Source organism: Silene latifolia, chromosome 1 (assembly GCF_048544455.1).
Source record: "Silene latifolia isolate original U9 population chromosome 1, ASM4854445v1, whole genome shotgun sequence".
Taxonomy (NCBI): domain Eukaryota; kingdom Viridiplantae; phylum Streptophyta; class Magnoliopsida; order Caryophyllales; family Caryophyllaceae; genus Silene; species Silene latifolia.
Window position 1 is genome coordinate 192152101 of NC_133526.1, and position 72089 is coordinate 192224189.

Genomic DNA, 72089 nt, shown 5'->3' on the forward strand with positions numbered 1-72089 from the left:
AAATTCGGTCTGGCGAGTCCTATACGCATCGACTGGCGAGTTACGCACCGATATTTGTCAAGTTCGAAAAAATACGACGTTCTTGACAACGAAATTTCAACAATTTGGCGGGTTTGAAAAGCGACGACGTTCCCGCCCGACGAAACCGATTCGAAAATAGAGCCGTTTCTCTTTGTTTACCTTGCAAACCCATGGAAATTTAGACAAATTACCATGGGTTTGAGGGGGGATAATAGAAGATATTACGGTATATATCGTAATATACCGTAATTGGAATAATATCGGTATTAGAATAAGTTATATTATATTGCGATATTAGTTGATATTATTTAGATACTCTGGGTACTATATAAATATGGTACCATTGTAATCATTCGAACCACGAACTATTATCAATAAAACGATTTCCTTTATGAATTCCTCCCTCTCTATTTCTAATAAATGTAATCACGATAGTGTTCAGCCAGTGTTACAGCTTATAGTAACTTGTTTTTCAAAAGTGATCACATTTGTGTTAAAATAGTCTTAAAATCTCGTCTTATTATTTCAGACAAAAATGGCCATCTGAAAGAGAAGGGAGACCAACTGATGTTTAATTATGTGAAGGACATGTATCCTTAAACCATGAGGTCGTGGATTATGAATATACGGAATGTGTTTTTGATGTATTCATCTTACATTCATTTATTTTTTCTTAAAAATGTTTTATTTAAATGGACAGAATTATAACATTTTTTTTAGAATCGCTAATTAGATTTTTAACTAATTTTTTTTAGCTAAATTCATAGCATTTGTATAAATCCTTGGGGCACTGATTATTAGGTGCTTAATAAATACGAGTACTATCTTCCATTTTCCAAGAACACTGTTACATTTAGCCTTCATAGTCTTTACATTATTACGAATTTAAATCGAGAATAAAGATTAAAACGATTTTGAAAATCGAAGTAGAAGTTAAGGATCCGGAATACCTTAAGGGTGTGTCTGGATTGAGGAATTTGGAGGGAAAGGGAGGGGAAGGAATTGGAAGGATGAGAAATCCATTATTTGGTTAGCAAAATGAAGATAGAAGGATTTGGAGGGGAGGAAAAATGGATCCCTCCATTTCCCTCCTACAAGGCAAATTATTTCCCCACCATCATAGGCAAGATTTGGAGGGAAAACCACCTCCTTCATTCTCCCTCCCCTCCCCTTCTCTTCCTTTCCCTTCCCTCCTTCCCCCTCCCCTCCCTTTCCCTCCTTTTTTCCTATCCAAACACACCCTAAAAGTAAACCAAGTATTTATTAAGTTTACCTTGACTTTTTGTATTATGTTTCGCTCTTCCTTTTGTTTTTCATTTTTCCCTTTTCTATTTTTTTCGCATTTTGAAGTGTGCGTTCACCCATGAACGATTCTAAAGGATGATTCATATCAGCCGACCCCAAATTATTTTAAGATTAAGGCTCTGATGATGTTGTTGAGTCTTTGCTAGGGCTATTAAGTTCGTGATAATTTGCCATTTCTTTCGAGGTGATTCGATAATACATACTTGAGTACTAGACGATAGTGCTATGTTCCTAGTGTGTGACGGACAGTGTACATGGAACAAACGTATATATGGTATAGAACTCATGTTATCAATTTTATGCATCAATGTCGGCATGGAATGATCTTTATTTCTGTCAGTTTGACTGTTGCAAATCTTGCAACTACACTACTATTGTGGATACCTCTACCTAGATTCTATATGCTTCCTCTTCCTCTTTTGCCTCTTCTATTTTAGTCTTTGATTTACTTAATAAATAGTCAAGTGAAAGTATTTAACCAGTATGCACTTTTCAAAGAGGTATATATGGTAGTTACCATTAGTAGAAAAACCCCTACCGTGGCGGTCTTAAATGACTTTTTGGGGCGGTTTTTAGAAGTTTAGGGTCCGTCGTATATCGCGGCGTCGTATAAACTTTACGATTGTACAACCGCCGCTATAGCTCACCTATTGTGGCAGTTGTTATAAAAACCACCATTATAGACTTATATAAAACGACGGCCGTTAGACAAGAACTGCCACTATAATTTATCTATAGTGGCGGTTATTTTTTGAAAACCGCCACCATAGGTATTTCAATAATAACTTACTATCTCAAACCTGATACTATATGTTCTCTATAACGTCGATTGTTGTTAAAGAACCACAACTAAAGATAATTATGACGTCGTTTGTTAGTAAAGAACCGCCACTAAAGGTGAAGTAATAGTAAAGAACCGCCACAAATAGTTTCTTAAATACATTTTACGCTGTTTCCTATTAGAACCGCCACGGTAACACCGACGTAATAGGGGTTTTTTCTACTAGTGTGTACGTAATATAACAAGCGGTTTCACAATTACTTTGTATGATTATGTAAAACCGTCTTACATAAATTTTTGTTTTTAACAAATTATATATATATAAGGATTTTCATAATTTAGCAAAGCTTTTTCATTACAACTTTCACAAGGATCCAAATTGAAAGAAACAAACAATTTGAAGCACAACTAGTACTTCAAATATAGCACTAGTACTAACTATTGGTACAAACCCTAGCATGCATATTAAATTAAACCATAATAATAATAATAATAATAATAATAATAATAATAATAATAATAATAATAATAATAATAATAATAATACAAACTCCATTAAACCATACTTAGTTTTTTTTCTTAATTACCTAATAATAATACTAATTAAGTCACTCTCATAATATCATACATAGATGGTAGGTAGGGAGGACAGTCTTATTTTCGTAGTTATATTAGGATTTAATTAAGTAGATAGACGTATTTAGCGTCTTCGAGCAGCGGTTTCTCTTTGGCAATTGAAGTAGACAGCAGCAACAGGAAGTCCAAGATTGTTGTTTTCAGCAAACGTGCGAGTGCAGAATCGATCTCGAGTAGTCGGAGTCCCAACGCTTGCCCTACGCTTCTGCTTGAACAGTAGGAACACAAACCTGTGGATTCCTATGTTTGGCCTTGGCATCTCATAGCTTACAATCTCTTTTCCTATATTAAAAACCCAATTTAATCCCGTCATTAATCGAATCATATATATACCCTCTCCGTCACACTCAATAGTTAACCTCATTTCGTATTTGTTATGTAGAAAATTTTGAATATTGAGCGTTATTGAAAATATTCGGATTTTCTAACATGTGCCCTTAAAAGAAAGTTTGTTGAGAATATTTCACTAATTATGGTAAATGTAAGTTTGTATATGTATTTTTCATGATTTATTTTCAACAAATTTTGTCTAATTAACTTGTTAATAGGGCACATGTTAGAAAAACCCATAAAAATATTATAGTGTTTTAAATTATGCGTCTATATATTAGGTTTAGATGAAAATTTATATGATCGATCTTACCAAAAGTGGCATCCGTTGTGCCTGGAATGTCTGTCACAATCCTGTAACATACACAATACTCAGTTATATATATACACATACAATAAATAATACTGTGTAATATAATTAGTGAAAGTACAATAATAATACATGGTGTAGTATAATTAGTAAAAGTTTGATCACAAATTATAATCAGATGCAACTACCAGTGTAAATGCTCTTTCAGATATGGATCACTTGGCCCGGGAACATCCGGATCAGTCATAATCTGCTCAAAATGTAAACAAATGAGTTAAGGTTACAATGATTAACATCTTAATTACAATAACATCAACAAAAAACGACTTAGGTCCTTAGGTTGGTACGCTCGGCTTGATCAAAGTTCAAAACTCGTCATTATTAAAACTAAAATGATGATTATATATGAATCCTACCATGGGTGATTTAGTGATTGTTTATATAAAGGGATTTATGAAGTAAAGATGACAAAGTGAAGAAAATTTTCATGTCTTCACTCTTAGTAAACCATAATCGAGAAAATTCAAATATGGTCGTTCTGGGTGGTATTCATGGTAAAGGCTCAAAATATGTATGGCGAAACAAGGATTTATATATGAATGGGAAAACAATGATATCGGGAAGATTCAAGTATGGTTGTTCTGGGTGTTACTCATGATAAAGGTTCATAATATGTAGGCCAAGTCGAGGATAGATGAATAATATGAACCCTACATACCATGATATATGCATGAGGAAATAGTTTATAACAAGATTATAATAATTATTATAAGAACATGATGACATGATTAAAAGGAATTATTATTGAAATAATAATAAAATTAAATTACCAAAGTGAAGAAAGTTTTCATGTCAGAATCATGAACTTGAACCCTAGGCTTAAGGGTGACAGAAGAAGGGAAGAATTCATGACCATTATAAACTTGTTTGTTAGAATTAAAAGTGACAGACATAGTTATAGATGGATAAAAAGGGTCAATGACATCTCCCACTACTCTACTAATTATAAGAGGGTTTGACTTTGCCATTTTCTAAGATGGGTTTTTTTTGGAGAAGGTTACTCTTGTATTGATGCAATTGGTGGGGGTATGATCTCATTGTATATATAGGGCTATTGGGGTGGTAAAGTTATGCTTTTGCATCATTTATTGAAAAATTAAATATATTATGGGGGGAGGTATGTTGTACTATAGTTGAAAATTCTGTGTATTATAATTCTGATCTGTTAAGTGACGCGTTATAAAGTTATTTTTTTCGAATCACTTTTAAAGGTTATTGCGTTGAAGTATTGGAATTTGATAGGACGTGAAAGGAATGCCACACTCGGTGATGATTTGAACTTTTAAGAACTATCACTCCAGTTTACGGTTTTGTGTTTAATGATGAAAAAATTAAGGTATTATATATATGTTATGTCTTTAATTGAATTTTTGTTATTCATCCTTGACATATTGTGGTGAGAGGGTGGAAATAAAAGTTATGGTGTAAATGAAATATATTATGATCAGGGTATGTAAGTGTAGTATTATAGTCGGAAATTTATTTTTAAATACAGTTTTCTTAACATGTACTCTTAGGAGATATGTTAAAGACTTAAAGTAGCTGAAAAAGAAAGTTTATGATGTATATCATAGAAAAGTAAAGTGTAAAGTTCCTTCTTCACTTTCCAATACAATCTTTATTTTTAAACTTTCTTTCGTAAGATATCTTAAGGGTATATGTAAGAAAATCTATTTTAAATATCATACATTTTGTTTTAATAACTCAGTGTATTCTAGTATGTTAGATGAGACGTTATAAAGTTATCTTTTCTAAATCACTTTTAAAAGTCACTACATTATTGCAATATTGAGGTAGGTTGTGAAAAGAATGTCGTCACTTCTGGTTATGATTTGAACTCTTAGAGGAGGATTGTCACTCCAGTAGTTCAGACCAGCTTGCGGTTTTTGTGCTTAATGATTAAAATTAAGGTATCATATATATTGTGTTTTTGATTGAATTCTGGTTGTTCATCGTTGATTTTATCTACGTTAATTAGGTCGCTAATTTCAATTTAGGAGTCCCGTCACTAGGGAATTTTTTGCCTATGCATGAAAATATAATATTCATTTACTTTTCATATAGAAAAGAAAAATAGCTAACTCAAAAGAAAACAAGTGAAATAGCACATATATCACATGTGTTGTAATATAGGGAACCATTTTTTGAAACTTAAACGTTGGCAAAAGAATTAGCAATAATGTGCAACTATAATCTTGATTGAGGAGTACCAACTCTGCCAAGGCCCGCTTTTATTTAAAGTAAAAATGGTCGTCAAAGGCCCACTCCAATAATTTAAAATCGAATTACCTATTCCATTAACACAAAATACGGTAGTTCAGATTCTGTACAATTTATGTATTCTCTCCAATTCGTTATAATGTTCCCTTTTGTCATTGACACGATATTTAAGGAATACTATTAAAATTTTAAAAATGAATAAAAGACATTGGTGGGGTTGGTGTTAGGAGAGAGAGATGAATTATTATGAGTTAAATAAGAAGTTGTGGGGCCAAAACATTAAGAAAAGTAATAAAATAAGAGTAAAAGAGTTGTGTGGGTTTGGTGATAGGAGAGAGGGATGAATAAAATAAGTGTAAAAGTTACCAAAAAGGAAAGGGGAACATTACTTGAATAATCCGTTTCGGAAAAGAGAAAACATTATAGCGAATAAGAGAGAGTATGTTATATAGTATTTTTACTTATATAAATTTGGTACCTCGCTCATTAATTATTAGCTATTTTATCATTGAACTAGTTTTGGAGCCCGTGAGAATCACGGGAATATGGGATCGTTAATAATTTTTTGTCTTATGTATTTAATTTGTACATAGCTTATATGGAGTACTCCCTCCGTCTCGATTATTTGTTCAACTCTAATTTAAACCGTTCACGAAAAATAGGAAGGGTAAACAAATGAATTTGACGGATGAAAAATACAAAAATTACTAATATTTTGAGCTTCATTATTAAACCTTATAAAGTTCACAACAAAACTCAAAAACTTTATTGTTCCATATACAATCGCTTGTACTACAACTGTTTTGGTTGTATAGTTTGTAAACTATTGAGGTAGATTGCAATTACATATGTAACTTTTCTAATTGTCTTTTTTTGTTAGTTCAACATATGGACAATTAAAAGAAACATTTTTCAAAACTCAAATTTTTCATATGTCTTTCACTATTTAAAAGTAAGTTTCAAATTAAAGTATTGCAACTTCGAAAAATATTTTCATGATACTCCGTAATAATCAAGTAGGGAAGGAAAGTTTGACCGAAATCAAGGTATAAATGACTATGTGGTAAATTCGTTGTAAATGCAAAAGAGGATCTATAACTCCACTACTCTCTCGCCTCCATGACGACCTTAAACGTACAACTCTTTTGATGTACTCTAGCCTTGACCGCTACCATGCATGGCCATCATAGACATAGTATTGAACCAAGCTTGACTCCTAGTATCAAACCATCCTAACAATTACGTCATTTATATATAACAGTTGTCACACCACTAATCAAGCTGGTTGAGAGAGATACAGAAAATGGGAATATGTACATCAATTAAATATTCAAAAACTACTAAGTTTTCATTAAAATAATATTGAAAGTTTAAAGATACTATTTTTTCTAATTGATAAATAATTTTAAATTATTTTTAATTAATGTTTTCAGGATAGATGAGTGAATATATTTATCAAACTTTTTGCTACGTTAGTTTTATTTATTTCTAGTATGAAAGTGAAAATCATTTTTTTATAATCTCAATGAAATATCAATTATAATATGAGGGCTTCGTGAAGCTAATCTACGTAAATGTAAAATGCAAACCCATTCTCTTAGGCATAGATTTGGGTAGATGAGACGGTGCTCTTTGCAAATTATGTTGTAACATGAGTGAGTGAATCCACTTTTTGATCTCCGCGTCATCGTCCTCCGTGAAGACATCATCAGAGTAGCTATGTATTATTTCTAGTTAATTATTATCGAACTTGGCCCTCTATTGTGCACGAAACAAATGATTTGTTTTTTTTTTGTGGGCATCCCACCGTTGTATCTAACCATATTTCCTCAACTTGACTTTGTTGCTAGTCTTAAAATCAAATTATAATGTGGATATTTTCTTTGATAAGGCGATCAACAATTTACAGTGTTAACATTCACTTTGATCAATATCTCATTGTTGTTAAAATGAAAAACAAATTCAAATTTCCAACTTATAATATTTTTTTTTTTGTGAAAAAAAGGTTTAAATCAAGTAAAAATGAGCAATCGCTTCCCAATCTATAAAGTAAAAATCATGTTAAAATTCACTTTGCTGTTTTGCTTCAATTGAAGTCTTGTTTTAGTATATTTTTTGTATACCGTGTAAATTGTAACCCATTCTCCAAATAAAGGAGAATGATCTATTTTCCTCAGCATATTTATTTTCGATACATATGTGAAATCTTATTACTATTGGTATTTTCATCTACTTTATTTGGCTCTTTACGGACAAAGATCAACTAATATTGTTCAAGAAAATTTAAATGTCATCTAATCTGAAATAAGAAAAGTCGACATTTTTCCCTTGGACTCAAACGCTCTCTAGTTTGCTTTATCGATTGAACTTCACCATTATTGCAATATAGTCCATGTTTCACTAAGAAGACCAATCTATAGCTACCAAAAGCAATTATATTGTAAAACCATCATCTTTTTCATTATATTAATTGCACAGAAAGACGTAATATTCATAGCTAATATACAATATTGAATAAAAGAACTAAACTTGTATCCCGACTCAGCAAGCTAAGTGTGACGGATCAGTCATAAATATATATGCATCGCTTACATGTTTTTCGGTCAAAAGGATACAATAGTTCTTTTGTATGATACTGATCTTATTGTGTAAACACATAACTCGTTTATTAGCAACAAATGAATAACTTTATTTACAAAATGGACCGTCTCACGTGTGACACTCTTATTCTATAATTTGTGAAAAAAAAATAAGAAAATACAATCACTAAAAGTCTAATACATGTACCCAAAAATCACTAAAAGACCATGAAAATGAAAATTGAAGAATAAATGATACTTTTCCCTTTAAAAAACAATAAAATTGTACTCATATTATCTAACAATGTGGCCTTGATCAACAAATCACTTGTTTGATCTTCATCCGCCAAGGCATTCCTATAATTGTCAACCTATTAAGAAAACAACAACAATATTAACAACAAACTAAGAAAATTAATCATATACAATAATAAGTACGATAATAAGCATCAAATAAAAATAAAGTTCAATAGAGTGATATGTAAATGAGATTATATAACGCTAGGTGGTGATTGTTTAGACCCATGAGAGATTGAGTATGAAGATAAAAATGAATCAATGTTGCTATTTATAATGGGTAAACAAACAACTAAATTATTGTTATTAAGTCAAGTGAGGAGGGGAAAGAGTGAGGGGAAAACAAACAGTTAACAAACGGTTGAAAGAATTTATAAAAGTAATGACTCCTTTATTGTAGAATATTCATGTCTCTCTTAAATATTATAATTAATATAACAATTAAATTGTAGAGAGAAATTACACATTTACCTTCTTTTTTTGACTACTTTTGTTGTGTTTACGATAGATTACTACACATCATTTTAAATAGATTAGAGGCTGTCACATGGCAAATAGAGACTACTCATGTTAGCTTTTTATAATATTGTATAAATAATAAAAGGATATTATTATGAGGAGTATTTGAAGAGTCGGAAATGGGTTGTTAATGACCACATTCAATGTGTTTACAAAGGTTCAATGTTACTACTATAATAACATAAATCAAAGTATAATAATGGTGAGTGAAAATAAAAAGGTTATCCTAAATTCCTAATAAATAAAAGAATTATTGGTTAAATAAATAGGATATATTGATAACCAAAATTATTAGAGGAAAATAAAAAGTTTGTAATAATTTTTTTTTTTTGTGTGTTTGAAACTAATTTTTTTTTTAAAATTTTTTGTGTACTTATAAGCATGTGACATATGGCATAGATATATAGATAAATATTAATCATGTATATTTAATTGTAAGGATAAGTATGACATATTGCATCCCTTTTAATTATATTGTATAGATAGATTAATTAAGTAGGAAAAATATTATTAATTATTTTGGTGGGTGTTAAGTATTATGAAGAGTTTTAATCAATTTATTAACATTTTTTATTACAAAAATGAATTAAATAGAAAAAAAATATTTAATAAAAATGATGGGTGTTAAGTAATATGAAGAGTTTTAATTAATTTATTTACATGTTTTATTACAAAAATTTTAATTAAAATGTCAATTTTAATTATAAATTAGTTCTTTTACCCGTGAAATTCACGGAGGCACGCGCTTTTGTTTAACAATATATTTGGAGACGGTGTGAAATTGTTTGAAGGAAAAATATTATGCACGCTCGATCATATATCCTTGAAGGATGTAAAATAGGTACGATTGTTATGAAAACATGTACCAAACGAAAGAGGCATTTTAAGTCACGACCAATAATAAAAAGGGTACGAAAAGGATGTAAAAGGGTACGATAAAAGTGGTCTCTTAATAATTTATCGAAAGAGCGTCTCTCCAAAGTTTTAGTGATCCTTAAAACGGTAAACTGAGACTAAGAGGACAATTAATAGGATATTAGCTAGTAAGTAAAGTGGAGATTAAGAGCATGAATATTGAGAACGGAGTCTAATAAACAAACTTGAGGAAATCCAAAGGACCAGAAGTACACTACATACTATAGTTTAGGCAAGCTTATAATTTTTGATCAGTTAGCGCTCGGAGCGACCAAGTATGAACATACCCACTGAGTGAGTGATAACAAATACGCCTAGCACCATTACGTACTTGAATTGCAGTAGATAAAAATATGCACAAGAAAATCCAAATAGCTAACAAAATGTTTCGTTTTAAGAGTTTATTTGTCGAGAGAGATCACACTCAGAGATCCCATTCGGGCATTCCTTACAAGAAAATGTAGTACGGAGTAGTACACACTCGGCAACTGGTACATGAAAAATGGAAACCGAATTTCCCGTGTGCGGTAGCCATGAAGAGCCCGAATCAATAAATCTTTGTATGCATCCTAGATGGTCTTGAAGTAATATGAACAACCCCTTCATCTCCTATACAAAGTGTTTGTTTTGTTGGAGTAAACTGTTGGCACATATGATCTTCAATAAAGGTCACAAAAAGATACAAAACTGATAGATGAACCAACTTAACCAAAACCTTAAAGTGATGGTTGAGACTCAACTATTATAAATATTCCTATTACGCTCCCTTACTCAAATGCCCATTGGACTTGAAGAGTGGTTAGTTGTGCAACGACTCCCCCGTACCGTGTGTTGGGTTTCCACTTCGAGTTTTTTGAGGAGTTTTGAGGTTGTCAGGATTTGAACCCGTGACCTTCGGTCACACTGGCTCTGATACCAAAACCTTAAGGTGATGGTTGAGGTCCCACTATTATAAATATTCCTATTAGAAACATTTGAAAGTTGAACTTTGTGGCCTTATGGAAATCAATAATCGAAAGGCAACTCTGACTTTTATTTTACAGTTCAAATTCTTATATTTCAAATTATAAAAAAAAATACTAGGGAAAGAATCAAAGAAAGAAACATGGGCATTTAAAAATTAACATTAGTATCTTTAAAAATACTTTATGGAGTGATCTAAAAAACAATTGATAAGGTTTGATTCCCCAACTAAAAACTAAATTAGTTAAAATTAGCTAAGTGTATTGTGCCAAAACCAAAGGGAAAGATTATGATGAATGGGAGGGAGTAATTTCAGTGCCGGTACTTTCTTTCAGCGTGAACTTAGGAGCGTTTAAAGGCAGAAATGGCCGACGAATAAACTCATGCAAAAGTCCCTGAAATCACAAAAGCTTTAATAAGATGGGTGTACACAAACATATTCAACATTTCAATGGCCTAATTCTATTACTTGTAAATTATTTGATTATAGGGACATAAGATAAATTGACCCAAAATATATGAAAATGAAATATAAACATAACTAAATATACACCTCAAAACAATAGTGACTCGAGTATATATGCAATAAATCCACCGGGATCACTGTTCACTTCTATAAGGGACGTCAAAGTGCGATTTCTTGCTTTCTCTAAGATCTAAGATAGAATGACATACTAATAAAACCAGCGGTCGAAACGAATACTCGTATTTAATTTAACTATCCCCAAATACCCCTAATTATTGGCAAAAACTCACCGATCGCTTACAATTTTCAACAATTGTTAACGACATGTCATCAAGTCGGTGAGGTCGTCATGTGTAATTTCCCCTAGACGGTAGACCTCAAGTATTACTCCATATTCTTTCTTTCTCTTCATTTAACACCAATCTTTATGAATACCTGTATGGGATCAACTCTCTATACAATACAAATTTATACAGTTGAAATCTACAAAAAAAAAAGAATCATAAGGAATCATACAAATAAACCCATACATGTGCAGCACTCTTGAGGGATATGATGTGGTGGTCCTGTTTGGTTTGGGTCTCCATTGTGGAGTAGAGCTTCATGATCACAACTGTAGAGTATTTAAAGAGTCCAATTCGTGATTAAATGTTGTCATATCTTCCCTAATTTAATTATCTGGGAGGAAGATGAATAGATAGAAGTTAAAGTAGAATTATGGCTGAAGGAAGCTGATGAGTCGCTATTATTGGATAATAACTGTGCCAAGACCGTCAGTTATTGACCTCGATAAAATTCCTTCATTGTTTAGCTTTGAATGGTGAGGTGAGTGAAGCTTAGAATCATATCATATACTATATTAAAACAGAAACCGATAGCCCAAAATATTGCCACGTGTCATCACCATAGCATTTGCCACATGTGAAATCATATATAATTATTATACATCTATTAACCAGATAATTAATGATATTCATATCTAATTAGGCCCTCTAAAAATGTCAGTTACTAATATTCATATCATTTATGTTAAGGAAATTTTACAAATTTAAAGAAAACCCATGCATTAAGCCATCATTCACGGAATCAATATAAGATCTAACAATATTTTCAAATTTTTTATTTTGTTAACTTTAAAAAAATTATTAACCAATATTTTCAAATTCTAAAGATTCCTAAGAAAATGACAAAGATACATATGAGCATTTAAACTAGATCAGTGCAACTTATCTATGGAACATTCAATTTTTTTATTTTGTTAACTTTGATTAGGAAACAAAATACTCCTATTACGGAGTACCTACCGATAATTCTGCGAAAGCGTGATCTCATGTATTTCGCAGATTCGCAAAGCCTCGCTAGATTGATATACTTCTCTTCCATTATTTTCTTTTCTTTTATTTGTCATTTTGCATATCTTCATGTTTAGCATTCTCCTAATTTTTCAAGTATATCTCATAATATTTTGTTCACATGTGTGATATAGCCGAAGATCAAGATAGATATTGCATGGAAATTCGTATCCATTATGAAGGTGAATGACCCATTTAGTTCCATAATAAAGTATGTTTGAACAGTTTGATCGAGATATTTGAAATCCTATATTGGTAGTTTGGTACTTAGTCTTTTTACTAGACATATATAACTATTTTGTTACGTTTATGATAATTAATTATGTTAACCATTATCAATTACTTTGTACAAGCACAAACGTTGTCCGAAGCTTGCGTACTAGAAATAGTAAAGTTCATCGATGAAGATTGAAGATACGGGTGCGTGCAAAGTTGATGACCATCAACTAAAAGTTGATTAAGTTGATATTGAGTACGTTTGTCTATAGACTAATGTATTTAATTTTTTCACAATTTGTTTATGTAGATAACTTAAATTATACTCATTCTATTCTACTTTTATTGTCCTCTTCCCCTTTAATTTTATCCCACAATTTTTGTCCGATCCCATCTCTAAATTTATTAAAACAAAATTTTAATTATTCAATATTACCCAGATAACTAACTACCACCATAACCTCTATAAGTAATAGTTTATTACGGCCAATGTTTCCGCCATTAAAAAATGATATCATCAAGTACAAATGTTGAGCAGTACGAAACCGCTTCAAAGTTTGTTGTCATAGTCGCTTACATTGTTAAGGAGTAGCCTATTTATTATCGTAAGTTGTTTTCTATTATTGTTAATTTATGGTGTTAAGTCTAAAAATGATGACCACTATTTGTGAAGTAGTCGTATCCGCAAAATTTCTTTTGATTGTAGTATGGGGTTAAGGTGCTACGCTTTATGTGATTTTTTTGATTGTATTATAGGATTAAGCTTCTATCCTTCTACGTCTTACACTGATTTTTAATATTTGAGAAGTAAAGATTGGTTTTACTTTGATCAGTTATTACCTTCTCATTCACTTAGTAATAGAGCCGTTGATGAGAAACTATTACTCTGGAGATCAAATAGTTCATATAAAAAACATTCTCAAAATAAAAAGATAAACAAGTGATGACGCTAATAGCTTGAGAGGGATTTCTCGAAAAGACACTTACATGCATATTTGAGACTAGACAAGTGATTTTTATTTTCAAACCGTTTTATTTGATTATTAGATGGTTTCAAATTAGAATTATTTAATCACTGATAGAAAAAAATGCGAGCTTGATAATACTTATTTGAGTGACACGGGTTTGGAGTTACGCATAAGCAACTTTGTACTAAGAGAGTGTTATATACTTTTTCTATTTTATTAATTTTAGTTTTATTATTTAATCTCTCATTTAAAATTATATCAAATTAACTCTATTGTATGATAAAATGAGTTATAATGTTGAGAAGCAAATGTACCTTGACTTAATAAACAAAAGAGAATAAAATATAAAATAAAGTTGTACTCCCTTCTATTCAGGGTTTTTTTTTCCCTATTTTCGTATTCGGTTATTCGGATTTTCTTCCCTACTTTCTTATTTGGGTTGATTTGTGTGGTCCAAATTCAATGACATGTGGGGTAATGTATTTTGTGTGGTCCAAATTCAGTTTCTTATTTCTTGTGCAACGTAAAGGGGAAGGATATAGTGAATAAGAGTGAGTGTTTAACAATTTGAAAGGTGACTGAATAAGCAGTGTTGATGGTGGGAGGTCGTGATAAGGGAAGGGTCGTGATGGGTGGTTAATGACGGGTTGGGGAGTTGCATAAAGGTTACGAGAAGGATTAGGAGTCACAAATGGGGTAGGGCAAGGATGATGGATATATATGGATCGTAGGACGGTGCTTAGTTGTGGAAAAGTTGCTAATATAGGGGTTCTGAGAGGCGTCGTGGCTCGAGGTGTTGGGTGCAGTTACCACTGTGGTGGAGGGGGTGCTGGTGAATCTCGAGGTAGTCTGTAAGTGATGACGAATGCTACTATGTATATTTCTTAAATAAACAAGTTATGAAATTTACAATAATTTCATATCTACTTTATAGATTTTACCTCTAACAATAATTTAAAAAGTCGAGAAAAAAAAACAGTGTACTTCGAAAGCAACATAAAGTTTATAATGTGTATGGATAAACGAAGTAAAATTTTCTAAAATTTAGTAATTTACTAAATCAAATAAACACGTAAGTTTTTGCGTTTAATAATACTTTTCGTTACCACCCGTGCAGTGTACGGGTTCCAAAACTAGTACGATATGAATAATGCTAAGGGCCTGCCACGTGGATTACTCAAGTTACCTTTTTTATATTATTTTATAGATAGATGTGGCATAGTAATTATCTGACGTGGCTTTTTACAATCACACGTGGCTTTGTTGACGTGGACTTTATGAGCCATTTTAGTTTAGGCTTTTAATAGTATTTTATAGATTTCGCTTTCAGAAAAAAAAATTCAACTGAAAATTAATCAAGTGAATTGAATAATGCACTGAAATGTATTTAATGAAAATATTTTTTATACGACAAAGTCAATAATTTCAATTTATGAATTTTCTCAAATTATTTTGTCATGAAACTAATAATAGCAGTTTACAGTTTTTTTTTATACGAGTATGGGTCAAATCATTATCTAATAATAGCTTCAATAAAAGATCTGGTTATTTATTCTTTATCAATTTTATTTTATCTTAGTTATAATATTATAGTTTTTTAGTGAAAATAATATAATTTGATGAAAAAATTAATTTTCATGAAAAGATAATAGTTTTATGAAATAAATTGTCAGTATTAGTTTTCTTATTTACAAAAAATGGATTTTAGAGGGACAATTTTTGAGAACTTGTATTCTCTTAGTATATATTGTAATAGATTAGTAGGGGATAATGGAAGTAGGGGATGGTCCGTCGTAAATCGTGAAGTGGCTCCGACCCAATTTTATGTGAAGTGGCAATCAAGTTTGTTTTGTAGTCACATATTTTCACTGTTTTAATTATTTATTTATCTTTTTAAATTTGTGAAAAATTTGTTAATCAAAGGTAATATCAAACAAACCTTACTTTCAAAAAAAAATATCAAACAAACCACTATTACGTTTTGCAATTGTACAATCATTTAGAGATTCAAGTGGTTATCGACCTTCCAATTATTCATACAATTATGTGTCAAATTTGGTTGAAACAAATCAAATTGTATTTGATTTGAATTTGATTTGTCGGCTTTAGTTCATTAATCTCTAAACGAAGTTCCTCGAATCTTTTTAGTATTTGATTATTATGATTTATGCAATTCAACAATTAGTCTTGTGCAAAACGCTTTAACTTAAAATCAGTAATATAGCTAGTGAGTTACCTCTAATATCAAAATCAAATATTAAACATTAGTTAATACTCCGTAACAAATTAATACTCACTCAAATTCATCGAAATTGCGATATTTTCCAACCCGTTTGGCAAATGTTGCCAATTTCAATAAATAAATGCATGGAATACGAGTATCATGCAACGGTGTAAGAAGAACCAAGTGTTTACAAACAAATAGTCTATCTTCAAGTAATTAATTAAACTCAAAAGCTCAGACAAGAAGAATTTAGTGATAACTTGCTTGTACATTCTGAAGCTACTAAAGGTACTAGAGACTTTTGCATATTTGGGAGCACACTACATTACCAAAACAAGTTTTTCAACATTTCATTTTATAAAATAGATCCACAAAATATATAAATAAGCTATCGGTAAGTTATTTGGATCCTCCACTCCTTTCTAAGCAGTCCAAATTTTATCCTAGGAGGCTATGACGATTTAATTAAAGTTTCCATTTTATCCCGAAAAATAATTGTTCATTGAGGTGGAGAAAGAATGATAACTAAAAACAGTATCAAGGGAAAGGAAATAAATGGAGAGGGAAATAAATAAAGTGGATCTAAACTCCTCGGTAGAGCATGACACTGGGTTGGGCCAGTACGAGCCGGTCAGGTCCGGTCTCCGAGTCCATAAAAATTTGGTGACCAGCCTACGTTTCGGTCCCACTCGTAAAAAAAAATCTAAATTTACTTTTCTTCACCATACTGGTCTGGTCAAAGCTTGGTAAAAACCAGAGCTAAAGGGTGTCGGTCCGGGTCCCTTCATATCCGATCTGGTCCAGTCTCTGGTGGGGTTGTCCGGTTTCTGGATTCTTGCGACCCGGACCGGTGAACACCTCTACTTGTCTTGTCTAGACCTGACCCATATAAGGTTAATTATTTTTTTTTTAATTACTAAGTTTGGGTCGGGCTGAAAATTTTTGACTTTGGCGCGACACTTGGGGTGGGGGTGGAGAACTTGGGCACAAAAGTGCTTGGGTTAGGCTAAATCGAGCTGGTCCGCACTGTTGTGTAGCTCTACTCGTCGATAAGCTATTTCACATGGAACATGTATATACTATTTTATACTCCGTAAAAGTTGGAGTTTGGAGTATAAAGTGACTCCGTCAATCAGTAACGTACAAAATTAATATCTTAATTAGAAATTTTAAAAAAAAATTACCCCACTGTTAGCATCGTAATAACAAGGTGGTTTGATGGTGTTGAGGTGATCTCGGAGAATACTGTAAGAAGGGTGCGGGACGTGATAAATAATGAAGGGGTAGGAGAGAACATGGCGGTGGCTGGTGGGGATGATAGGAGAGGGACATCAAGGGGTGGTGGTGAGAATGAAGGAGCGGGGTGAAGGGCGGCGAAGGATGGCTTCATCAAAGTTAATGTGAATGCGAGGCCGGGGTGAAGGAGAGAGAGGGAGTAGGGATGAGGGTAGTGTGTCAAGAGGCCATGGGTGTCGTGCTGTGGGGTTTGTCTATTGTTCGTGAGAAAAGTTAGGAGGCTTACATTGCGGAGGTGATTCCGGTGCTAAATGGCCTCGAAGAAGCTGCTCGAAGAGGTTTTCAACAAGTGAAGTTGGAGAGCGGCTGTTTGCAGGTGATTGAAGCGATCAAGAAAAGGAAGCAAGGGAGAAGTATTTTCTCTCTTATCATATAGGACATTGAGTTGAGCTATAACTTTCAGTCTATTATTTGGTTCATACGAGTCATGTTAACAATTATGTTGCACATGCATTGGCTCATATTGTTCCTAGAGCTATTGGTAGATTTGCTTGGGCGAATGATTTACCACCTTCTTCTGCAAAACCTTTTGTATTATTCGATCGTTTATTAATTGAGTAATGCCTTCGGGCTTCTTTAAAAAAACAATATTATGAAGGGAAAGAGAATAAACGGAGAAGGAAATAAATAAAGAGGATCTAAACACCTTGGTTGAGCATGACATTGGGTTGGGCCAGTGCGAGCCAGGTTAGGTGTAATACTATGGTTTTCTATGTCTGTGGGTACTCTATCGAGTGGGACTTACTCTGTCGAGTAAGTATGTTTTTACGCAAAACAGTAGCTGACCTGATGGGTACTCGATCGAGTACGTGTGACACTCGATCGAGTAAGGGGCACTCAATCGAGTAAGTCACTTACTCGATCGAGTAAGTGAGTCTTATGGGTTGATTTAGCCTGGTTTTGTTAATAACGCGAGATTAATATAAAAGGCTTCCGTCATTATTCTTAAACACATTTACCTTCTAAAACCTTTCAAGAGAAAAGAAAAGGAGTTACGTAGTTCGCATTCATCGCGTTATTAGCAAATTCCAAGGCTAGGATCGTCGGATTATCTTGTTCTTTACGCCGTTGTGATCGTTGTGTCGAGGTAAGCTTTTTGTATAATTTTTATAATGTTTTGTTAAGTTTGTTTAAAACCCTAATTGGGTAGATTTGGGGGATTTGGGTGTATTGTGTGGATTTGGTGGTAATTGTATGTATATGTGTTATAGGAGGAGGATTCGTAGAGGAACGGTATTGATTAGCTGCTGTGACGGTCGTGTGATTGTTATTCCAGGTAGGATTTCCCTACTCAGTATTGTTTACATGACATTGTTGGTAATTGATTGTTGTTGTTGTATATCATATCGGTATTAGATTTGGTAATGGTTGATTGTATTGTTGGTTGTATAACTGTCTGTGGTTTGCGAGGTGCGTCCTCGGCTGAGTGGAGTCACTTGCGGGAGTGGCTTCAAGCCCTTGATTCGCCTTCTGTAGAACCCACCACAGAAGGGATGTGCACATTTAGGAACGTGGGTTTATCGCTCGGATGAGATGAGCGGGGCTTAGGTGGGAACGGCTGCGGTCCCCCACTCGCGGTGTGGAATACTTGTTGCGATGAGTATTCTGGCAGGACTACACACTTTAGTGTGTAGTCAGGTGTGTGGTGATTTGATGGAGATTGGTTTGGTTGGATTGGATTGTTGTATTGCTTTGGTTGTATCGTTTGTGTAATCAGTACTGACCCCGTTTAATTGTTTTAAAAACTGTGGTGTTCCATTCGGGGATGGTGAGCAGTTATTGATCAGGTATGAGTTGATGCGCATGGGATAGCTGGGATAGAGTCATCACATGAGTCACTAGAGTCTTCTGCTGTGTCATGAACTACTTTTATTTCAGTTGGTTTGACAGTTTTGAGATACAGTTGTAGTTGTTTTACCAGTTTTGAGATTTTGACTTATATCACTTAAACTTATTTTTTTAAGTACGTTTCTTTATTGTCTATTTGATATACATTGCTTCGGGTAACCGAGATGGTAGCATTCTCGTGCTTTAAGTGGTCCTGGTAAGGCACTTGGAGTATAAGAGTGTTACATCAGGCAAGGGGTAGGCTGGGTTGCCGATTAGTGGCCTAGGCACGTCACTGAAGAGGGGGCGGGCTAGGCTGGGCCATGTTGAGCTCCCTTTTGTCCGCAGAGTTGTTCATTAAGTGGCCTGACCGGTCGGCCAATCCCGACCTCCGAGTCCATGAAAATTTGGTGACCGGTCTACGGTCCAGTCTGGTTCAACTAAAAAAAATAATCTAAAATTACTTTTCTTCGCCATACTGGTCCGGTAAAAACCGGACCCAAGGGGTGTCGGTTCGGGTCCCTCATATATATATCCAATCTGGTCCAGTCTGCGATCTTAAAATGTAGGATTGTCCGGTTTCCGGGTTCTTGCAATCCGTCCGGTGAACACCTCTACTTGTCTCGCCCAGGCCCGACCCATATAAGGCTAATTAATTTTATTTTTACTGAACCCGGTCGAGTTGAAAATCTTTGAATTTGGCCCCACACATGGGGTGGGGGTAGAGGTGGCAATTATTGACACGACACGAAGTTAGCGGGTTAGGGTTAAGACTTTGTTACCCATTTAAGTAATTGGGTTGACACGGACATGACACAAAATTTAAATGGGTCAGGTTAGGATCGAGCTCTTTTGACACGAATCCGACACGAATAACCCGTTTATTTAAAAGTGTCATAATATATTCGAGTTGAATCAATAATCCAAACAAACAACTTAAAAATATGCATTTTCATTCATCATTTTTGAGATAATAGGGCGATAAAGCTTAGTTTAGTTTATTAGTTTATTTGGTTAAATGAGTTAAAAATGACCTTCTAAAAGATAAACGGGTTAAACAGACAAGGTTGGGTTACGGAAATATTAAATGGGTTGGGTTAGGGTTGATACAAATGAACCGTTTATGTAATTTGGTCGGATTAGGGTTTGGGTTGTGATGACCCGTTTAAAGTTAATACGAACGCGACACGACCTGATCTGTTTGCCAAGTCTATGTGGGGGTGGGGGCGGGGGCGGGGAACTTGGGCATATAATTGGAGGTTGAGCCTGGCTGAGCCAAGCTAGTCCGCATTGTTGTCCAGCTCCACTCGATCATTAATAAGCTATTACACATGAAAATGCATGCTATTTTATAAAACTTGGAATGTGGAGTATAAACAGAGCCGTCTTTAAGGGTGTTCAAGTGGTGCAGCTGAACAGGGCCCCGAGATTTTTGGGCCCCCTAAATCCCCGTTGTTATACTAAAGAGGCAAACAAAAGATCTAAGTCGATTTTTCTGTTCACGGCATAGTTATCACCCGTAAATAATAATGTCTTTACCTGTTCCTTTGTGAACTCCATTGTGCAATATATAAATTCTATCAACCCAAAAATCCTAGGACTGTTTGTTTTTAATATTTTCAAAAATAATTTATCTTAATTTATAGCATGAACTAAAGTTACAAGAATTTGAGTAAAATACTATTTAAACTTCAATATCATCTCAATCATTTTCACAAAACAAAATTTATAAGGGTCTTGATTTTCGTAGTACACATTTTACTCGACGCAGTACACTATTAACATTTTTGCCCCTCCCATTTCCCTTTACATTCTCCCTCTCTAACCTCTCTCTCTAACGACGATCTAACCTTGTCGGAGACCCTCCCTCGCCGGTAGACCTGTCAAAATTCGACCCGACCCGAAAACCCGACCCGCCCGACCCATTTTTAGGGTTATAAACCCGGTTTTTTCGACCTGCGACCCGTTTGACCTGAACCCGAAATAACCCGTTATTTTAGGGTCGAGACCCGACCCGAACGGGTCGACCCGTTGGGTCAAGGGAAAATCATGAATTTTATTAAAAATATTATTATTTATATATTATATTTGAAAATATAGTTAAAAATTATTTTTTTATTACTTAAAATTAAAAATTCAACCAAAAAGTCAATTTTATATAACTTTTATAATATTTAATAATAAAATAATTATTAAAAAAAGTTTATTTTTATAATTATATCAATATAATTATTGTATATGATGAATATGATTAAAATAATAATTTTAAATATATTTTACTTTTTAAAAAAATATTTTTTAAATTAAAAAAATCGTTTAAAAAAGACTTTAAAAATTATTTCTTGACCCGTATTCTGAACTTAACCCGACCCGTGACCCGACCCGTATTTGACCCAACCCGTATGACCCGACCCAGGACCCAACCCGCCCGACCCGTTTGACAGGTCTACTCGTCGGCGACCCAACCTTGTCGTCGTCCCATCCTCGCTTTTATTTAAGAATACTAAATACTAAACTATGATATTTTAATTAAAATATATATGATATAAAACTATAAAATATTAAATCTTTTGTTAATGCTTTTATTTAAGAATAACTTGACTCATACTTTGCATTAACAACACTCTAAATCGTTTTGATTACTTTCATGATAAAAAAAATTGAGATAATTTATAAAATTGGAATTATCAGCTTTGTGGTATAAAAAATACTTTTTAAAAAATACAATTCAGCACATTACTCAATTCTCTTGGATTAATTTTCAGTTTTAATTTTTTTTTTCTCAAGACAAAATACAATAACGAGAAAAATGAACAATTAATGAGATACCACTATTATTTTACAGTTCAATTTTAAACAATTTTCTTGAATAACTTTACAGTTCATTTTTTTTCTATATCAAAATATAATGACGTGAAATATTAAAAATTAATGAGGTTTTAATTTAGCATTATTAAGTAATACAAAATAAAAACTTCACAAATACCGCGCATTTATTGCGCGGGATTTAAACTAGTTAGGTTTACTGTTTTTTTAGTGAAGGGCAAATAAATGGAAAGTTTGGTGCAAAAAGTACTGTATTGAGTAAAAAAACGTCCTGCGAAAATAAATTACGAATTTATAATTACTCCGTATTTTTTAAGGGGCCGAATTTAAATTTTTTGTATACGGTCCCCAGAATTTCCCAGACGGCCCTGAGTATAAAGTGACTCCACCAATAATAACGTACAAAATTAATATCTTAATTAGAAATTAAAAAAAATTACTCCACCATTAGGAATTAATCACTTAGTGGGTAGTAGTCATTTCAATGAAAGAATTTCAATCTTTTTATCACCTTTTATACTTGATCTAGTGAATTTCAAGAGTGGATTACCAAATTAGGTGGAAAGATTAATGCGCCCTTTGAAATTTTGCAATCCTTTGTACAATTGTACTTGTATTATATTTGTGATTTGCATGTGGTTGTGGCAACACTAATATTAGTGCTTGCTAACTTCTACGGAAGTGATTAGATTAATCCAAACTAAAAAAGATTTTGTGATAAGGTGTTTTAACTAGGCACTTTCATTATTCTCACCTATACTTCAACCAAAAAAAGTTATCAATGATGTAAATTATTCTTTCAATCAAAACTTTAAAAAAAAAGTTTTTTTTTGTTTTTTTTGTTTTTTGATAAAATGAGGCCGAAACCGATTACATAGCTATGGATCTGAGTAACACTCATGCCTTTATTGCCTTATGCATGCATCATTGATTCATTGAGTCAACAAGTCTTAGGATTCAATGTAGAGGGACGTGAAGCACCAAAAGGCAATGGCAATGCCATTTTTGATAGTTTGTTCGCCCTAAAATTAGTTTTATGATAAACATGTCGAAGCAACGATTACTGCCCACATAAAGTAGTCGCTTACAAACCTTAATAAGAGGCCCGTAAATTAAATTACCAGCCCTCTCTTTATTGATGAGGTTTACCACCACTTGTGAATAGAGTTGACAAACAATGACACGACACGAAATTAACGGGTTTGAGTTGAGACTTGATGAGCCATTTATGTAAGTGGGTCGACACGAGACTTAATTGGATCGGATTTGGGTTGGAGGATTTGTGACCCGTTTATTGTCACACGAACACGAAACCGACATGACCCGATCTATTTACCAGGTTTACTTGTGAGTTAGACTAAATGATAAATTGTTCCAAGCCCATCCTACTTGCCAAAATCAGACTAAACTAAACCAAAGCCCACACAACTCAACTAGATTCACCATAGAATGTCTATGATTTCTCATGAACCCAAATATCCAACTTTTCGATATTATTACGAAACATTCCGCTTGCACCTGCTTGATCCGGATAGCCTTTAAAGCATCCGCTAGCAGTTACGGAGTAGTTTTTAGTTAAATTTTCCGAAATTCTTTCGAGTGTCCATTATTAATTACTCATTTGGGTTCCCTAAGTTCAAATTCGGGCTCCGCTACCGCCAGCATTCAATTTAATAGTATCTCCATGCGTTGTCCCAACACTTGTTTTCTGTGCGGTTGATCAAACTACAAGCAGCTAATGGCCTTTTTTTTACACATACGTCGGTGAAATTGGATGCGCGCATTAGGTGTTCGATGAAATGCCAAACATAGATATTGTTATTATTTAGAATTCGCATCCATATAGTTAATCAATTAGTCTCATGTAAAACCGTTTTACAATTATTTGTGATAGGAAATTCGAAACGTGTGAGCTTTCTAAAAATTTTAACTAGACTTGACCTGATCAGATGAACATTGAGTGTTTGATTTCTGCATTTGTAATCAGTTGCTGTCACAGAAAAGTTTCACGTGTCTGTTCATTTGTGATCAGTTGCTGTCACAGAAAATATGAAGAAACGGAGTAACATAGGTCAGAATTGCTGTAAATTATCATAGCATTCTCTGCAGGACTCTTGATTTTAATGCAGTTATATGCCCAAGTTGCTGCAAAATTATGTAATCTTAGTTATGATTCTCTTGAACGCACTGAAGGATTACAGTTCAAGGATCAGAGTCGGAACAGCGACTTTGTAAGTAGTTTCTGCTTAATTTATCAACCATTAATCCTTCATTTTCTGTTAATTTAATTTCCTTTATGCTAAATGCTTATCATTGATAACTGAGCAGGTATTGGGATTATTAGTTAGGGTTCTTAAGTAACGCGAAACAAACTAGCTTTGCAATCCTCTTATGATGCTAGAGTAGTATCTTTAGGCCTCGTCATTTGTCATTTCTTTAGATGTGGCCGATTTTATCAAATAAGCTAGCAAACATCTTTTTTTAGAAAGACTAGTAGATGTCAACTTCGAATTATTGATTACAATTTACAAGTGTATTCTTTGGACAAAAACTTTCCAACTCTATGTCCTTATCACTCAAATAGAAAAAATAAATGATAGGACGACGTTAGTGATGTCCGGGGGTATTTCCGTATTGGTTCACATGTACAATGTAATCCTACAAATAAAGAGAGACCATCTTGTAGCACTGTCTCATTTATGTAGTGGACTTTATTGTCTTTAGTTGATCGGCTAGTCTTGTATGAGATCGTTATATGCATCCAATCAAGTCATTAACCTGTAGTCCGTATATAACATAAAACGAGTTAATGATATGAATATAGTGGTCTTACATAGTTTTATGAGTAGAAGATGTACAATTTGAATTTGGTTTCTTCTTCTTTCATTTATTTTCCTATTTTTGTCAATCAGACGAATTTCAGTCGGTTTCAATGTATTTATCTTTGAAGGTGAACATTTTTTCTTCAATGGAAAATACAGACACGTTTTTTCTACAAAAATATAAGCAAGCTTGTAACTTGTCATCTGTCAGTGAGTCACTCACTCCCCCAAAAAAAGGGTACAAAGAATAATATTTATATTATCAATGTTTTATGGGACTGACATATACTCTACTAAAAACCCAATAAGATATGGTAATGTGGCACTTACCAAAATATCTACTACTACTTTTGTTTATCCTTTAAAGTTACTGCAGCTTAAAAAGTTCTCTTGAGTTTCATATCTGGGATTTACTCAGTTTAATCTTCAGGGTAAGATCCTCATCTTCCTGATTAAGCAAATATTATAGTATTCATTTAATGAGATTTTACTCTCTTTTTTTGGTTTAATACAGTTTTTTTTTTTATTACTGTGTGAATATTCTACTTGCTACAGTAAAAGGGTATTCCATGATTTAAGTGTTGTAAATTTTCACTTTTAGTTCTCCATTGAAGAACATAAAAAAGCTTTCTACTTTGTTAAAATTACTTATGATGGTAGACTGGTAGTTGACTTAAGGCCACTGAAGTTCACAAATTTTTGTTTATGTCTTTAAGACGAGTATATCCGTCTTAAACAAAAAACGGGTCAAATAGTGAAATAGATATTTTTCATTCATGTACTTAGCATATGGTATATTGCAGAAACATCCTCTATGTGTCGCTAACACAGGCGTAAGACTGAGTAAATAATCAACCCTCCTCCTCCTCCTCCTTTACCTTACAGTTTACGGGAGCCATTGACTCACTGGGGTAATATCGTTGTTATTGTTGATGAACATGAATATATGATGATGCTGTACTTAAGCATATACCATATGGTATAAGGTCTTATTTGTAACTTTGTATCTGAATTATGACTGTACTTGTCTGGCTTATTGGACTCTACTGCTTTTCCGGAAAAAATATATTGGCTTGGAATGAATTAGAGTGTTTGAATTGATATTCGATTATGATGTACTCCAAATCAAATGTGGGTACTTAAAAAAGTGAGTCCGAGCAACGATGCTGAATGTTTTTTTTGTGTAAAGGAAGCTGCAAAGGCGATTTTGATTCTTACTCATTTGTACCCAACTCATGAGTATTTCCACTTGATCCTATTATCTACTGAGTTAGCTAACGTACGCTAAACAGAGTTGAAAGTAGCTCCTCTGCATCCCAATTAGAGGATACGGAGTATGTAACACCTTAATCAATGTTTATGGAAACTGTGCTTGAATGTCTTGCATACACTGTAAACGTTCTCATTGTTTGATGAACTTCTGAATTTCTGATAATAAGTGATACTCTTTTATTCAATTTCCTCTTGCTTGTGATGTTCTACCGTTTTCTAGAGAAATGGCTTGAGAGTTGAGACGCCTTCTGGTCAAGGTAGGGATTTTTTTTTTTATATTTTTTTTTCTCTGCAGATGTTTGGGCAGGTAGCTTTAGCAGTTGGGGTGGTGATTGTGCGTTACATTTACAAGGCGTTGAAACCTCCCCCTCCGAAAATATGTGGGACCCCTGATGGCCCTCCCGTTACTTCACCACGGATCAAACTCAGAGATGGAAGGCACTTATCATATAGGGAGGCAGGAGTTGCCAAAGAGGAGGCAGCTTACAAAATCATTGTTATTCATGGCTTTGCCTCCTCCAAGGATCAGTCTTTACCTGTCTCTCAAGTATGAATCAACAATATATACTCATCTGTTTGAGTTTTGATTTGCTATTAAGTTCCGTGTATAATGAATTTTGTTGGGTGGCAGATGCATTACTCCATTTATAATAGCCTGCTGAATACCTGTATTCTATAAGGATTTATTTGACTTGTTTGATCATACTATAATTGTACAATCTATTGGTTTGGCAGGAACTTGCAGAAGAGTTAAAGCTATACTTCCTGTACTTTGATCGAGCTGGCTATGGAGAGAGTGACCCGAATCCAAAACGATCAGTGAAAAGTGAAGCATTTGATATTCAAGAACTTGCTGATGCATTGCAGCTTGGATCCAAGTTTTACGTGATTGGAATTTCCATGGGAGGTTACCCTGCTTGGAGCTGCATCAAATACATCCCACAAAGGCATGATAATTCTTGTTTCCGCCACTTTTGCATTTTGTTGTGATAATAACATTGTATTTATAACTACAAAATTTCCATTTTTAACTGGGACAAATGTTTGCTAATCTTTGGCTTTGGAATTGATGGATTAAAGCAAAAAAACTCACAAAACACACTGATTCTTGTCCTGTGACATGAGAGTGTTGTCGCACTCCACACAAAATTTTCATTATGGTTTTCCACAAACAACCTGTGTTTTTCTAACATTGGGTTAAGACTTAAGATACACACGTTCAACCCTTTATTTTAGCGAGGCAAGAGCCATTGAAGCGTTTGGGTTTGGAGAGGGAGTTAATATTTTCCAGCTGATTTATACCGTATAAACAGATTGGCAGGAGTAGCCCTGGTTGCTCCATTTGTCCACTACTGGTGGACTGGCTTCCCTTCTGATTTATACAAAAAGGCCTTTCGGAAGCTTCCAGCTGTCTCGGATCAATGGACATTCCGAGTTGCACATTACGCTCCTTGGTTGCTTTATTGGTGGATGACTCAAAATTTGTTCACTTCTCTGAGTTTCATGTCTGGTGGCCCATCTGTTTTCAGTCAGAAAGATTTGGAGATACTTGTAAAAACGCCAACAGTTCCTCAGGTTGACCAGGTAGCTCACACTTTACTTATATCACTCCCACCACATTTATGTACAGAAGATGTAGGTTTTGTGACAGCATATTTTGATTATTTTCAATGACATCAGGAGAAGATCCGTCAGCAAGGTGTCCATGAGTCTCTCCATCGTGATATTATGGCTGGTTATGCGAGCTGGGAATTCAGTCCCTTGGATTTAAAAAACCCTTTCCCTGATGATAACGGCTCAGTTCACATCTGGCAAGGGTACGAAGACAAGATGATTCCCTTTGAAATCAATCGTTACATCTCTGAAAAACTTCCATGGATCAAATATCATGAAGTTCCTGATGGTGGACATATGTTCCTGTGTGAACCAAGCGTGTGTGAATCAATCATAAGGGCACTTGTGCTTGGATAGCTTCCAGTTATATGACTACTAGCGTCTGGTCATGACTATATTCTACTTGTATTTACCCGGATAACATTGTGAGTTTTTTTTACTACTCTTTCGCATTATTGTGATAGTTAAAGTGAACCCTATGGATGCAGCAGAGTAAAGAATGTATAGCTATCAATAAGGATGCTTTCAGCGAGAAATATACTGAAGAGTTAACTGTGGTATGTGTAAGATTTTTCTTTAGCATCTTTCTAAAATTTTCAGTTTTGCTCTTGTATGTTATCCTTGCATTTTGGACCAACGCGGAATGGTGTTGGGAAGCGAAACAAGGTGTTTAATGGAAATGACATTACAGTCAGGCAGGAAAAAATGACTTTGCCTGGAACCATTAGGGTACTGTATGTAAATCCATTCAACATTCTCTTTGGATGGCAGAGTTCATCTATTCATGTCAGATAAGATCATGTCTGAATTTTTCAACCTTTTCATGCCTAAACGTCATTTGAACCGAGCACAGGTTAGGTCAGTGCAATTATTCAGAAATCATTTCGGGTATATAATGCACTTTGAGTCGAATGTGGCCGGTTGGATCATTCGGGTGTGTCAGATCATTCAGTTTGTATTTGTTAAGGTGTTTGTCATTTGTTATGCATACAAGTCATTTTGGATCTGGTCTTTTTGGGTCAGATTGTTCCGAATCATGTCAACATCTGGGGTGATAACTTCGGGACAGGTGCAGATTGAATAGAGTCAGGTCGGGTTTAAGTTCATGCAGCTAAGGTCTAATTTGGGACTCTGGTCGGGTCAATTTTCCCATGTCTATTAGAATTGCTTGGAAATTGTTATCACTAATGTAAAATTATTGTATATGTGTTGATATTCATATTCTGTGCTGTAATACAAAGTGTTCAACAGAAACATTAAAATCCGAAGGATTGAGATGATAATTTTTGAGTTTATCTACTGTTAGATGACTGGTTCTTTCGGACTTTAATAACTTGTTTTTATTGTAGTTGATTGGGTTCTAGTGTGCCACTGATTCTCAGATCCTCTTACATGCATAAGATAGACCCATAAATTTGGGAGAGAATTTAAAATGCATGTAGGAAAATGGTAATGAAGAGTTTCGACTGATGACGCTAGCTCATTTTCCTTACTGGCTTATATTAAAATTTTGGAACACTAGTTTAAGAAAGAAAAGTGAAAGAAGTAAAAAAAAATCAGACGACTTATTTGCTGGTAAGAAGTACTTCCTCCGTTATGATCATTTGTTTACCTTTTCTAGTCTTTGTGACTGAGTTTTTATTCAAAGGTAAACAAATGACTGGGACGGGGGGACTAGGGAGTACGAAGTAACTGACTGCTAGCAGCTGTTGACCTTGTTAAAGAAGAGTCAACTGAAATTGGAGTTTTGTGGAGTTGTAACAGCTGATAACGTCAGTTACAAGTCTTGATTATGTTAAGTAGTCTAGATGGTATCAGTTTTCATGCAAGTTCCCCAGATGTTCAGGCAGTTGATGGTAGCACTTTCAGTAGCCCTGCTAGGCTACGGCTACAAGGCCTTAAAGCCTCCCCCGCCTAAAAAATGTGGTTCCGCGGGTGGCTCTCCTGTGAATTCTCCAAGGATCAGACTTGCAGATGGGAGACATTTGGCATATAGGGAGTCAGGGGTTGCTAAAGATGAGGCGAGGTACAAAATCATCGTCATTCATGGCTTCAATTCCTGCAAGGATCAACCTTTACCTTTATCTCAGGTATTTATCAACTCTAGACTTGCCAATTTGGTCGTTCTGTTCGGCCTAGGTTTTGATAATTTCGGGTTGGGTGGTTGTGGGTCGAGTTCCTGTTATAAGGATTTTATTTCAAATTAGTTATTTCAGATTAGTTCAGTTCTGGTCGTGTCAGATTAGCTAGTCCTAGTCGGATCTACTCGGTGTTTGTTTTTGTTCTTGGTCCACAATTCGCATAGTTGCACTTGACGAGGCAGAACTGGCCAAACTGAATGACTCGATTCAATCCAAAAATTATACTCGTAACTCTGACTGCCAGAAAAACTGTGATTTGTTTGCTTTGTCAGGAACTTGTAGAAGAGCTAAAGCTGTACATGCTGTTCTTTGACAGAGCTGGTTATGGGGAAAGTGACCCCCATCCAAGACGTTCCGTGAAAAGTGAAGCATACGATATTCAAGAACTCGCTGATGCATTACAGCTTGGATCTAAGTTTTATGTCATTGGAATATCCATAGGAGGTTACGCTGCTTGGAGCTGTATAAGATACATTCCGCAAAGGCAAGACACTTACTTTCATTTATGGTTTTATAACAGGGTTCGTGAACATTGAACATTTGAACTATCAAACAGATTGGCAGGGATATCGTTAGTTGTCCCTTTTGTCCATTACTGGTGGCCTCATTTTCCGTCTGAATTATCCCGAGAGGCCTGGCGAAAACTTCCAGTCTCAGACCGATGGACTTTTCGAGTTGCACATTATACTCCTTGGCTGTTGTATTGGTGGATGAATCAGAAATTGTTTCCTTCTCTTAAAATCTTGTCTGACATTGCTACTGTTTTCACTCAGCAAGATTTGGAGATCAATGAGAAACGGGTTGAAGTTCCGAATGTTAGTAAGCTACCTGACTCCACCATCATTCTGTTCACTCGAGTCATTACAAGTTCTGTCATTTCGGAAGCACCAGTATTTTTTAGGTGTCAATAGTAGTCTTTAATCGTGTCTTTCATGATCACAGGAGAAGATACGCCAGCAAGGTGTCTACGAGTCTCTTCATCGGGACATGATGGCTAGTTTTGCGAACTGGGAGTTCAGTCCCTTGGATCTGAGAAATCCTTTCCCTAAAAATGAAGGTTCAGTTCACATTTGGCAAGGCCACGAGGACAAAATAATTCCGTCAAAAGTGAATCGTTTCATTTCGGAAAAACTTGAATGGATTAAGTACCATGAAATAATTGAAGGTGGGCATATGTTTATATATGAGCAGAGCATGTGTGAAACAGTAGTAAGAGCCCTTGTGCTTGGTTAGCTTTCTGTATTACTTCCTGTTTCCCTTTTTAGGGCATACACTCCGGATTTTGCTTGTAAGTTGTTATACTCGGTTTATGGAAATGCTAGTGAGTCTCGCTTAAGATGGTTATATGGAAAATGGAGAAAGAGTGAATTTCAGACCCGATAAGAAATTTTACCAAACACACTTTTTTTAGATTGGACAACTATTCATGTTTCTAACTTGTACCCTCGCGTTTTTCAAATTACCAGTTGTACCCTTAAACTCCATTAATTAATCTTAAACATGACCCTTAGTTTCTAAACCGTCAAATAAGAACGTTAAATGCTTACATGGCGTAATGACCTGGACGACTTATGCTATGTGGCTTGATGACTGGGCTATGACTAGGACCGCCTTGTAAAGAATAATTATTAGCGGGTTTCCTTTATTTTATCTAAGATCTTCATCTTCTTCATTCACTAACCTTCTTCCTTTTTCCTTATAATCCACTTTCTCTGTCCTCATTTTGCTCCCCCGACCTGAGATTAAATGTGCGTGTTTAAGAAAGAAGGACCGAAAACAAAAACAAAGTAGAGTACAATCATCATCACTAATTCTCATTCTCTCTCCTCCAAACCCCCAAAAAATCCCCAAATTCCGACCATCTTCATCCCACCGCCATGAATTACATATTCCAGAATCTTCTCGGAGCACCATACAGAGGAGGAAACGTCGTCGTATCACAAAACAATCGGCTAATGTCACTTGTCGCTAACCGCATTTCTGTCACAAGCCTAACTAAATCGAAAACCGTAACATGTCAATCTTCCGCAAACATGGCGCGAATCGCTGTTTCACCTGACGGAAACTTCATCTTAGCCGTCGATGATAATAGTAGGGCCCAATTTGTTAATCTTCACTGCAATTACTAATTGCATTTAATTTTCTAGCATCACTATTTTATACCTAATTATGTAGATAATTACTAATATCCTAGTCATAGCCCAGTCATCAAGCCACATAGCATAAGTCGTCCAAGTCATCACGCCATGTAAGCATTTAACGTCCTTATTTGACGGTTTAGAAACTAAGGGTCATGTTTAGGACTAATTAATGGAGTTTAGGGATACAACTGGTAATTTGAAAAACGCGAGGGTACAAGTTAGAAACATGAATAGTTCAGGGGCATCCCATAGAAAAACCCAATAACTTTTGTAAGACAGTTTTACATAAGGAGTATATCGTAGAAGTTAGAACATCTTTTTAACAATTTTTTTCACCAATATGAACTACGTGTATGGTCCATTGATTCCAATTAGTAGATTATACAACTGGTTGTATGTAGTTTATGTACAACCTTTTTAATGTTGTCGAGTTTTGTTATAAAGTTATCGAGCTTTACTAACAAAATTGTCGAGTTACAATGCAAAGTTATTGAGCTTAAGAGAAATAATTAAACTCAATAACTTTTTAAATTAGCTCAATAACTTATAAAATAGCTCGACAACTTTGGGTAAAGAACTCAACAACTTTAAGGCGGTTGTATAATGCTAATATACAACTGGTTGTAAGATAGTATTTGTGCATTGATTCTCTTCCAAAATCTGTGTAAAACTGTCTTTGACGAGACTAATTAGCTAGACGAATAGGAGTAGAAAAAGAAACAGAGTAAATTACGCGAGTTGGTCTCTATTAAGACGGGCAAATTCATCCTAATACTAAAACGGGTCAAATATACCCCATTTGACTAGATAGGACAAATGTTTTGTTAGTCATTGAGAACTCTGTTTTTGTCCTATCAATCATATATGACCCGTTTTAAATTTAAGACGGATATATCAGTCTTAACCTAGAATTTGTGAAATTCTGCCATTGATTCTCTGAGTTTTGGAGGTGCAAGGAAAATGAGCATCACGTCACCTCATTCTTTGATTCCCCAAATCTTATTATTTTAGAAAAATGAAGAAATTATGTTGGCAAACCCAACTTCGTCAACTCTCTAATTCTCTAAATTACAAAAAATGAAATACAACACGTTATGTTACGCATTTTGCATTTTTAATTAGTAAAACAGCCTAAAGTGTTGGCAAAGTAAGGTAACATTATGGTATAAAGTTATGGATAAAGAGGATTCTAGTCATAATTTACATAAAAGGAGCATAAATAAAAGAAGGGTTTAAATATCATACAAATTGAAAGAATGAAGAAATGTCCGATTTCATTTATCACAAATTCTCATTTGTAACACATCATAAGCTTGTAACATCTCACAGCTGTTTATTTATTTCGTTGTGATTTTGTGACAGACCTTATCAAGCAAAGACGAGTTTTATCAATTTGTCTTCTCTATCGTTGTCATTCTTGTCAAAAAGGTTAGTTCAATTTAATTTCATAAGGTCCTAATCATAAATCCGTAGTCATCCATGTTTCTAATATCCGTTTTTACCTAAATGATTCTCGATAAATAGTAGATACTCAAAATTGGTTATGACTTACGAGCATAGAAAATGGAGAGGGTGAAAAAATTTATGCTCAATTGAAAAAAATAAAAAAGTAACTTAATACTCAAAATTGTCACATATAGTTACTCTAATAATATGGTTTGTGTTGAGGTTATAAATTACATATGTGATATGCCATTTTGTGCTATAGCTAACACTATTTCATCCAACTCTTATTGAGACCTCGTATACTCAATCAAGTTTATGCTATGTCATTTATTAAGATCTTCTTCTCATGAGCATCTAAATAAATTGGTAGGAGATTGTTCTATCTTAACTAGAGCTATTAAGTTCAAACCTAAAAATACAGTAGTATTAAGACTCCTGAGGAAGAATTTTACCACTCCAAACGTCTTACACGGTTTGAATCCAGATAAAACCGGATGGTATTAGGGCTAGTCAAACCTCAGGGTTGACCAAACCCACCCCTCGGGTCAAGTTTTACCCAACTCGTTATAAACTAGGGCCAGGCCCGGGTCCAGCAAATTCAACCCATGCCGCCCTCAATCCACCTCTTAATCTCACCTGAGGCTGGTTCTGGGTCCACCTCCACCAGACCCGGCCCGTGTTGACATGCCCCTACCTCGAGTCGGTTTTGGCAAGCCCAATCTGTCCCGGGGTTAGCCGGCCCGGCCCAAATGTTTGTCCACCCCTACAAAAACACAAATTCTTGTTTCAGACGGACACTTTTGGTCTTATTTATCAGACGGATAAAATGTTGCCATTTTTTAAGAAAATGTAACCAATTAATTCACAAAATGTTATGACTAGAGATGTCATTTTTTACCCTGAAAATGATGTGAACAATAATGGTAACATGTTATCAGAAAATAACAACATTTTATTGTAAAATGATGACATGTTACCCGTCTTATTTCAGACCAAAATCAATGTGTACAAATTATGTGTACAAATTATGTGCCACACCCCCACCCAAAAAGTGTAAGGCCTACATTCCAAGTCAGTACACCTAAACTTACCTCAACTGAATCATATAAAACACCCAAACATTTTCTTACCAAACCCAACTTAGCAAACAAAAATACAGTACTATACAACACTATGATTGCTACACATTTGAAGTTAAGTTTGAGGTTGCATATATATAAGTATAACAAACCCTTTGTGTTATTGAGCTCAAAGAATGCATTGATTTGTTGTGCATATAGGTCAAGTAGAGCAATGCCTTCATCTAAGGTGTGTGGTGATCCGTTGCCGGTTTCGACACCGATAGTTAACCTTAGTGATGGGAGGCAATTGGCTTATAAGGAGCAAGGTGTTCCTAAGGATGAAGCCATTTACAAAGCCATTGTTGTTCATGGCTTTGATAGCTCCAAAGATCTTTATTTGCCTCTTTCTAAGGTATATTGACTTTTTTTTTCTTTGTCCTGCATGATGTTACAAATATGCCCCCTGCCTCTCTCCTAAATTACTATATATGTTCTTGTCTCATTGTTATCTTATGGCATGTCAACCCCGTTAATATAATTTGCATAGTTTTTTCATAATTAAGACACTGGGTTAATGTTGTTGTTGAACAATCTTATCATTTGGCGTATATGGAAGTATGTAAGTAGTTTCGTAACATAATACTCCCTCCGTCCTGGTGAATGGTTATTTATTTCCATTTTGAGGTGTATTATTTATTTGTTATCTATTTTTATTTTAGACGAGTATTGAACAAGTGGCTAGTGTATGCAAGTGACAATTATTCTTTTATTTTATTAGTTTGTCCCACATGTATTGATTTTTGTGTAAAAAGGAATAAATAACAATTGACTGAGACTAATTTGTAAGTTGTATACTATAGTATGGAGTATATTTGATTTCTTGTATAATAACTCGACATAATTTGGGAGCGTAGATATCATGTTTTGTATGTCAAAATGAGTGACATGGTGACATGGATAGTAATTACGGGGATTAAACTTAAAAACTTATTGTTCATACTCAAATTTCCTTCCTCTTAATCACTAGACTATGAAAAATGATTTGCATCAATCATCTTATGATGCAGGACTTTGTAGAAAAAATGGGACTATACATTGTGACAATTGATAGACCCGGGTATGGAGAAAGTGACCCGAACCCAAAACGGACCATAAAAAGCGACACATTTGATGTGCAAGAGCTTGCCGACCACTTGAATCTTGGATCAAAGTTTTATGTCGTCGGTCTTTCTCTTGGGAATTACATTACGTGGGGTTTTATCAAGTACTTACCTCATAGGTATGTCTGTTGCTCTCAAGTCTTTAAGTCTTTACCATTTACTTCAATAGTGTTACCACGGAATTACATCAGACGATAGATCGCAAGTTTGAATCCGCTATATTGTTATGCTTCTTGACCTTAAAGGTAAGCCCCTTAAAATTCATGCAATTATATGAGGAATGGTAACGTCAAAGTGAAAATGTACTCTGTCACTTGTTATGTAAGTACATTATTTTAGTAGCTTAACTTTTCCAAGGTATTTTCAAAAGTCGGGTAGTGATAAGGCGCCACCGGGTGACGCACAAATTGGGTGTCACCCTCTCACAACCCTTTTTAATTGAAGGGGTCCCCACTCACCCCATGTGAGAGGGTGGCGCCAAATTGTGTGTGTCAGGGGGTACGCCTTTCATTTTCCTTTTCAAAATGACAGTCAGAAACACCCCCATACTCCAAGTGCCTTACTGGGACCACTTAAGGCATGGAAATGCTACCATCTCGGATTCCGAGGCAATGATTATCATAAGACAATAAAGAAACATATTTAAATAATAATTAACGTTTAAAGTGATTACATGCCAAAAACCAAAACCGATAAAGAGATACAAGTTCTCCAAAACTATCTACTATCAAAAGACTATAAATCTATCAAACACAATGGAAGACTTCTAAATCGCATCGTGGTGACTCCTCCCGATTATCCCATACGCATCGGCTCACCATACCGCAATCAATCACCGCTCACCACCCCGAATGGATCACCACGATTTTTAAAACATTTAAACGGGTCAAGACTAATCACACAATCAATATAGATAACAACAATAAGATAAACAGACAAATTTGAACTGTCACACACACACACACACACACCACCAACTCCCATCATCTCAATATCGATCGTCCCTTTGGACCGACCGCCCGATGGGGGACGCAGCCCGTTCCCACCTAAGCCCCGCTCATCATACGAGCGATAACCCCGTCCATTAATGTGCACATCCCCTTTCGTGGCGGGTTCCACGAAGGGCGAAACTAGGGCGTGAGATCACTCCCGCAAGTGACCCCACTCACCGAGAACGAACGCATCTCGAGAACCATCACAAACACAACCACAATCACAATCACAATTACAATTACAATCATCATATCAATCAACTAACTACAAAGACATCACCAATATCCCATTATGGGACTAATACCGAGTAGGAAATCCTACCTGGAAAGCACACAACACGAGACGGTATCTACAATTTGTCTCAAAACGCCTCTTCTATGAACTCTCCTCCTACCATACAACACATAGATACTACTATTCAATTACTATTCATAAAAACCCTCAATTCCTAAATTAGGGTTTCACTAATCTTAACAAAACATTATATAAATTACATTAAAAGCTTACCCTCGACGCAAGGAATCCAACGACACAAACTACGATGCAAACCGACCGTCTGAACTCCGGGAATTGTCAAGAACGCGATTAGGAAGAAGACAAGTTGCTTTCTCTCTTAAACAGGTTTTAGGTTTTGTAAAAAGTGATTTAGAACAAAGACGAATTGGTTTAAATACCTTAATCGCGTAATTAACAAAACCCGAGAAAACTCCCCCGTAAAACCGGACACTCGATCGAGTACCCAAGGTACTCGATCGAGTACCCCCCTACTCGATCGAGTGCCCCAGCTACTCGATCAAGTGCCCAACAGGTCAGAAACTATTTCTCTTCGCAACTTGCCCTTACTCGACAGAGTAAGGGCTACTCGATAGAGTACCCCAAGACTCATAAATACGGAGTATTACAGTCTTCCCTCCTTAAAAATAACTTCGTCCCCGAAGTTCAACCCATACATAAAAACGACCATACTAGCTCGACCAAGACACAACAACATAACTAAGAACTCAAGAACTCGACCAAACATACAACATGAACCTTTAACACCCACTCCACCAACTATGTTTACTTCCCTAACATGACTCACGATATCGTATCCACCACATATATATCTCTCACGACACCCACTCCATACATAACCAACTACCATCCTCTAACGCTGCTAGCTCCATAATATCATCCATTATCAAATCCAAAATCAAGACACTCATAGACCTCAAACGGAATGTTACATTCTACCACCCTTAAAAGGAACTTCGTCCTCGAAGTTTACTCACACTCATAATCTCATCATCCAACTGTCAACACTATCGAAGTATTCTCGCATTCCTAACATCAAACTACTACAAGCACGTCCGTGACCTTTTAACACTATCAACCACAACATATACAAATCCATATCTTATGCTACACCAACACTCTACTTCCAAATATACTACCATATGAACAACCATCAAAATCTCTTTTATCGCATCCTACTCCTCTTAAGATAAATGTTACATCCTCGTAACCTACTAATACTATATCCTTAGTTATATCTTCTCATTATTCTCATCATCATCACATGTCATAGATAACCACCTATACTCTAAACACTCGTCATGCATATATCCAAGGCTCTCTTACTTAAACAATTCTCGTACTTCAATTCACTCGTCACACCACCTAACCTATACCTCAAAATCTTTATCTTAACCCAAAATTTCAATTTTTCCACATTACCGCAACATGACATACCTCTCTATATAAACTATATGAAACTCCCATCATTAAAAGCATAACTCACGATCCACACTTGTTACGTGCACTCATTCCAGATCCTCAAGTTCTTTCCTTCATTACCGCAAAACTCATACATAACTTAATATGATACTAATTCCCTCAACACCCTACACTCACTGTCCCAACAAAAGATTATGAACTACCTGCCGCTTTCAGATCATTACAACACATGTTCCACGAATCATTTTCCATTACCATGTCTACTAAAGCCTTATCTAGAACAAGGTCAAAATTACTGTAACAACCTCTCACAACCGTGTCCCATCAATAGAACATCACTATACCATGACAACAACGAAAACATATTCAACTCTATTTCATATCATACTCTACCTCATTCTTAACTTAACCTGGTAAAGAAAACATCAATAAGCAAGACAACTGTCTACATGTTCAACCAAAACTCACAAAGAACAACAGCAAACAAAACAACAATCTATGTATAACTGGTATGCACTTTCGAAAACTCGTATCATAATCATCCCGCCTACTCCACCACAACCGGTGACGGCATCACAACACCGCCACCAACAGCCACACCGTAGTGCGAAAATACCCGCATCACAACATTATGTACCGTGCCCGGATCACCACCCGAGGCACCACAACCACACCGATAGACATCACAACTGCATACGATTACCATAAACACTGACTGAGCATAACTTCTCAGACAAGAAAAACTTACTCAAATCCACTTTAATAAATCACCACGCAATATATTATATGGATAAACAGATAAGCATCTCATGAACATCATCTCTACCATTTCACGGAATACACATGTATTATTAATACACATAAAACTATAACTAGCCATGTCAATTACTCAAATTATTACCTTTTTGGATATTATTCAATTAAACTACCGTGTCCAACATATATATTACAGAACATTCATAAAACAGCTTTATAATTATCACACCATACCACTTCTTGTGAGGTCAGAACCTCACACAAACATTTACACATATCATAGACCCGTAATCACAACCAACTAGTCAATCCTGACCACGTAAGTTACCACTCAACAAAGGTTACCTGTTGTCCGAGCTTAACTCGCATACCCCTCATCACATTCTTCCATTCGCATCACCAAAGACCTTTCGCCATACATAACCATACAAACTAACACTCATTATGAGAAACCACCTCCTAAGACTATGTCTTATACTTCCTGACAACCATACTTTTATCAATTCAGTCTTTACAAAATCGGCCTCTTTAGAATTGCCACTTTTCTAATATACCCTTAACCTTAACCACTAGTCAAAGACCATAACACTACCTTTGTCCAGGACATCAACCCTCTTCACTCATCTCTAAACATCATGATTTCTTTTCTATCTTTGGTTAACATCCCAAACAACGAACATCGAATCCATGAACAAAATTACCTCAGCATTCTTCCCAATATTTTCCTTAATTGAATCATCATCCATTTTTCCACCAAAATCTCAAATCATGCAGATATTCTACTAACTTCTTACTTTCCTTAATTTCTCGAAACTCATTATTAAACATGTTGTCCTGAAGCTCCCATATAACCATTAACTAACATCCTCATGATAATATCACACATTTCGATGATTCCTTACCTTTATATCACATAACTCCGGTGAATATTTTCCTCAGCTTACTTTTATCCTTCTTTTCTCTTTACACTCAATAATACCAATTTAATAGCTCAACTCCTTATTACTTCTATCTAACCCTTTAGTGCACCTATTACCTTCTCATCGCTCCAAAACTCAAATCCCATTATTTTATATTGATATCATCTCCCTCTTTCTTACCACAAATATTCTCTTACAATGTCATCAATCACCCTTGCCACTAATCCCTCCATAGAATCAACGTTTACTGTTCAAACAATTGCATCTCCCTTTTTACATCTCTAGAAATCATAATTCATTTAATACCGTTAATTACCCAAGGAAATCACACAGTAGTTTCGTCTCTCGATAACACAAATTTCCAAACTCAGTCATTACCTGCAAATCCACGTCGCGACATGTCCCATTAAGTTCGCTATATACCACTATTTCCAAACGACCTTTCATTACATATGTTCTTACTCAACACTATTTCTAACCATCTCCCTCCATAATTTATTATACATCTCAGGTTGCTACTATCCACATCCTTTCTTTCAATCCTTTCATTCTCACGTTCCTTAGACTCATATCATCCCTTGTCCATATTCACTTACTTTTTACATTACTCAACATACAAACATATCACTCATCTCGTCTCACAAAACATGCTCTATGCCTCAATTAAGTCTTACCAATCCCAACACATATAAATCATGTCCTCCCCACCGAACTCATACTCATCATAGGTGCCACTCTTTACACCACAAAATTGGGTAACTTACGCGTCAAGACCAACATACATGTAAAACAATGCATAAAGAAGCAAAATAACGCCTTTGAATTAAACATAATATACAACGAAGGTAAAAGATAAGCATATGACCCAAAACAGGGGTCACTAGATCGAGTACAGGCCACTCGATCGAGTAAGGGACTTACTCGATCGAGTAGGTGAAGATCAGAAGCACGTAAAACAAATTACCAGGGACACTCGATCGAGTACCCAAGGCTACTCAATCGAGTACCCCCCTACTCGATCGAGTACCCCAGCTACTCGATCGAGTACCCAAATTCTCAGCACTGTCCAGTTTTCGTAAAACAGTCATAACTCACTCATTACTTGGTCATTTTGGGCGTGTGACCTATCGTTAGAATCGTAAAAGGACAAGCTATCACCTCCAATTGGAATCACATCAAAATCATTTATGCATCTCAAGTTATAGCAGTTTAAAGACAGCCTCTTTATCATCGAAAAACACAACTATTGATTTTTACTTCCCAAACGACTTAAACAACAACAAGGTAGACAAAACGACCCAAAGACTCATAAAACCAGTATTGCTAATCTCATGTTACCATCTTCAAAAATCAAGCAACATCATCCATCATGCACATATATTATTCAACTTACCAATCACATATTACCCACATGTTATCTCACATCTCCCAACATACTAAGCAACATTATAAACGCAACATGTGATATAGCTAAGCATGAAATTTTATCAAGCTTTTCATATAATCAACGAAACGGTGACGTCATATTATCAAATGCCACATAGTAATCATCCAACATGCTTTTCTATTCCAACAACAATTCTATATATCTCATCAATCTTTCATTCATATATCATTCCTCTACTTTAAACATCCAACAATTACGACATACTTCATCACATCCACACACAAGTTGACAAACAACACATACGACTTGACATACACCCCCCATGTGACCGGTTCAAAATTGTAGGGCGATTTCGCGACTTTAGGACGTCTCCCAAGCCTTTGCATTAGCTCCTACAACCTTTACCTCGGGTTCATTTTAATTGACTCCCTATATTCATTGGGTTCATTGGTTACAGGTTTCAGGATCGTCGCTCTGATACCATTTGTAACACCCCCATACTCCAAGTGCCTTACCAGGACCACTTAAGGCATGGAAATGCTACCATCTCGGTTGCCCGAGGCAATGATAATCATAAGACAATAAAGAAACAAATTTAAATAATAATTAACGTTTAAAGTGATTACATGCCAAAAAACCAAAAGCGATAAAGAGATACAAGTTCTCCAAAACTATCTACTATCAAAAGACTATAAATCTATCAAACACAATGGAAGACTTCTAAACCGCATCGTGGTGACTCCTCCCGATTATCCCATACGCATCGGCTCATACCGCTCAATCACCGCTCACCACCCCGAATGGATCACCATGAGTTTTTAAAACATTTAAACGGGTCGTACTAATCACACAATCAATATAGATAACAACAATAAGATAAACAGACAACCGAATCACACACACACACACACACACCACCAACTCCCATCATCTCAATATCGATCGTCCACCTGGACTGGACCCATTACGCCGATGGGGGACCGCGGCCGTTCCCACCTAAGCCCCGCTCATCATACGAGCGATAACCCTGTCCATTAATGTGCACATCCCCTTTCGTGGCGGGTTCCACGAAGGGCGAAACTAGGGCGTGAGATCACTCCCGCAAGTGACCCCACTCAACCGAGAACGCATCTCGAGAACCATCACAAACACAACCACAATCACAATCACAATTACAATTACAATCATCATATCAATCAACTAACTACAACACATCACCAATATCCCATTATGGGACTAATACCGAGTAGAAATCCTACCGGAAAGCACAACACGCAGACGGTATCTACACTGTCTCAAAACGCCTCTTCTATGAACTCTCCTCCTACCATACAACACATAGATACTACTATTCAATTACTATTCATAAAAACCCCAAATTCCTAAATTAGGGTTTCACTAATCTTAACAAAACATTATATAAATTACATTAAAAGCTTACCCTCGACGCAAGGAATCCAACGACACAAACTACGATGCAAACCGACCGTCTCGAACTCGGAATTGTCAAGAACGCGATTAGGAAGAAGACAAGTTGCTTTCTCTCTTAAACAGGTTTTAGGTTTTGTAAAAAGTGATTTAGAACAAAGACGAATTGGTTTAAATACCTTAATCGCGTAATTAACAAAACCCGAGAAAACTCCCCGAAAACCCAGGACACTCGATCGAGTACCCAAGGTACTCGATCGAGTACCCCCTACTCGATCGAGTGCCCCCGGCTACTACTCGATCAAGTGCCCAACAGGTCAGAAACTATTTCTCTTCGCAACTTGCCCTTACTCGACAGAGTAAGGGCTACTCGATAGAGTACCCCAAGACTCATAAATACGGAGTATTACAGTCTTCCCTCCTTAAAAAGAACTTCGTCCCCGAAGTTCAACCCATACATAAAAACGACCATACTAGCTCGACCAAGACACAACAACATAACTAAGAACTCAAGAACTCGACCAAACATACAACATGAACCTTTAACACCCACTCCACCAACTATGTTTACTTCCCTAACATGACTCACGATATCGTATCCACCACATATATATCTCTCACGACACCCACTCCATACATAACCAACTACCATCCTCTAACGCTGCTAGCTCCATAATATCATCCACTATCAAATCCAAAATCAAGACACTCATAGACCTCAAACGGAATGTTACACAGGCTACATTGTCGAGTGTCGAGAAATACAAAATCTCATTGAAAACGGACGATATCCGTCACAAGCTTGTGGCAGATACCATTTTCTCTCACAAAATACCCATTGAGAGGTGAGTGGGAAACACATGAGGGGTGCCCCACTTTGTCCCCTCTCCCTTTTTGTGAGAGGTCTTCAGCTTGTGACGGGATTAACCCGTCACAAGCAAGACGCTTTGTTTTGTGAGAGGTCACAAGCTTGTGACGGAATTAGCCCGTCACAAGCAAGACTAGCTGGTCGAGAAATGATTTAATTATAGTATATGTTTGTGAATGATGCTTGTGCATGTATTTATAGGCTAGCAGGTGCAGCATTGGTAGTACCAGTAGTTAACTATTGGTGGCCTTCATTTCCATCAAAAATGTCTAAAGAGGCTTACAAGATGCAACCTTTAAGAGATCAAATAAAACTTTGGATTGCTCATAATGCTCCTGGACTTTTACATTGGTGGATGACTCAATCATTACTTCCTTCATCAATCTTGGACAAACCCCCAATGGTCCTCAATGCTAAAGATGTTGAAACTATGCAAAAAATGGCTCTAGTACCCAACCTTAATGAGGTAACACTTCATTTTCGCGACTCTAATTTCTCGTTTGATTCAATCAAGATTGCCTAATTCATTAGTAGTGGAGGAAACATGATTTGACGTTAGGGGTGGAGAAATTCCAACAGGAATGACCTACTAATGTAATTGAGTAAACTAGAAAAAAAATCAAAAATTTCAACTAATTTCAATTTTTTTTATTATTTAACGAGGGCGACCAACCTTGCTTTCCTTTCCTGGCTCCCCACTTTTCATTATATATATGTCACATCTAACATGTGATAAGTCATTAATCATTATGGAGTGTAATTAGGACACTGATTACTCCGTATTATTTTTATTTTTTGGTGTCAAATAATCCGCAAGGGCAGTACAATATCGGGGTGGAGGATTCGAATCTAAAATCCGTTGTCCACTATAATCTACCTTAACCATTAGATTAAGACTTTTTCAGTGATTACTCTGTATTATAATACTATACCATATGTTTTGTTGGGAGTACACTCTTATTTAACAATTAGATTGATTAATGTATGTTAATTGCAGCACAAAATAAGGCAACAAGGAGAAGATGAGTCACTTTATAGAGACTTGAAAGTTGGATTTGGGAAATGGGAATTTGACCCAATGGAATTAAAAAGTCCATTTGAAGGAAAAATGGGTAGTATTCATTTGTGGCAAGGTTATCAAGATAGGCTTGTTCCTTACCAACTACAAAGGTTTCTTGCTAAGAAATTGCCTTGGATTAAATATCATGAGGTTACTAATGGTGGTCACTTGATCATCCATGATCATGTTTTATGTGAAGAAATTTTTAAATGTCTCTTGCTTGACTAAAGACCTTATTGCAATCTTGATTATATATCGATTTATGAGACTTCGGAAACAGCCTTCTTGTATAGTTAATTTGGGGTAATCATTTAAGACTGTATATATATACCGATCTCTCTTTACCACGTAATTTGTGGGAACCATTGAGATATTGGCGTAATGTTGATTTATGAGACTATTATTTATCACTGAGGGACGAGATCTGATTTTTAGATCATGAGACGAAAAGGGCTAATATAAGCAAAAGATGAGCAAACCAGCAAGAAGTGGCAACTTCTAGTCAATAACCAGACCCTTTCCTCTCATAGAATCCCATTTTATCCTCCGCCATCCATTTAGGGTTGACAGTATGAGGTGGGCAAGTCTGAAGAGAAGCAACAGCCCATTGGTGAGGGGTTACACCGGCGTCACACAAGTTTGCGTATAGCTGATTATATTTTCCCCCGTAGAGTCTAAGAGTGCCGCAATGTTCTTGAAAGTTGGCAACTATTGACTTGAAACACTTCCAATCCCAGGTAAATGCTTTGGTATTGATGGTAAAAAGTCGTGAAGACATAGTAGCATTGATTTGGCCATTGACGACGAGCACCTTTACAATGGCTCGCATACTATCATCAATATGTTTCCGGTGTGATATCACATCTTCTAACTCTTTTTCTGCATCGGCCCTCTTATCAGACCCTTTCTCAGCCATTTTAATCTGCATATCAATTCAATTCATTACATACAAATTTAAAAAAGATCAAAATTCACGGGAATTAAAGCGAATGGTGGGTAGTTTCTAGCGTTAGTACACCAAGGCTAATGTAATACTCCGTATGAAAGGTTTACTGGCTATTGCACAAGCTTAGGGGTTCACCCAATCTATATCCAAAAAAGAAAAAAAACTACGACAAAAAAACAATCAACTAAATTACACTTTGCAAGGCTTCGGGACAAAGTGAATGCAGGGAATGAAGAGTAAACTGTTATTCCCCTCAAATATTCATACGGAAACAATGACTTTTCAGATAAAAGCTAGCCCGGATTTGGGATGCTATTTGGGCTTTCTCCTTGCAACAAAGACACAAGTTAAGTTCATCATCCATAAAGTTAGCACGAGGTTGGCATGCTGGAAAGTCAGATGGTTATCAAGGGCGGGGATAATTTGTTTGATAAATGCAACTTTTAACGAGCTATTATATGTCATGTAGGCACTTTTTAAGTTACGTTCTTAAAGGATTTGGACAGTATTATGGCGAAATTTCAGTGGAGAGACACTGAAGAGAACAATGCAATTCATCTTGTAGCATGGAGTAAAGTCTGTAAGGAGTACACTTTAATCTAAATTACATTTTAATCATCAACAAACGATCAACTAGATTACGGAGTACACTTTAATCTATATACTATTTCACATATCGATGATTAAGAGTTGGTCTCCCTTCAGATGGGGCATATTGGACTTTAATCTATATACTATTTCACATATCTGATGATTAAGAGTTGGCCTCCCTTCAGATAGATGGGGCATATTGGACTTTAATCTATATACTATTTCACATATCGATGATTAAAGAGTTGGTCTCCCTTCAGATAGATAGGGCATTTTGGACTTTAATCTATATACTATTTCACATATCTAACGATTAAGAGTTGGTCTCTGTTAAACGTAGGTAATCGGATAATTTTGTATGTCTTATTTCATCAATAATCGATCACCTTATATAGGTGTACATCGTAGCTAGTTTAATACAAATAGGATTGTCGAGAAATATAATAAACTATAACATAATTCCCTATTGTTGATAGAAATTACTAACTCGACATCTAAGAGACTTCTATTCCGTCTCAATAGCTAGCTAGTAGTAATATTAAGACTCGTAGTCATATTAGGACTTAAGTCATCGATTGCTTCGTAGTAGGACTGTAGTCCATATCGTCATAGTCCCCCTCAAGTGGGGCGTAGAGATTTCGAATGCCCAACTTGGACAAGAGAGTCAAAAATTGAGCCTTACCCAAGGCTTTAGTAAAAATGTCCGCTAACTGAGTAGTAGTAGGCACATAAGACGGTCGGATCAGACCGTTTTTGATGGCAGCGCGCACGAAATGACAGTCGATTTCAATGTGCTTGGTTCGTTCATGAAAAACTGGATTTTTAGCAATATGAAGAGCGGATTGATTATCACAATAGACCGCCATACCATTGTTATGAGTAACACCCAAATCACTCAACAAGGCTTGGAGCCAAATGAGTTCACGTGTAAGAGCGGCGAGAGAGCGATACTCGGCTTCAGACGAAGAGAGAGCAATAGTTGGTTGTTTCTTCGTTTTCCAAGAGATAGGAGATGAACCGAGCTGAATAAACCAGCCAGTTAAAGAGCGACGAGTAAGAGGGCAAGTAGCGTGATCGGAGTCGCACCAACCACGGAGCTGCAATGTATTTTGTTTCGGTAGAAAAATGCCTTGTCCAGGACAGCCCTTGAGGTATCGTACAACGCGAAGAGCAGAAGTCCAATGGTCGAGGCGTGGTGCGTGCATAAATTGGGACAAAATGTGCACGGAATAAGTAAGATCAGGCCGCGTGACTGCAAGATAAATTAAACGACCAACAAGTCGTCTATACTTCTCGGGATTGGTAAGTAATGCACTCTCAGAGAGTGCTAGCTTATGGTTTTGTTCGATCGGGAAAGTAACAGGCTTACAGCCCAAAAGACCCGCTTCATCAATAATTTCTAAAGCATACTTGCGTTGACAAAGAACAAGGCCGGCATTGGTCCGTGTAACTTCAATGCCAAGGAAGTATTTTAGGTCCCCGAGATCCTTCATGTGAAAACAAGTCCCGAGATAAATTTTGAAATTCTTTAGAGCGACCATGTCATTGCTAGAAAGGATTAAGTCATCCACATAAATCAAAACATGTAGTTGTTTCCCGTTCTTGTTATAGACAAATAGAGACGGGTCTGCGTGAGATTGACGGAACCCATAACGAAGTAAGGCATCAGAGAGCTTGGCAAACCAACATCTAGGGGCCTGCTTGAGACCATAAAGAGACTTTTTAAGGCGACACACGAGATTGGAATTGGAGTGTCGAAACCCGTGAGGCAATTTCATGTAAACAACCTCATTAAGATCGCCATGTAAGAAGGCATTGTGAACATCCATTTGATGCACATGCCATCCACGGGCGACAAATGACTAAAAAGGATCGGACAGTCGTCATTTTGGCGACAGGAGCAAAAGTCTCGTCATAATCGAGACCTTCAACTTGGTGATTGCCAAGGACAACTAAGCGAGCCTTGAGACGTTCAATTGTACCGTTGGCATTATACTTTATACGATAAACCCATTTATTTCCCAAAGCTCGTTTATTTGGGGGTAATTCCTCCAAAACCCAAGTATTATTTAATTCTAAAGCATCAATCTCACGAGTCATTGCATCGCGCCATCCCGGGTCAGAAATGGCTTCTTTGAAGTGACGAGGTTCTCGGGCTGCACTAAAATTGGCAACAAAATGCCTATATTTGGGTGAAAAATTATTATAATTAACATAAGCAGAGAGAGGATACCGAGTACCTGGAGATGTTGGAGTGGGCGAGACAGCGAGGATTGGACTGAGAGTATGTACCGTGTGTGTGTCTGTGACGAAACCTTTCAATCGAGACGAAGGAAACTTAGGTCGAAAACCACGACCCATTGGCGTTGGAGTAGCGGCCTGTTCATCAGATGCCGGTGCTTGTTCAACTGTAGGAGATGAATCCGGTAATTGTTGGTCGAGTGTGGTAGGTGTCTCGACAGTGGGTGACACAGATGACGTAGTCGGATTGTCCGGTGAAGCAATAGCCCCCCCTGTCGACGAGGGATCAGGTAAGTCAGCCGGAGTGGACTGTTCAGCTGGAACGGACGAGGCAGCAGGTGGCTGTACAATATCGTCCTCAAAAATAGGTATGTCTGAGGCTTGAGAATTAGACAAAGCAGGTGTCTTATATGGAAATTCTTGTTCAAAAAATTTGACATCACGAGAGACGAAATACTCAGCTGTCTCAATATCAAAAACTTTCCATCCTTTCTTACCGAATGGGTAACCTAGAAAGACGCACCGACGACTACGGCTAGCAAATTTATTTCCTTTATGTCGTTGGTTGTGGGCGTAACAGAGGCAGCCGAACACTCGAATGGAATCATAACAGGGCACTTTGTTGAATAAGATCTCGAATGGAGTCTTATTTGCAAGTAAGGGAGATGGAGTTCTATTAATAAGATGACAAGCTGCCATTACGGCCTCGCCCCAAAATTTTATTGGTAACGAACCTTCAAACAATAACGCTCGAGCAATATTTAAGATATGCCGATGTTTACGCTCTACCCTTCCGTTTTGCTGAGGAGTACCAACGCACGACGTTTCAAAAAGTATCCCATGCCGTGCGAAATAAGGCTTAAGCGGAGAGAACTCAGTGCCATTATCACTTCTGACGGTTTTAATGTCTTTATTAAATTTTCGTTTTATCATAGCGATGAATTCGAGAAACAAACGGGGAACGTCGTCCTTAGTACGTAAGAGATACACCCAAACTCCGCGAGAATTATCATCAACAAGGGTCAAAAAATAATGGGCACCAGTCGAAGAGGGAGTGTTATACGGCCCCCATAAGTCACAATGAAGTAATTCGAAAATGGAATTTGCTTTATTAATACTTCGAGTAAAACTAAAACGAGTTTGCTTGGCCCGTAAGCATACATCACAAGCCTTATTAGATAATTTGCTAGAAAAACTAAGACTAGGTAATTTATTAAGTACTTCGACGGAAGGATGACCCATACGTTTATGCCATAGATCGATTGAAGAGAAAGAAGCAATATTCAAAGCAAACAGACAAGACACACCACGGTAGAAGTAAAGTCCATCCTCGCGTTTACCCGCTCCAATCAACCTCCTCGTCGTCGGTCTGAATAACACAAAAAGATTTAGTACATTGAATAATGCAATCGGTTTCATCAATTAATTGTAAAACCGAAATTAAGTTGCAAGTAAGGCCCGGAACATAAAGAACTTTAGAAATAAGGAGACCCCCATCAAGGAGTACACGCCCTTGATAAGTAGCATTAGTCGTGAGCCCATTGGGAAGGCCAACAGGACATGAGTCGATTTTCTGTATATGAGACATATTTGCAAGAGTTCCAGTGACATGATTCGTTGCGCCGGTATCAAGTATCCAAGCATTCTTACCATGTAAATGATCTTTAGCTTTAGGAATATTCAAGAGATCGAGTAATTGTTGCCATTGTTCGGTAGTCAAGCCAGCAACAGCAGAAGAATCAGGAGCCGGTCGTGAAGTGCTAGTGGTACCCTCGGTGTAGGCAGTATTGATGCGAGTAGAACCACCGCGACCACGACCTGAATTGGAGCCGCCACGGCCACGTCCGCCGCGTGTCCCTCCCCCACGGTTTGAAGTACGAGGACCACGTGGTCGATCTCCCCACCAATCAGGATAACCGTGAATGAGGAAGCACATGCTGTCGTCATGACCGTCGCGATTACAGTGGGTACAATGTTTATCGGAATTAGCACTTTTAGGTTTAAATTCGGAATTAATTTTGAAGGCCAAGACATTGTCAGTATCGTCTGTAACCGATGAGGAAGGAGCAGCACGCAATCGTTCCTCCTGGATTGCAGCTTGATAAGCGCGGTTTACAGAGGGTAAAACAGTAGTGGAAAGGAGATTGGAGCGGAGATTAGCGTAGAGACCATTGTCGAGGCCAGATAAGAACTTGTGAAGGCGCTTATTCTCCTGAAAAACTCCAAATTTTGAGGCAAGGTTGCAGCTGCAATTGCCACATTCACAGCCGGGTAGTTGCTCGTAATTAGCGATATCGTCCCAAAGATGCTTCAAACGACCGAAGTAGTGTGCAACAGTCTCTGTTTTACTCTGTTTGCAGTCGGCTAATGCAGTTTCCAACTGTTGAACACGAATACCATTGACAACGCAAAATCGATCCTGAAGATCTTTCCATAAAAGGACGGCATCTTCATAATAAGAAATAGTACTGCGAAGAGAAGGTTCAATAGTATTCATAATCCAGGAGACAATCATGGAATGAACAGTATGCCAATCGTCAAGATTGGTTGTAGGTTTGGCAATTGTGCCATCAATGAAACCAAATTTCCGTCGTGCTTTGAGAGCAAGACGAATTGTGCGAGCCCATTCATCATAATTCTCACCTCGTAATTGAATATTGGTAATCAAATTTCCGGGATTATCTTGACTGCCAAGATGAAAGGGTGAGGCGGTTGGATTTGGTGGTGGGGGTGGAGGTGGTGGAGGTGGTATTAGAGTACCGTCTCCTGTAGACATGATTTAGGAAAAAAAATTGTATTATTGGATTTGGAACTTGGTGTCTGATACCATGTTAAACGTAGGTAATCGGATAATTTTGTATGTCTTATTTCATCAATAATCGATCACCTTATATAGGTGTACATCGTAGCTAGTTTAATACAAATAGGATTGTCGAGAAATATAATAAACTATAACATAATTCCCTATTGTTGATAGAAATTACTAACTCGACATCTAAGAGACTTCTATTCCGTCTCAATAGCTAGCTAGTAGTAATATTAAGACTCGTAGTCATATTAGGACTTAAGTCATCGATTGCTTCGTAGTAGGACTGTAGTCCATATCGTCATAGTCTCCCTTCAGATAGATGGGGCATATTGGACTTTAATCTATATACTATTTCACATATTGATGATTAAGAGTTGGTCTCCCTTCAGATGAGGCATATTGGTCTGAAACAATAAGACGAGATTTTGTAGTCATTTGATGGCCAAATATGACCATTTCTAGAAGACAAAATAGTCCCAAAATTCATTAAAATAGTCACAAATTCACCAAAATGGCCATTAGAAACAAGAATTTGCGATTGATTAATTAGAAGTAACCAACAAAGAAACATACCTTTTCTTTCAAATAGAAAATTTCCACCTCGTCTTGACGGAGCGTTAGGTACTTTGTTGTTGCTGCTGCTGCTGCTGGCTGCCTCTTTTAAAATACATGAACATCGATCATTACATACAAATCCATATAATCATAAATACATACGAAATACATACAAACATACATGAATGAATGAATAATTTGGAGACGGATATATACCTTATGGCTATGTGGACCCGAATCCAAAATTTCTGAAGGCTCATGATTATTATTGATAACCCTAGACCTAATTTGCATACAATTAAAATTTAATTAATTATAATCAATAATCAAATAAGATATTAATAAATAAAAATAGAGGACAAATCAGACATACAAACTAGTGACGAACAACAACAGCGCTGCAGCTAATGCTATAATAATTAGGAATCGCAAATTTGCAGACATTTTTTTTTTTTTTTTTAAAAGAAAAATTGAATTTTAGTGTACTTCTTAGGATAAAAGTGAAGTCGTACATTAGCTTATAAAGCGACACTCCTCCTCGTTTGTCAAGTGTCACCGGTCCGTTATATTCGGGATCGTCGCCCTTGTTCTTACTTTGATGGGGTAAAACAAAAAGAGTCAGCCCAATAATACAACATTTTACTGGGTTGTGGCTTGTTTGACAAATTTTTTTTTTTTCTTTTTTTGTAACGGTAAAGAAAATTATCCTAACTTTTCATAACCCTACATGTAAGACTAGGGATGGCAGTGGGTCGGGGACCCAACCCAGACCCTGAGGGTCGGACCCTAATGTGTCGGGTATGAGTCTCATTTTTTCAGACCCAATGGGTATGGGTCGGGTATGAGTCTTAAGAAAATATTTCGGGTCCGGGTCCGGGTCTAAGTTATGAGACCCATACCCGACCCTTAGACCCTTTATTAAAAAAAAAAAAAAATCACAACTTTTCTGAATTCATACTGGCAGACCGTAGAAACCCAACTAAAGCCTCTTTCTCTTCCCTCATCCCATAAAGTGATAAAACTCAACCAAACTCTTCTGACAATACCACCACTCCACCACTGACACAAGAAAACCACCACCACAGCACTGATACGGAACTGACAACCACCTCTCTAATAGGCGGCGACCGACAACCACTATTAACGGCAGCCAGCGACGGTAATATGAAGACGGCTATCAAGTACGATATTGATTTTTGGGTTCCGAGTTTGATTCTTTCACATGTATTTGGATGTAAGATTAATTTAGGTCTTCTTTGTCTTTCTTAATCTCTTTGGTATGTATATTGGATTTGGTAGTGTACAATAGAGATTAATCAATATATATATATATATATATATAAGAGGCTTTTTTCAGGCAATTCTAGAGACTCAAACTTTTCTAAAACACTTGAAATAAAATATACATAATAATATATGATTAATACTCTAATATAAAAGGATAACATTTTGCAAAAGATAATGTAGACTATAGTAGATAATGTTAGCAAATTAGTATCCTATGATAAAATTTATAAGTTGATTAGTGTTTAAGATTGATTAGAATCCTTATTAGACGTAGTTAAGTAAATTGTACGAGTACTATATAAGTGGCGTCACTTGGCCTTTTGTCCCATTCAACGTGTATTTTTTTTCTATTTTTTTGGTTCTCTTCATTCTTCCGACTTTAATTTGCTTATTGCTATATTTTGTTGTTTCTTTCTTTTGTTAATATTTTCCACACTCGCGTTAATTTGCGTATGACATTATTGTTATGTTTGTTGGTGATGGGGCATATTCTGCACCGCTGACCAAGTCAACATACTGAGCAAGGTCAAAGATACCTACAGCAAGTCAACGGCTTAGAGACCTAGCCGATCGACCCATCTACTGTCGGCACTGGTTTCGGCATGGCAACCGCGGTAGGGACACATACCCGCGTACTCATATCCAAGACCCCTCGGCGGTGAGTCAACACGGCCCGCCGGCCTGCCATAGGTCCCTCGGCCGAGGGGTAGATCAGTCTTTCCACCTGCTAGCCACTTGGCCACTACGTGACAAAAGGTGAAAGCCTATAAATACTCCTCAACCTTCATTGAGGAAAGGATCCAGAACTTAACCTAATATCAGACATAAACTGGTATTATCTTCCTCATCTCTCTACAATATATTGCTCTAAATAACATACAACTTAATCCTTTAAGTTTACTGACTTGAGCGTCGGAGTGAGTACGCTTGGCACAAAGCCAAGCCCTCAGTTCGTTCATTGTTGCAGGAGAGGCCGAGAGGAACGATAAAGACGAGAAGAATCCAACCAAAGACATTATTCTACAAGCCAAGGGTGGTAACGAATATCTGCTCCGGAATTACGCCCGGAACAATTGGCGCCGTCTGTGGGAATAGACACTAGAAGCTAGTCACATTCATTCCAAAAAAAAAAAAAAAAAAAAACAACAAAAACCCACCCAAAAAGCTAAGAAGATGTCGAAACAACAAGACGCAGTCGTGACCGACGAAACCGCATTCTACCAAGATGATACCTTCAACAATTCTGGAGTCGTGCAGCCCTCCACCGGCGGAGTAATCCAACCGGAGTTCGGGATGCCATCAATACCCGACACGCCGCTGCCAGCCAACCAGGTCACCATCATGGGACATGTGGTTGACGTAGCAAAACTGAAAATGCTCCTGGACTTAATTAGTAATACGCCTGCTCACACTGTCACGCCGACAAGAGCGGCGGAAACTGTCCAGGAGACCAGGGCCCAAAATGTGACTCCGAGAAATCTGAACGGAGCACTAGGAGAAGCTGACCCAGCCAAGTCGCCGGGGAAGCCCAAAGTGGGCGTGGTAGACCTAAGTCCTTCCCGTACTCATGGGAGGACATCGTCCCCGCAGCACGAACGAGGCTTACCCCAAAGGAGCCAGAGGAGTCCGACTCAGCAGAGTTGGAGGAGAAGTCCGAGTCGAAGAAGGAGTCCTTCCCGCTACGAGGGGAGGAGCCGGATTAGGAATGCGAGGAGCCGATCACCGCGTGTGGTTCGACACGTGGTCAGGCAGCCCCTCAGCGCCTACGTCCTAGAAATCCAGGTGCCAACCAAGCTCAAGCTACCACCTCTATCATACAAAGGAGATAGTGATCCAGCCGACCACGCTGAGGCTTTCGAGTCTTACATGTCGGTATGGGAACAGCCCGATGAGGTCTGGTGCCGAGTTTTCCCAACAACTCTGCATGGGATGGCTCAAAGTTGGTACAAGGGGCTCCCCGGCGGCTCGGTATACTATTACGCCGACCTAAGGGACGCCTTTCTAGCCCAGTACTCTTGCAATAAGAGGAGGGCCGTGGAGACGTCGGACCTCCTAACTATCAAACAGGAGGGGGGCGAGTCTCTACGAAGCTACGTGAAGAGGTTCGACGGAAAGGTCCAGCAGATTCGAGAAATTAATCCCGAATTGGCGGCTTTCGCGCTGATGAAAGGCCTCCCAATGGGAGAATTAAAAAATGAGCTCATCAAGTGCGGAGGCCTGGGCTTGGACGCCGCCAGGAAGATGGCCGACCAAGCCATCAAGGTGGAGGACTATCACAAGACATGGGTAGGCCCCAGCGAGGCCGATCACTCAGAAAAGAAGAGCCGCCGGGTGGACAACCCGGATGAAAGACGCCGTGATAACAACGGGTCACGGTCCCATGAAAGATGCCGTGAAAACAATAGGTCACGGTCAGACAAGTCTGCCAGGAAACAGAGCTCGGCGGATGCCGGGGGGAGCTCGGGAACGTACTACAAAAAACGGTACGATGATCACACCCCCCTAGTCGTATCGGCCGCCGAGGTCTTCACTTTGAGCAAGAACGAGGGCCAGAGGTGGGAAAGACCCCCTAGGCCGAGGAGTGACGGTGACACGAGCCAGTACTGTGAGTACCACGGCCACACCGGACACTTAACCAACGATTGCCGACATCTGAAGGATGCCATTGAAGAACTGATCCGGAAGGGGAGCCTCGGCAAATATGTTGCCAGAGGCCAAAAACCAGATGCCGGCGGATCAAATAGCAAGTCCGTCTTCGAACGGATAGGAGTAATCCATGTTGTCAATAGGGGCAACGGGAACGATGGGTCCGCTCATGGGCACAAACGGCACCTGAATGAACCATATCAGGCCATCAACTTTGTGCCCAACACAGCCACCCCCGCTCCCAACATCCCCGATATGACCATCGGACAGGAGGACTACGAGGGAGTCATCGCTCTTCATAGCGACCCACTTACAGTCCGCCTGGACATAGCCAAACACTTAGTAAAGAGGTGCCTGATTGACACAGGCGCCTACACGAACATTATGTACAGAGAATGCTTTCTCAGCCTCGGTCTGAAGGTTGAAGATTTGAGCCCATGCACCAGTTCGTTGTGCAGCTTTTCTGGGGCCGATCTGGTACCCCAGGGTCGGTCAGTTGCGGTGAGGTTCGGCGAGGGAGGTGCAGCCAAGAATGTTATGTCTGAATTCGTAGTCATCGACGGCACGTCTGCCTACAACGTTCTCATAGGTCGGATCACTTTGAGCGAAATCGACGCTGTGATATCCATCCGGGCCCTGACACTGATATACGTCTCGGACCGGGGGGAAGCACATAAAATCGTCTCGGAGAGCGGGAAGGATCCCGGCGTATGGGAGATACACGCCAACGGCCCTTCCATGACGGACAGCTCGAAAGCCAGCATCGTCATTCTTAGCCCGGACGGAGACGTGTTTGAGCACGCCTTGAAGCTTACCTCCTCGACCTCAAACAACGAATCCAGGTACGAAGCAGTGATAACAGGGGTCAGGCTAGCCAGAACCGCCGGGGCGGAGCATGTCGTGGTGAAAACAGATTCGCTCTTATTGACCAACCAGATCAAAGGAGAGTACAAGGCTCGGGACTATAGGACGACAAGGTATCTGGAGAGGGTAAGAGCCGACGCTTCAAAATTAAAATCCTTCCAGATACAGCACACTCCCAGGTCCGAGAGCGACCGAACCATCAGCATGGTTGAAGGAGCAGAGACAGAGGAGGTGGAGATTGATCCAGGCCGCACCGTAACCGTCGGTGTCAACCTGGAACCAAAATTCAGGGCCGAACTCCTGGATCTGCTAAGGAAAAACAAGGACGTTTTCGCCTATTCGGCGGCCGAGATGCCAGGCGTGAGCCGGGAAGTAATTATTCACAAACTAAACGTACTCCCCACCGCTCGCCCTGTCAAGCAGAGGATGAGGAACTCCTCAGTCGAGAAAGATGAGGCCATCAAGGCCGAGGTAGATAAACTACTTACGGCGGGCTTTATCACGCCTTGCACCTATCCTGAGTGGTTAGCCAATGTTGTGATGGTGAGGAAATCATCGGGGGCATGGAGAATGTGTATAGACTTTACCAACCTTAATAAAGCATGCCCCAAAGATTGTTACCCTTTGCCTCGGATAGATAGCTTAATCGACGCCACGGCAGCTACACCATCCGAGCTCGCTAGACGCCTTCTCGGGGTACCACCAGGTATTCATGGCTGAGGAAGACATGCCTAAATGCGCATTCATCACCGCTAACGGCACATACATGTACAAAATGATGCCATTTGGTTTGAAAAACGCCGGCGCAACGTATACAAGGCTGGTGGACAAAGTGTTCCAGAATCAAAAAGGGCGAAACATTGAGGCCTACGTCGACGATGCTATTGTGAAAAGCAAGTCCGACAGCGAGCATCTGGCCGATTTACACGAAACATTTTGTTCACTAAGGAAATACAAGATGAAGCTCAACCCAATGAAATGCAACTTCGGTGTCCGGGCAGGTAAATTCCTCGGCGTACTTGTCAGTGCCAGAGGCATCGATGCAAATCCAGACAAAGTCCAAGCAATCCTAGACCTGCCGGAACCAAGGAATCGAAAAGAGGTTATGATCGACCAGGGAGAATGGCGGCTCTCGCCCGTTTCATCTCTCGGTCGGCCGACAAGAGCACCCCATTCTTCAAAGTGTTGAAAGGAAATAAAGACTTCAGCTGGGGGAGGAACAGAGCACGGCTTTCAAGCAATCGAAAGCTCATCTTCGACTCTCCCAACTCTGTCTGTGCCGATCTTGGGAGAGACACTGTACCTATACATAGCAGTTACCTCGGCCACGGTCAGCGCCGTGATCATCAGGGAAGAAGACAAACAGCAACACCCAATCTACTTTGTCAGCCATACGCTGTTGCCCGCCGAGAGAAATTACCCACTAATTGAAAAAGCAGCCTTCGCCGTCGTCGTTGCCACAAGGAAGTTAAAACCCTACTTCGACGCACACCCCGTGACGGTCCTAACCGATCAGCCATTGGAGAAAGCTTTGGAAAAATTCGAACAATCCGGCAGGCTCATCAAATGGGCAGTGGAACTCTCTGGTTTCGGCATTCAGTACAAACCGAGGCCTTCGATAAAGGGGCAAGCACTTGCAGATTTCCTGGCCGAATGCACATATCAGGAAGAGCCAAACCCAGGCATATGGGAGGTCTACACCGACGGCTCCTCCACGACGAACAGCTCAGGAGCCGGCATCCTTATCATCAGCCCAAACGGGGACGAGTTTGAGTACGCCTTGAAATTCACCTTCTTGGCCTCGAACAACGAATCCGAATACGAGGCGGTGATAACCGGAGTCGAGCTGGCTAGGGCTGCCGGAGCAGAACACATTGTGTTGAAGACAGACTCACTGTTGGTTACTAACCAAATCAGAGGAGAGTTTGAGGCTCGGGACGACGGAATGGTAAGGTACCTAGAGAGGGTAAAAGCCGACATAGCAAAGTTGAAATCTTTCCAAATCCATTGCGTTCCCAGATCCGAGAACAACCGGGCCGACGCTCTCTCCAAACTGGCCAGCTCAACCATCAAGAATGTCAGCCGAACCGTGCTGGTAGACATCAGGAATGCGAAAAGCATCACTGAGACCGTCGGCATGGTAGGTAACATAGAGACCGAGACAACGTGGATGACTCCGATAATGAAATACAAACTTACGTGTGACTCGCCGGGAGGGCCACAACCCCTCTGCCAAAATAAAAAGGATCGCCGCCAGGTACTTGGTGTTCGAAGGGGAACTGTACAGAAGATCCGTAATGAGACCACTCTTGAAGTGTGTCGGTCCAGCCGACGCAGAACTGATACTGACAGAGATTCACGAAGGCATCTGTGGACATCACATGGGGGCAAGAACACTAGCCCACAAAGCTCTCCGAGCTGGCTACTTCTGGCCCACCATGCTTCAAGATTCCAGAACAAAGACCAAGAAGTGCACGAACTGTCAGATGCATGCCCCGGTAATACACGCTCCCTCCAGGGACCTACAACCGGTGCTTAGTCCCCTTCCTTTCGCACAGTGGGGGATGGACATGCTAGGGCCATTCCCAACGGCCTCCGGAGGAAGGAAGTTCTTAATCGTCGCCGTTGATTACTTCACCAAATGGGTGGAAAGTAGCGTGATACCAGCCGAAGACCACACGGCCGTCGAAAGGTAATGGGAAAATGTTATAACTCGCCGGATTACCCCAAGTTATGGTATTTGACCACGGCCGAGAGTTTTGGAGCGCGACGATAATGAAGCGGTTAGAAGAGCTTGGCATCAAGTTTGCGTACTCCTCCGTCCCGCCACCCACGAGAGCAACGGGCGGCGGAGGCGGCCAACAAAACAATCCTCAACGGTTTGAAGAAGACAGTTGAAGACCTTAAGGGAAGGTGGGCCGATGAACTACCCGGCGTCCTTTGGTCCCTTCGGACCACGGAGAAAGAAGCAACGGGGTACACCCCCTTCCACCTAGTCTACGGTTCCGAAGCAGTCCTACCAATTGAAGCAACGGTACCAACATTCAGAACGGCTACCTTTAACCCAGCTGAAAACGAGGAAGGCCTGAAAGCTTCCCTAGACCTGGTCGAAGAGAGCCGAGATACAGCACGCCTCAACTTGGCCGTATATCAAAACCGGATGAAGAGAGCCTACAACCAAAGAGTCCACAAAAGGGACTTAAAAATAGGAGATCTAGTCCTAAGGAAGTCGGCTGCTACCAACAAAGGAAATATTCATGGTAAACTGACGGCCAACTGGGAGGGTCCCTACAAAGTGGTCGAAGAAATGAGGCCGGGTACATACCAGCTGACAGACATGGGAGGTGTGCCTTTGATGAGCCATTGGAACACCGATAACTTGAGAAAATACTTTGTATAGCGGCGGAGGTGTCCAAACCCATTGTGGACACCCCAACGCACGATCATAAACAAATGAATCGCCCAAGTGTTCCATCAAAGTGTTTGTCCCCTCCACAAATTGCCGCCAGGCAGGAACTCAAAGAGAAGAAATGCTATCGAGCCATAACCCCGATTACCTCGGCATAAGCCGAGAGCGACGGGGACACAATGACCGATACGCCAGAAGAACTGCTATCGAGCCATAACCCCGATTACCTCGGCCTAAGCCGAGAGCGACGGGGACATAATGACCGATACGCCAGAAGAACTGCTATCGAGCCATAACCCCGATTACCTCGGCCTTAGCCGAGAGCGACGGGGACACAATGACCGATACGCTAGAAGAATTGCTATCGAGCCATAACCCCGATTACCTCGGCCTTAGCCGAGAGCGACGGGGACACAATGACCGATACGCTAGAAGAAATGCTATTGAGCCATAACCCCGATTACCTCGGCCTTAGCCGAGAGCGACGGGGACACAATGACCGATACGCTCGAAGAAATGCTAAAGACGTTACGCAGTTGAGATGAGCATTCTAACTGACTCGGCCATGCCGACGGTAAAAACGAAGGCACTCAATTAATAACGCAAGAAGATAAGTAAAAAATCGTGATCAGTCCCGGGCAAGCCAAGGATAAAAAAGATAGAACTTTATTGAAAATGATTGCGAGGAGAGTACAGACGACGGCCGTCCCCATAAGGATAGCCTGAACTCTACCTACCAAAGCTTTACAAAAAGCTAGGAAACAAAAAACAAAAGGTTACAGACTTAGGATTTGAAGCGCCAAAAGATGGCAGGAAGAGAAGGCTCAATAATTGGCCCCCGAACAGCTAAAGCTATCCGAGACGCCAGGTGAGTCCGGTGACGACCGCCCGTCTTCCTATGCTCGTTCGCCCTCCATCGCCAGATAGCAAAGCATCTTCGGTGGCCGGCTCAGAAGAGGGCTCGACATCTTCAAATGCCTTTAGCATGTCACCCTCCTTCACCTTTGCATCATAGGCCGCTTTGGCCTCAGCTATCTGAGCCGCCTTCGCCGCCTCCGCTTTCTCTGCAGCCGCCTTCTCCGCATCATCGGCCATCTCGTCCAGAAGCTGGTCGAATTTATCCCACGGAAAAGAGCCCTCGGGGACGAGTCTTTTTATTGCCTCCCTGGTTGCCTCCTCGGTCTGGTCCCGGAGTTGGGCGCACATTTTAGGGAGAAGAACATCTTGAAGCATTTCAATATCCTTCTCCTTTTGAGCAAGGGCAGCCTGCGCGCCCCTGAGCGCCTCCGCCTGGTTGTCGAACAGATCCTTCCACTTTTCTCCCTTGGCAACCACGGCATCATAAGAATCCTTGTACCTGTCCCGCTCCTCCATCATCTTGGCAGTGGCGGCATCAGCTTCCTCCACTTTGGCCCTCTCGGCCCCTAGCAGCTTCTCAGCTTCCTCCACGCGCCGGCTGGCAGCAAAGAGATCCCGTTTCGCCTTCGCAGCTTCCCCCTTTGCGGCAGAGAGATCAAGTTTAAGCTTTGCGATCAGTGGCGCAGCTTGGCCCATGGTCTTCTCCTGCTCCAAGATGTAGGAGCCGGCTTGTTGGGTCCACTTGGCCATCCTCTTATATAATTTCACACCCTCTGCCACAAGCTCGGAGGGAGGAATCTTCTGAGCCGAGGAGTCAACGATGACATTTCTGTCACCCGCCTTCTCGACAACCTTCTCAATGACCTTCTCAGGCTGCTTCCCTATTTGCCGTTCTGTAAGACCGACGGCTGCCGAAGGAGGATCTACAAAAAATTTACACAGAGCATCCATGTCACCATGCATTGACACATCAGAGAGCCGGTCATCTGGGATGTCCAATGAACCAGCTAAATCCGAACCACAAGTTAGATCCGTACCAGTCTGGACCCTCTTCGTTGGAGGGCCGGCTGAGTCAGTCTTCCCCCCGGCAATGGTGGAAGCAGACGGGGGCTCTTTTCTCTTCTTAGGAGAAGAATGGGCCTTAGCAACGGTCACCACATCATCAATGACTTCGATGACCCCCACAGACTCCTGAACCGCTGGGGTCGAAGAGGGAGCTGGCATAGACGCCGCCGCTAACTTGGACGTGGACGCTGCCCTCTTTGTTCTTTTGGGCATGCCCCCGAGAACCCTTGCCTGGGCCGCCGCCGGATCCAGTGACTTCAGCTGCCTATCCATGAGTTCGTTGGGAGACGGCCTACGATCACGCAAGTCGGCCGTAGGATGCTGTTCAACGACCTTCCTGTCCTTGTCAAGCCCTAACCTCTTCAAGGTCTTCTCAGACAGATCCTGGCAAAACCGGTCTGCAAGAAGTCAAACAAAGGTTATACGAGAAGTAAAACAAAGCTCCGAAACAGAAACATAACAGACAAAAATGGGCCTCACACCGACCCCACTCACCCCGGTTGAGGGCCGGTATGAGGCCGACGCGGCAAAGCAGTTCATCTTGGAGAATAATCTGAGTCGGGGGCAGCCATCCCTTCCCAGCATCGAACAGTTGCATCGCCCGCCGCTCATCCGCAGTAAGAGGGACCAACGAAGCATCCATCTTTGCCTTACCCCGGGAGATACACTCCTCATACTCTTATCGGTTCTCACACCGTAAGTAAACAGGGCTCTGGAAGGACCGGGGCAATGGGTAGTCCTCCGGCACTTGGACGTACACCCATCGCCGTTGCCAGTCTTTGCAGGAAGTAAGCTTGTTCACGGAGATATAGCCAGGCTCCATCTGCACGCTGTACCACCCCACTTTACCGGCAATTGACGGCCGTAGATGATGAAGGCGGCGGAATAAGTTGACCGTCGGGATCTCCCCCCTAAAAAGACAGAGCCACACAAAGCCAACTATCGTCCTCATGGCCAGCGGGTGTAGTTGGGCCACAACGACGTTCATAGCTTTGATAATGGCCATGACGTATTTATTCAGAGGAAACCGCAGCCCATACTCCAGGTGCCTGATATACACGCCGGTGTGACCCGGTGGAGGGCAACAGACCACCTGACCCTCCTTAGGGATAACGATCTTGTACCCCTCACCGAGGAAGAAATGGCCTCCGAAAAGTGTCTCGCCGGAACAACTGGCGAACTTATGGGACCAAGCACGGTCTAAACCAGTCGTGCAGGGCTCGCCATGATCCGGGATAGACAGCCTCCCACCATCAGAAGGAGTCCCCTCATCCTCATCAGCATCGTCATCCTCATCCTCCCGTCCCTCCAAAATTGGTGTATCAACTACGGGAGAAGGAGACCTAGGGCCCCCAAACCTTATCGGGATGGCGTCAAGTATCCCCTCCCCGTCAAGACGCGACGGGGAACCCTCCGGCGCAGAAGTGCTAGTTCCGGCGTCAGCAGAAGACATAATAGCAATAATTATTTAACAAAATAAAAAGTGGGAAGTTTATTTGTTTACCTTGAAGAAAAACACTCGCCGGAATAACAACTGAAGATTAGAAGACAAAGAAACCCTTGAAAGTTTAGAGGAAAAATTTTGGAGAATGAAATTGGTGGCCAATTTCACGGAATAACTGCCCTATTTATAGGGAAAAGCCCATAAAGAAGGACCAATCAGCGAAATGACCCATGAAGCGTCAACCAATCAGCGTGCAGACACGTGTCGGACATGCAACCACGGGATGTCAATCGTTGCAACAGTTAGACGTCAATCAATGCAACAGTGACCAAGCGTCTTCAACACGCCCATTCATATCTCTCCGCCTATTCACCATCCCTTTAGCAAAATTCCCAAGCATCTGTTCTCCGCCGGCCACTTGATCGACCAAGCTAGGTAGCGCCGGCCGGGGGCAATAAAAAACAACCGGCACTCTCAACCCTGGTCTCGGCCAGCGTCACTTTCTTTTCCACATCGGATGCCCTTTACACATCCATGTGGAGGGGGGATATATATGGTACGGCCTAGCGAGGCCGCCGCAGAAGAAGCCGTCTGAGAAAATTTTTGTCAAATTACTTGCGCAGAATATACGCTCGAACATACATCGGAGCCCATACCACGGCATAGACTACGCTGGGGGCAAATTGATGGGGCATATTCTGCACCGCTGACCAAGTCAACATACTGAGCAAGGTCAAAGATACCTACAACAAGTCAACGGCTTAGACGGCCCTAGCCGATGCGACCCATCGGCTGTCGGCTGGTCTCGGCATGGCAATCTGCCAGCCGGGACACATACCCGCGTACTCATATCCAAGACCCCTCGGCGGTGAGTAAACACGCCCCGCCGGCCTGCCATAGGTCCCTCGGCCGAGGGGTAGATCAGTCTTTCCACCTGCTAGCCACTTGGCCACTTGACCACTACGTGACAAAAGGTGAAAGCCTATAAATACTCCTCAACCTTCATTGAGGAAAGGATCCAGAACTTAACCTAATATCAGACATAAACTGGTATTATCTTCCTCATCTCTCTACAATATATTGCTCTAAATAACATACAACTTAATCCTTTAAGTTTACTGACTTGAGCGTCGGAGTGAGTACGCTTGGCACAAAGCCAAGCCCTCAGTTCGTTCATTGTTGCAGGAGAGGCCGAGAGGAACGATAAAGACGAGAATAATCCAACCAAAGACATTATTCTACAAGCCAAGGGTGGTAACGAATATCTGCTCCGGAATTTGCGTATGACATTATTGTTATGTTTGTTGGTTTTTTACTTTTTGGAGGTTCATATGTGTTTACTTTTGCTATTTTCCCAATTAACATATATCCTATTTATAACTGTTTTTAAGTGTGCAACATCCAATATAGTTCGTTGTTTTCACAATACAACATATTCTTCACTTTGCAACATAAAGGAAATAGTAATTTGAAGAGGAGTTTGGAATGGCAACGGTATGGGTCCTTTCAGGAGATGGTATACAACCATCTTATGCACAGCTATTGATGAGGGAAAAGGTCGTGGCTCCGTCCTATTTATTTTTCTTTGATTAAAATACATCTAACATTACATAAAACTTTGAACAAATGATTGGGAGGAAAGCAATAATAATTTATTGGTTGGTTGAGACTTGAAACAATATTATAGTAGAAGTTGTTTTTTTTGGAGGAAAATAGTAGAAGAAGATTATATATAAACCAATAAGTCAACATCCATTATCATTCACTCCTCCATTTAAATCATGAATATATTTTGTGTCTAAATTCTGATTTCCTGATGAGAAAATAGCAGGGATGTAATATGTATTCCAAGAAATGTAAAAAATTGGGCTTTATAAAACAATATAATCATCCACTTAGTTTACAAAATTAACAAAACTACTACGGAGTATCTTTTAAGATTAAATACAAGCAAAATAGTGGTTAATTAAATTGTATTGGTCTACTAATGATATTTGACGTGCACCATATGAGATTAAGTAGTTTATTAACATTAGGATAAAATTTGTGGAGTATTAATGTGTATAATAAATCTAACAAAGCGGATGGAGTAAATCTAACAACTTGAAAGATCAATGGGGAAAGCACTTCTACAATAAAAAATCCCAACAGTTGGTATCATATTATGTCAAAAATCCCAACAGATCAATGGGGAAAGCAATTCATAACATATGTCAAATTTATATGGCAAAGTTGGTATCATATTATGCCGTACGTAGAGAATTAAAGCCACCGTCGAGAGATAATGTTATTATACAGAATAATTTTTATAATTAACTGGATTTCCTTACTCCGTATGTCCTATCCCAAGTCAAGCATATGGCATACTTATACATAATTTTGAAGTCGTAGTTACTTTGTAATGATATAATTAAACTTTGCACATGAGAGAACTTACGTTTCCACAAAACTCATTAAAAAACAAAATATTATTTAATTACCGTGCAACGCACGGGCAAGAAATCTAACCTTCCGTCGCCATCACTAAGTTCTACTTGACAGATGGAAAACTAATACGGAGTATATAATCAAATCTGATACACACACCATCTTGAATTTCTTTGATACAATCCATTATTGCAACAAGACCAATACACGGGCATATCTACTTGACGCCGCATGCCATTAAGTAATTTGTAGAATGATCAATTCATTGTTGCAGCCAGTGCACGGATGATAAGACATAGACCATTAAATTATGGATCAGAATTACTCTATGGTTCATCTTGACAGGGGAGGCCGGAATAGGCGAGAGGACGCCGGTGGATGGGTGGTGCGGGGATGGTAAAGGGGGATGAGTACGACCCTTTTTTTAATGCTTTTATGAGCAATAGATTTCAGTATGTAAGAAATGGAACTAATATTTAGACAAGATAATGTAAGTTTCAAGTTTGACTAAAAGATGAAAACAATTACTATAAACAACTTAGAGCATGTGTTTGAATTTGTGTAGACATCATCGATCTGTTCTTAGAACTATATATCAATTATATTACTCTTTGCCTTTCGCCCTCTCTATACATCCGAGGTAGTACTTCTTAATGTTTATTTTCTGAGTTTTATTTTAAAGTTTTTGAGTTCTGTTTTAGTATAAAGTTTTTGAGCACATTTACTAAAACATTACACTAAAAAAATATAATATTACTCAAAAACTATATTTATAAATGGTAATATGCTCAGAAAAAATGTGTATATGCTCAAAAATTACAAGGTCTGAGGTACTACCTCAGATGCGTAATCCTTTTTCTCTCCATTGATCTATACTATTTAAGTTACATCAATTATGTTACTATAAATATATTCCCTTCGTCGCAGGCGTTTATTTATTTTTAGTTTTGGCACAAAGACTAAGAATGGACGAGAAGACTATTTTTGACTTGTGAGTATTGTTATTGATAGTCTTTTCAACCGTAATTCAAAACCAAGTATGATTAAAAGAGGAGTCCATGAAAACGGTAAGAATTGGTGAGGCGCTTGTGTCTGTGTGCTACGGTTGCGGAGAAGTTTGCGGTATATCGAACTGCCATTGTTGGGAAGAACAGGAAACCCTAAACATAGGAGAATATTATGTGATTTGAGGATTTTTTTTTTTTGGAGTTGAAATAAACCAAATTAACGTCACAAAAAATGCGATCAATAACTTAATAATATTTTGATATTTTTTTAATTGAAATTCACAATTTAAGACGATCAGGGAACAAGTGACTGCTCATTGAAAGACAGCTCTTCCGTATCTTTTAACGTGTTTTCTATGTAACTTCTATTATTGAACACGAATAAAAAGTCCAAAGCAATTAGAGGAGAAATAATTTTGTAACCCGTGCAACGCACGGGCACAAAATCTAGTAAACTCATAATGTTAAAGTAGTATGAATTTTTTTTTTTATATTATAGACCCCATAGCTGTTAATCCTGTTACTAAAGTGGCTGAAACTCGGACCCGCGGGTAGACCCAGACCCTACCCTTACCCATAGGGTCCGGATATGGGTCCTCAAATTTTAGACCTTGCGGGTTTGGGTCGGGTACGGGTCCAAAGGGAAATCTCGGGTCTGGGTCCGGGTCTAGGCGGACCCTACCCAGACCCTACCCATTGCCATCCCTATGTAAGACTATGGCTACCTTATGAAAGCCCCTAGGAATATAACTAGACCTGGCAAAAGCAATCCGATTTGATTGACCCGACCCGAAAAATCTAAAACGAGACCCGAAGTACAGCACCCGAATGTGACCCGAAAACCCGAATTGACCCGAGCTTCTTGACCCGTAACTGACCCGACCCAAAAATGGCCGATTCGAAACCACCAAACCCAAAAATGACCCGACAAAATATAACTCTAATTGAACCGAAAAGGCTTAAATGGTAATTTCTTTGTTATTCATTGATCCGAAAATGACCCGAAACCCGAAATGACTCATCCCAACCCAAATTTAACCACGATGACTCGCAGTTAAAATTGAAATTTAAATTGACATTTTGAAAATTCCGTGACAACTCGTCACGTTTGGATTTTTTCAAAAGGAATTGATTTGAAATTTCGAGCAATTAATTAAATTGCATCGAATTTTGATTGAAAATTGATTTGTAACTCGAAAAAACTTGGAACTCAAGCCGTCATAGGTGAATTTAAGAAGAGTTTTTGCGAGCGTATTTGATGTTTGTGAGATCAAGACTCGGATTTGCAAGAGCTTGAAATTTTGAGGAAAACTGACGTCGTGTTATCAATTTTCGGTTTTTCGAAATTTCGACTAACATGGAAACGATCCGTCGCGGATCGGGGCGAAAAGTCCTTCCCCCTTAAAAAAGAAGAGAAAAGACCCGTATGTTTAAAGCTGCGTCATGGAAACCGTGTCGGATTTCGTAAAACGTGAAAATAAGGGAATGTGAGTGTGAGAAAACACAAAACATCCTGGATAGGCCCGAAGAGGCGCGAGCCTTATGGCGGGAGGTTTGAGGTGTCAGGAAGAAACACAACTTGAAAGTGGACAATTCAAGGTGGGAATTCTGAGGAACACCCCAAAGAGGCGCGAGCCAACCGGCGATAGAAGCCAGCTTCCCCTTTTTTCGGAAAAAAGGCGCTGATTGTTTTGTATAAATAGGGACGTTTGTGCTTCATTGTTTCATCATCCGAAACACGAAAAAATTTCTAGAAAACTCTTTCTTCTTCTTCCACAAAATTATTCATGGATGCTTTCGAGAATAGGTTGCGGCATTAGTGTCGGGATTTGTCACCTCCCGAGAAATATCAACTCGTTGTCATGGGAGTTGGTCAATTGTTGTTGCTTCGTCAAGTCAAGCTGCAATCCTCATTTCTTAAAGCATGATCTCGGTTTTGGGATTCGAAACATCATGTTTTCGTTTTCCCGAAAGGCGAAATTTGTCCTCTTGCCGAAGAAGTAGGTGCCATTGGTGGGTGGCCGGGTTGTGTTCCGGTGCTTCCTCCGACTCGGTTGTGTTACAAGGAGAAGTTCCGTTCGATGTTGGGCTTGTCAACAAGCCAAGTCAACTTTCTCCTTGCTTCTTATGGTGTGGATATGTTGGCTCTTATCAACATTTTCTCAAACCGGTTGGATGTTAATGTCTCGGAGGTGACTAGGAAAAGGGCTCTTGCCTTTTCCCTAGTACATGCCTACCTCTTTGTTGATGCTTTGAAGAAGGAGGGGCCAAAGTGCTATGGTAGCATGACCCTTGTGCATGTGGTTTAGCAAATGGAGCATGGTAGGGATCCATCATGGTTGGTGCTTGGCGAGATCATCCAAGCTTTGGACAATAAAGGCTCTTGTGGAGAAGCTCCCTCGTTTGGATCCCCAAGGATCCTCTAAGTATGGCTATTAGAGAGGCTAAGATATGTAGAGCCTCCGGCCGATTCTTCTTCTTATTTCTTCCGTCACCTTACTATGAGGAAGAAGTTGTATTCGGATAGCTTTGCATCCACCGAGGCCTATTGGACCTCGAGATTGGTGGAGGAGGGTGGTCCTCACATCTGGTGGGTGGTGCCATGGTGTCACTTGATGTCCTTCACAGGGTTGCCCGCTCCGGTTGCTAGTTCTTGCTCTTTGATGGTGGTGGGTTTGAAGGTTGCTTCCTTCATTTATCCCGAAAGACTCATGAGGCAAATGGGGCATCAACAAAAGGTGCTCGTTCAAGATACTCTCGTCCAAGAGAGTGTTTTTCGAAATTCCGAGCTTGTGGAGGTCTTGGAAAGGTGGTGGGCCACTCTGCCGCTTTGGGAGGTACCAAACCCCGTTGCCACGACATGGGTGACTCCCGCTTATATCAAGTGGTCAGGAGCTCAAACCTTGGAGGAAAGGTCCAAATCTCTTAAGGACGAGGTTGTCGATTTGAAGTATAGAGAGGTGGGCAAGGCCAACCGTGCCTTCTTTGATGATTTTGTTGATGGAGTTAGCTCGGATGTGATGAGGCCACTAAAGAGTAGAAGCTCGGGTTCCAAAGATTTAGTGGGCCGTGTATGGGCTCATCTCGGGCCGAGTATGGGGTCATGCAAGAGACCGGAGGCCGTCGCCGTTGTAGATCCGTTGAGGATCCGTTCCGGAGAGGAAGTTCATGCTAGGCGGGCCAACAAGAAGAACAAGGGGAAGATGTACCCCGAGGGAAAAGGCAAGGGTAGAATGGAAGAATGAAGATCTCCTTTGATTGATCGAGGAACGCCATTCGTTTCGAACCTGTTTCGTCGGGCGGGAACGTCGTCACTTTTCGGACCCGCTAAATAGTGGCCCAGTTTTTTTTTTCGTCGAACGGTAATGTTGTCGCTTTTCGGACCCGTCATCGCCTCACAACCCAGGACTAAACCTTGGGCTCTGGGCCCATGTTAGATTCGCATATGGGCCTGGGACGCACCCGTCGAGGAGGAGAGAGTGTCCACTTTACAAGTCCAAGGAAGTTCCATCCCAAAACCAATTGGCAATGAGTGGAGTAGCCCCTTGACTTATAAGCTAGACCACTCTTCTCTATTTCTCCGATGAAGGAGACCTACATGTGATTCTTCACACAAACATAAAAATATAATTAAGTTCACATTAATGTATCGATGTGACGATGTGGGACTTTAACTCTTGTATTTCTCTCTACAAAAACTTATTCGGTCCCTTTTCTGGTAGAAATCTACCGCTTTAATATAGGGGAATGATAACGACAAAGTAGAAATGTACTCTGTCATTCATTATGTAAGTACATTATTTTGAATGACATACTACATTTTCGAGTGTCATTATTACCATCGTCTTTATAATCTAATGATTTAATTATATGTTTGTGAATTATATATGTACAACTGTACAAGCATAGGCTAGCAAGTGCAGCATTGGTACTTGGTAGTACCAGTAGTTAACTTTTGGTGGCTTTCATTTCCATCAAAAATGTCTATAAAGCTTACAATATGCTTCTTGTAAGAGATCGAATAAAACTTTGGATTGCTCATAATGCTCCTGGACTTTTACATTGGTGGATGACTCAATCATTGTTCCCTTCTTCATCAATCTTGGATAGACACCCAATGATCTTCAATGCTAAAGATGTTGAAACCATCCATAAAATGTCTTTAGTACCCAACCCTAATGAGGTAACCCTTCATTTTCGTGAATTTCGAGTTGGATTTAAGATTGCCTAATTCATTAGTAGTGGCCAAGTCAGGATTTGACGTTAGACCATCCCCAAGCAAAGGGTCGACTTAATCGGGTCAATCAGAATTTTTACTCTTAATCACCCCTTATTAACTTGACCCATTTTCACCCTCCCAAGCAGAAGGTCACGACCTGGGTCAATTAATCCAATTATTTTTCACTTTTATCATTTCCAATCATTTTCCACACTCTACCCCACTAAAACCTCTCTCTTACTTTTTCAATTATTATTTACTAACTAAATATACACAAGTTATTTTTGTATTTTTCATAAAATAAAAGTAGTCCAATATGTTAAATATTAATTTAATGGGGTACACTACTGGAAAAAATTATTAAATAACAATGTTAAAATTTAAAAATTGAAAAGACGATTTCATTGACAAAAAAAAAACCGCAAACATAATTAAAAAAACCGCATACATAATTAAAAAAAAATAAATGCATACAGAATTAAAAAGAAAAAAAAAAAGCAAACATGATTTGAAAAAACATGAAATACTATTTGCATATTGTGTATTTAGTTTTTTTTTTTTTTAATTATGTTTTTAATGTTGTAACCAATTACAATTTGCCACATGGAAGGTCAATCCTTGGGTCAATTTGAGCAAGTGAAGGTCATCAATTGACCTCTTCTCATATTTTCAACCCTTGGGTCACCCTAATCTTTAGCTTAATATTGGATTAAGATGACCTTCCACAAATTGACCCCCCCAATTGACCTTGCTTGGGGGTGGTCTTAGGGACGAGAAATTCCAGCAGGGGCAGCCTATTAATGTAATTGAGAAACTAGAAAAATA

The 72089-nt window shown here is 38.9% G+C and overlaps 5 protein-coding genes across 7 annotated transcripts; 3 read left to right on the top strand and 2 right to left on the bottom strand.

The window, feature by feature from the left end:
- Positions 1 to 2627: 2627 nt before the first annotated feature.
- LOC141618332 (CEN-like protein 2) lies at positions 2628 to 4411 on the bottom strand. Its single transcript, XM_074435452.1, has 4 exons — positions 4214 to 4411; positions 3572 to 3633; positions 3387 to 3427; positions 2628 to 3025 (listed from the first exon to the last, which is right to left on the bottom strand). Exons 1-4 carry the CDS (start codon positions 4409 to 4411, stop codon positions 2808 to 2810), a joined length of 519 nt encoding a protein of 172 aa, XP_074291553.1. The 3' UTR covers positions 2628 to 2807.
- Positions 4412 to 25083: 20672 nt separating this feature from the next.
- Positions 25084 to 28379, top strand: LOC141614381 (uncharacterized). Of its 2 annotated transcripts, XM_074433133.1 has the most exons (6): positions 25133 to 25364; positions 25737 to 25844; positions 26501 to 26752; positions 26941 to 27152; positions 27519 to 27789; positions 27886 to 28379. In XM_074433133.1, exons 3-6 carry the CDS (start codon positions 26501 to 26503, stop codon positions 28174 to 28176), a joined length of 1026 nt encoding a protein of 341 aa, XP_074289234.1. In that variant the 5' UTR covers positions 25133 to 25364; positions 25737 to 25844; the 3' UTR covers positions 28177 to 28379. The 2 variants fall into 2 exon arrangements, with proteins under 2 accessions (XP_074289230.1, XP_074289234.1); XM_074433129.1 differs by lacking the exon at positions 25737 to 25844 and having other exon boundaries at positions 25084 to 25364.
- Positions 28380 to 28470: 91 nt separating this feature from the next.
- Positions 28471 to 31352, top strand: LOC141614375 (uncharacterized). The gene is made up of 4 exons (XM_074433125.1): positions 28471 to 29909; positions 30233 to 30444; positions 30517 to 30775; positions 30903 to 31352. Exons 1-4 carry the CDS (start codon positions 29628 to 29630, stop codon positions 31191 to 31193), a joined length of 1044 nt encoding a protein of 347 aa, XP_074289226.1. The 5' UTR covers positions 28471 to 29627; the 3' UTR covers positions 31194 to 31352.
- A 3210-nt stretch (positions 31353 to 34562) lies between these two features.
- Positions 34563 to 45173, top strand: LOC141614399 (uncharacterized). The gene is made up of 4 exons (XM_074433146.1): positions 34563 to 35020; positions 35676 to 35887; positions 44038 to 44302; positions 44834 to 45173. Exons 1-4 carry the CDS (start codon positions 34721 to 34723, stop codon positions 45122 to 45124), a joined length of 1068 nt encoding a protein of 355 aa, XP_074289247.1. The 5' UTR covers positions 34563 to 34720; the 3' UTR covers positions 45125 to 45173.
- A 179-nt stretch (positions 45174 to 45352) lies between these two features.
- On the bottom strand, positions 45353 to 52595 carry LOC141614390 (vacuolar-processing enzyme-like). 2 transcript variants are annotated; one of them, XM_074433137.1, is made up of 4 exons: positions 52412 to 52595; positions 52255 to 52321; positions 52057 to 52140; positions 45353 to 45818 (listed from the first exon to the last, which is right to left on the bottom strand). In XM_074433137.1, exons 1-4 carry the CDS (start codon positions 52480 to 52482, stop codon positions 45399 to 45401), a joined length of 642 nt encoding a protein of 213 aa, XP_074289238.1. In that variant the 5' UTR covers positions 52483 to 52595; the 3' UTR covers positions 45353 to 45398. The 2 variants fall into 2 exon arrangements, with proteins under 2 accessions (XP_074289238.1, XP_074289241.1); XM_074433140.1 differs by having other exon boundaries at positions 52057 to 52134; positions 52412 to 52544.
- Between the last annotated feature and the right edge of the window lie 19494 nt (positions 52596 to 72089).

What these genes read in the sequence shown, in the direction of transcription:
- LOC141618332 (XM_074435452.1), bottom strand. Translation starts at nt 4,411, where the DNA reads ATGGCAAAGTCAAACCCTCTTATAATTAGTAGAGTAGTGGGAGATGTC. An exon ending in TGAAAACTTTCTTCACTTTG is followed by an intron (nt 3,634 to 4,213) that starts GTAATTTAATTT and finishes CATTTTGAGCAG; the next exon opens with ATTATGACTGATCCGGATGT. An exon ending in CTGAAAGAGCATTTACACTG is followed by an intron (nt 3,428 to 3,571) that starts GTAGTTGCATCT and finishes TGTATGTTACAG; the next exon opens with GATTGTGACAGACATTCCAG.
- LOC141614381 (XM_074433129.1), top strand. Translation starts at nt 26,501, where the DNA reads ATGTTTGGGCAGGTAGCTTTAGCAGTTGGGGTGGTGATTGTGCGTTAC. An exon ending in AGTCTTTACCTGTCTCTCAA is followed by an intron (nt 26,753 to 26,940) that starts GTATGAATCAAC and finishes TTGGTTTGGCAG; the next exon opens with GAACTTGCAGAAGAGTTAAA. An exon ending in ATCAAATACATCCCACAAAG is followed by an intron (nt 27,153 to 27,518) that starts GCATGATAATTC and finishes CCGTATAAACAG; the next exon opens with ATTGGCAGGAGTAGCCCTGG.
- LOC141614375 (XM_074433125.1), top strand. Translation starts at nt 29,628, where the DNA reads ATGGTATCAGTTTTCATGCAAGTTCCCCAGATGTTCAGGCAGTTGATG. An exon ending in AACCTTTACCTTTATCTCAG is followed by an intron (nt 29,910 to 30,232) that starts GTATTTATCAAC and finishes TTGCTTTGTCAG; the next exon opens with GAACTTGTAGAAGAGCTAAA. An exon ending in AACGGGTTGAAGTTCCGAAT is followed by an intron (nt 30,776 to 30,902) that starts GTTAGTAAGCTA and finishes TCATGATCACAG; the next exon opens with GAGAAGATACGCCAGCAAGG.
- LOC141614399 (XM_074433146.1), top strand. Translation starts at nt 34,721, where the DNA reads ATGATTGCTACACATTTGAAGTTAAGTTTGAGGTTGCATATATATAAG. An exon ending in TTTATTTGCCTCTTTCTAAG is followed by an intron (nt 35,021 to 35,675) that starts GTATATTGACTT and finishes CTTATGATGCAG; the next exon opens with GACTTTGTAGAAAAAATGGG. An exon ending in TAGTACCCAACCTTAATGAG is followed by an intron (nt 44,303 to 44,833) that starts GTAACACTTCAT and finishes TGTTAATTGCAG; the next exon opens with CACAAAATAAGGCAACAAGG.
- LOC141614390 (XM_074433137.1), bottom strand. Translation starts at nt 52,482, where the DNA reads ATGTCTGCAAATTTGCGATTCCTAATTATTATAGCATTAGCTGCAGCG. An exon ending in CGGGTCCACATAGCCATAAG is followed by an intron (nt 52,141 to 52,254) that starts GTATATATCCGT and finishes GTATTTTAAAAG; the next exon opens with AGGCAGCCAGCAGCAGCAGC. An exon ending in TTTTCTATTTGAAAGAAAAG is followed by an intron (nt 45,819 to 52,056) that starts GTATGTTTCTTT and finishes ATTGATATGCAG; the next exon opens with ATTAAAATGGCTGAGAAAGG.